We start from the raw sequence: 72,089 nt of genomic DNA, 5'->3' as shown, positions 1-72,089 counted from the left end.
GTTTTCTATTGTTTCTTATTATCTCTGCATATTTCGCAGCTTAAAACAATACCCATTCATTATCTCACAAATTCTGTAGGTCAGGGGTCTGAACATGCCTAACTGGGTCCTCTGTTTAGGGCCTTACAGAAATGTAAGTATTGGCCAGGTTATATATCTTCCTGGAGCTCCAGTGCTTTTCCAAGGCCATCTAGTTATTGGCAAAATTCACCTCCTCCTGGTTGTCGGACTGCCATCCCTGTTTTCTTTCTGGCTCTCAGCAGGGGGATGCTCTCACCCAACCTTTCACAGTACAACAGTTTAATTCTTCAAGGCCAACAATTTCCTCTCTTCAAAAATGATCTAGTCCTTCTTTTATGAGATTTTACCTTACCCGACTAAGTTAGGCTAACCTAGAAAATTCTCCCTTTTGATCAACTCCTAAGCAATAAATTTGGATTCTTTATTACATCTGCTAAATTCCCTTACCTTTGTCTTATAGTGCAACCTAATTATTGTGGTGGCATAGCATCATATTTATGTATTCCATCCACAGGCAAATGGAGAGAATTATCTGAGGCATGGGTACCAGTGATGGATATCAGGTAGGATTTTGCCTACCATTGCGACGAAGAAAAGTGTTCAGTACCAAATCTGGCAAGTAGTATAAATATTCAATGTACGTTAGCTATTATCATGTACAGGACTTTGCCTAGTTGATAACTCTCTAAAGAGTAACTACTAAAATTATGATTATTTTGACTACTCAGTGAATTAATACAACATATTTTCCTTGCCAACATGTTTGACCTCAACAACATTTGCATTGTTATCTTATCACTCATCAAGCTTCAATAATTTCCTTGATCAATTGGGAATTTGCATTTTTTTGTGTTAGTAAGACTTACAGTAGCAAGTGTTGTGATATTCCTGTAGCTACAAAAAAACCCCACAAACTTTAGTTTCAAAAGAAAAATCATGTAGTGGCTACTTTCACTAAGTTTTCTGGAGAAAATTAATATTTTGGATTTCATCTGGCCAAGAAAAAATGTTTTATAGAATGAGGTTCATGAACATCAGGACAAGTAAGTATTGTTTTATCTGATATTTGACATATTATGTACCAGTTCAGCTGACTATTGTATTCAGTGTCTCTTTTCCCTTTGTACTTGGTTAAATTAAAAATTAAACAGGCTTGGTGTGGTGGCTCCCAGCACTTTGGGAGGCCAAGGTGGAAGGAACACTTGAGTCCAGGAGTTCAAGTCTGCAGTGAGCCATGATCATGCCACTGTACTCCATCCTGAGTTACAGAGGAAGATTCTGTCTCAAAGTATATATATATACACAAAATGAAATCTTATGTTGACGTTTTCGTTGTTCGAAAATGGGTTCAAGAGATTCTCTGGCCTCAGCCTCCCCAGTAGCTGAGATTACAGGCGTGCAACACCTTGTCTGGCCAATTTTTTTTGTATTTTTAGTAGAGACGGAGTTTCACCATGTTGTTCAGGCTGGTCTCGAACTCCTGAACTCAACTGATCCAGCTGCCTAGGCTTCCGAAAGTGCTGGGATTAAGGCTTGAGCCACTGAGCCCACCCAAGATTTTGTTTTTAAAATAAAAATTCTTATACATGGTTAAAAGGTAATTTATAAGACTACTTTGCCTTAATTGTATTTAAAATCATTTAAAGCCCCACACTATTTAGTGTATATAAGGCTGGGATAAACACCATCATTTTTCAATTTCTCACAAATGATGGCGTTTTTTTCCCTAAAATTCTGTGAGCATAGTAATTTCTAATTATGTACAAAGGAGGGAATATTCAGTACTTATTTTATTAGCACCATTTTGGGATATTTTTCTGATTATAATTTTCTCTTTGGACCAAATTAGAGATCTTTTGATTCCCAGAGAAATTTACAACTTCATTGAGTCTAAATAGCTGCCCCACTGACAGTCATTTTCCAAAAACTGTGGTTGTAATATGAGCTGAAATTCATTACTATCTGGATCTGTTAAAAGGAAAAGCGAGTTAAGATTCCACACTGGGGAGAATTGCATCGGCTGAATGCTGTCTTTTTCATAAAAACATAAGACTATAACAGAAATCTATTCCCACTTAAAATTGTACCCCAGATACTATGCTTTGTAAATCATTTTATTTCCCCTAGAAAACATTTCCATTCATTCTCGAGTGATAACTAGAGGTGACTTTTCCATGTGTTTTTGAACTAGTAAGTGTAGGTAATTATTTCTTAAAGGTTGACAAAATGAAGTCAAATCAGATGGTAGAAGGATCTTTAGGTAACAACGCCTTTAATGTGTACCATTAATAATGGCAGAGTAGTTTAATCAATCTTCGTCACAGAAGCTACCAATGATCAATCTGTAAATTAGAATATTGAAAACATTTAAGTTGTTTAAAGGTTCATATATGCACAATTTGGTGCCAAAATGCAAATTCATGCATACATAAAACTTTGTGCTGACCACTTTTTTCTAATTTGGCATATTTAAGGAAATAAATGTCATAGCAATGTAGAGTTCTGCTCATTTAGTAATAATAACATATTTTCATTGAAAATTTTATTTCTATAAGATAATTCAATGGATGAGAACAATTGGTTCTTATTGTCTCAAGTAGTGTATAGAATTAGTGGGAATGAGCAACCAAAGTTTTACAAAAGCTATAATTATGTTCAAATCTTAACTATTTACATTGCATATTGGAAATCCTCCACTTGTTAATAACAGCGATTTTCATTCCAGTTTAAAGATCTAATATTTGTAAGACGTACCCTTCATTTTAATTTAGCTACATAGAGATAAACAGGGTGATAAGAATTTCACACCCTCTCAAATAAATTTATACATAAGTTGAATATAAACTAATACATGTTGCCATTTAGGCATTCAAAATTTACTTCTAAAGTCTTCTGAAACTCAGCTTTACTGACCTGTGCCAGATTACCTTATGGTTTATTTAGAAAGAAATTCTTCCCTTAGCCTTTGGGAATATAACACAGACAAAGTACAGAATTTTTGTCAATCCAATGCTCTTTGTCTCAGATTAACTGTCAATACAGTGTTATTTCATGCTGGAATATTTCATGGTTTTCTGTATTTGAAAAAACTTTCCAGAGCATGGCAGGATTTCAGGTTCTTTTCATCCTCAAGTAGATACTTCTGAAGAAATAGCTCTGACATATGTTTAAAATGGCATAAAACAGGTGTTAGCAATCTCTTGTGGGCCAAATCCGGCTGACTGCCTGTTTTGAAAATAAAGTTTTATTGGAACGGAGCCATTCCATTTGTTTAAGTATTGTCTATGGTTGTTTTCATGCTACAATGGGAGAGCTGAATTGTTGTGACAGAGACTACATGTTCTGGAAAGTATGAACTGTTTACCGTCTGGCCCTTTATGGAAAAAGTTGACTATTTTTTGGCATAGAGGAAAATGGGAAGATTCTCAAGTTGAAGTAATATTAATATTTTAATAAAATAATCTCAGTTATTAAAAAGGAAGTTTATATATTATGGCTATTATATTCATTAAACATTGTTTTATTTTTTAATTTTATTTATTTATTTATTTTTTATTTTTTTGAGACGGAGTCTCACTCTGTCACCCAGGCTGAAGTGCAGTGACGTGATCTCGGCTCACTGCAAGCTCTTCTCCTGGGTTCACGCCATTCTCCTGCCTCAGCCTCCCGAGTAGCTAGGACTACAGGCACCCGCCACCATGCCTGGTTAATTTTTTGTATTTTTAGTAGAGATGGCATTTCACCATGTTAGCCAGGATGGTCTCGATCTCCTGACCTCATGATCTGACCATCTCAGCCTCCCAAAGTGCTGGGATTAGAGGCATGAGCCACAGTGCCCAGCCTGCTTTAAATTTTGTACTTTATGTAACATATTTAAAGATGTATTGTTATAAGGTAGAATAAAAATGCATACATGAAAAAGCAGAGATAACATAAGCTGAATTGGCTTGCCTCTAATTTTGAAACCATCAAATCTTTTTGAATTATTACATGTCCTTCAAAGCCTAAAGCAAAATAAATAAATAAATAAATAACACCCACAAGACAATTACCTTTCTGACTTTTACAGAATCACTTTTTCCTGTACATTAGGAACAAGTAAGGTCCAGTTTTGCAATTATTTCTCATCTTTAAAATCATTTTTATTTTCAATTATAGTGAAAATTACAACATAAAATTGACCACCAGTAACCAATGCTCAATTTAATTGTGTTATATTCTTTTTTTTTTTTGTGCAACAGATCTCTAGAACCATTTCCTCTTGCAAAAGTGAAACTCAATTCCCAATCAATGGTACCTCCCTATTTCCCCCTCTTCTCAGCTTCTGGAAACTACTATATAATTTTTTGAATTATATATCATAATTATACATATTTTAGGGTATACATAATATTATGCTACATGTATGCAATGTATAATAATCAAATGAGGGTAATTCAGGTATCCATAACCTCAGATATTTGTCTTTGTGTTGGGAACATTAAAATTCTTCTCTTCTTGTTATTTTGAAATATGGAATAAAGTATTATTAACTATAATTTTCCTACTTTACTATCAAATGCTAGATTGTATTCCTTCTAGCTAACTGTATTTTGTACACGGTAACCAAACTTCTCTTCATCTCCCCTTCCTTGTTTTCATTTCTAGCCTCTGGTAACCACCATTCTATTCTTTACCTTCATGAGATCCACTTTTTCAGACCCACATATGTATCTTTCCATGCCTGGCTTATTTAACTTATCATAATGACTTCCAGTTCCATCTGTGTTGCTGCAAAAGACAGCATTTTATTTTTTTTCAATGGCTAAATAATATCCCACTGTGTATATAAACCACATTTTAAAAATCTACTCATTCATTGATGAGCATTTAGGTTGATTCCATATCTTAGAGATTGTGAATTGTGCTACAGTGAACATGGGAGTGTAGATATCTCTTTGATATACTGATTTCCTTTTTCAAAAATGTATATACTCAGCAGTGGGATTGCTGAATTGTATATAGTTGTATTTTTCAGTTTTTTGAGGAACCACCACACTGTTTTCCATAATGGCTGTACTATTTTACTTTCCCACCAATGGTCTGTAAGTGTTCTTTCTCTGCATCCTTGCCAGCATTTGCTATATGTTTGTTTTTTAAAATAATATTCATTCTGATAGCGACTGGAGACAGACACATTCCTAAGCAGATGGAAACAGGTTCCTGATGAAACCCAACCTTCAAGCCAAGGACATTCTAAAGCCTGAAAACAGAGCTGCCAGTTCCAGATAGAGTCCATGGCTGGAGTAACAACTTCCATCCCATCTTACCCACTCCCTCTCTATTGTTTTCTTCCAAATGATGCCTTCTAACCAGTTGAATTGTGTTCTTTCCAAGACCACCCATGGACCAATCAGCATATACTCCCACATTCTAAGCCCATAAAAACCCCAGATTAAGCCTCACAGACAGCTACCCACTTCAGGTCCCATCTCATTATTGAGAGCTTTTATTTCACCCAGTGAAATTCTATTCTGCCTTACTTACTCTCTGGTGTCTGTGTTCCTCATTCCTCTTGGTCGTGAGACAAGAACCCAGAACTCAGTGAATGGCAGGAGTGAAAGAGCTCTAACACCCCTGCCTGGCAAGCTGTGAGTGGTCGGAATAAAAGAGCTGTAACCCTCTCTCCCACTAAGCGAACAACAGGAGAGAAGCAGCCACTGGGTGCCATTCCCTCCCGTTCACACAACTATAGAAGTGGAAAAGCCACTGGGTGCCACATAATCCTGCTCACTGAGCTATAGAAGTGAAGAAACTGCTGGGCATCACTCTCTCCCACTCACTGAACTATGGGAGCAAAAATGGCACAATAATTCTAACTCAAGTGAGATGGTATCTTATTGCGGTTTTAATTTTCCCGGAAAGGACTTTTTGAAACTAATTTAAGCAACATGCGAAGTGAGGCAAACAATTCTTCAGGGTTGAAAAAAGGTGTTCTCTATTTCAGGAGTAATAAAGAGAAGAAAACACACACACGCATATGTATACTATATCTATTTTACTAGTTTATATTTATATATGTTATAGTTTTAAATTATGTATGTATACAATATATACAGATACAATACTTAAACATAGAGGGTTATAAGAATAAGAGGAGAATACATACATACATGTGGTCGAATAAGATTCTACTCAACGTCTTCATTTATGTAACAATAGAATAGCATTTGGTTTTCACAGTCGTTCGTTCACAGATAATAGCACCAAATAAATCCTACTTCTCCCTCGGCTATAATTGTAGATCAAGCTTCACCATTTGGATAGAAATATGGGAGGACCTGTGTTATTCCTATATTTGTCCCTTTCTCCCCTAATCCCTGGTGAACAACATTTTTTTCACTGTTTCCATGATTTTGCCTTTCTCCAGAATGTCATATAGTTGAAATCATACAGTACATAGCTTTTACAGATTGGCTTTTTTCACTTTGTTATATGCATTTAAATTGCCTCCAAGTCTTTTTATAACTTGATTGCTCATTTATTTTTATCGCTAAATAATGTTTTATTGTCTATGTGTACCATAGTTTATCCACTTGCCTATTGACAGACATCTTGGTGGCTTCCAAGTTTTGGCAATTGTGAATTAAGCTTTTATGAACATCTGTGTGCAGGTTTCTAATTTTCAACTCCTTTAAATGAGTACCAAACTGGATCATAAGGTAAGAGTATGTTCAGCTTTTAAGAAATTGACAAAATGTTTTCCAAAGTGGATGTACCATTTTGCAGTCCCATCAGCAAGAGTAAGATTTCTTATTGTTCCACATCCTCACCAGCATCTGATGTTGCCAATGTTTTCTATCTTGGCTATTATAATAGCTGTGCAGTGTTATATCATTTTTGTTTTAATTTGTAATAGCTTGATAACATATAATGCTGAACATCTTTTAATATGCATACTTGTCTCCTGTGTATCTCCTTTGTTGAACAAAGTGTCTTTTGCCTATTTTTTAACTAGGTTATTCATTTTCATATTGTTGACTCTTAAGAGTTCTTTTTATGTATTGTATAACAGTTCTTTTCAGATGTCTCTTTTGCAAATATTTTCTCCAAATCTGTAGCCTGTCTTCTTAATCTCTTTACAGTGGTTTTTGCACAGCAGTAGTGTTAAATTTTAATGAAATCCAGCTTGTTAATTATTTATTTCATGGATCATGTCTTTGGTGTTGTTTCTAAAAAGTCATGTGACAACCAAGTTCATCAAGGCTCTCTGCTGTTATCTTCTAGGAATTTTATAGGTTTACATTTTACATTTAGGTATATAATTCATTTTGAGTTAATTTTTGAGAATGGTATAAGGTCTGTGTCACTATGCACTTTTTTTCACTTAGATTGCCCATTTTTTCCGCACCATTGGTTGAAAAGATAATTTTTGCCCTTTTGTATTACTGTTGTGACTTTGTCAAAGATCAATCGATTATATTCGTGTGGATCTATTCTGGGGCTCTCTTTTCTGTTCTTTTGTTTTCTGTTCTTTTCTTTTTCTGTTTTTTTTTTTTCTTAGTCAATCATTTTGCCAGTATTATACTGTCTTGATTACTATACCTTAATAGCAAGTTTTAAATTTATGTGTCTCTGACTTTCATCTTCTCTTTCAGTATTGAGTTGGCTATTCTAGGTCTTTTGCTCTCCCATATAAACTTTGGAACAAGTTTGCCAATATTCATATGATAACTTGTTGGGATTTTATTGGACTTTTTCGACTTTAGATCAAGCTAAGAACTGACAACTTGATAATATTGAGTATTCTAATCCATGAACATGGAATATCTCTCCACTTATTGAGTTTTCTTTGGTATCTTTCATCTAAATGTTGTAGATTTTCTCATATGAGTCTTGAATATATTTTGTTAGATTTTAAACACTTCATTTTGTGAGGTGATCATGTAAATAATAATGTGTTTTGTTTTCAAATTCCTTGTTCATTGATGATGTATAGGAAAGCAACTGACTTTTGTATATTAAACTTGTATCCTGCAACCTTTCTATAATTGCTTATTAATTCCATGAGGAGCAATTAGTTTGGATTTTCTATCTAGACAATCATGTTATCTATAAACAGACTTCTTGTATTACCTAGGACTTCCAGTACATTGAAAAGCAGTGGAGAGAGAGGAAATCCTTATCTTGTTCCTGATGTGAGTGGCAAAGCTTCTAATTTTTTACTATTAAGTAAAGCCATAGATTGCATAACCACATTTTGGTAAATGACAGACTGCATTAATAATAATGGTTCCATAAGATTAGAATGCCACATTCTTACTGTACCTTTTCTGTATTTAGGCATGTTTAGATACACTAACACTTACCATTATGTCACAATTGCCTACAATATTCAGTACAGTAATATTCAAAACAAGTTTGTAGCCTAGAAGCAATAGGCTATAACTTACAGTCTTGGTGTGTAGTAGGCTAGACCATCTAGGTTTGCATAAGTACACTCTATGATATTCATAAACAACAAAATTGCTTAATGATGCATTTCTCAGAATGTGTCTCTGTCATAATGTGACACATGACTGTATGATGTTAGCTACAGATTTTCTCCTTTTAAAATCAAATTGGGTAGATTCTCCTCTATTTGTTCCAAAAACAAAACAAAACAATCTATCATGAAAAGGTGCTGGATTTTGTCAAATGCCTTTTCTTCATCTATTAATGTGATCATAGAATTTTTATTTTTTGATGTATGTGTGTGTATTTTATTATACTTTAAGTTCGGGGATACATGTGCAGAATTTGCAGCACTCTTGTATTTTGCCTCACATGTGTTGGTGTTCTCTAAGGACATACAGGTTAAGGATTGTTATGTCTTAATGAAGTATTAGTCCTTTATTATTATATATACCTCTTATTATCCCTGATAACTATCCTTGCTCTGAAGCCTTCTCTCCCTAGAATTAGTATAGTTACTCTCATTTATTTTGGATAAGTGTTAGTGTGCTATATCTTTCTCCATCCCTTCACTTTTTAACCTATATGTGTTTCATGTTTAAGAAGGGTTTCTTATAGACAACATACAGTTGAGTCTTGTTTTTTGATCCACTCTGACAATCTCTATCTCCTAATTGTATTTAAAACATTGATGTTTAATGTGATTATTGAATAATCTCTACAATATTTTTATAGTGTTCTATTTATTGCCCTTGTTGGTTTTCATTTCTGTCTTTTACAATTTTTTGTCTCTTCTGATTTAATTTAGCATTTATGGTTCCATTTTCTCTCAGTTTTTAGGATAACATTATACTTCTTTTTTAATGTATTTTTTTTCCTTTTTAGTAGTTGCCCTTGAATTTACTATATAGTTTACAGCAAATTGAAGTCCACTCTCAAAAAACACTATACCATTTCATCTGGAGTACAAATACCTTATAATAACAAAATATTTCTAATTCTTCACATCCATCCCTTTTATCATTATTGTCATTCGTTTCACTTATACATAAGCATATATATATAATATATATACATATATACACACATGCAGAAGTATGCATACATGAATACATTGTTGCTATTGTTTATAATAAACTATGCTAAATTAGAAATAAGAAAAATAAAAGTTTATATTTGACCTTCACTTATGCTCTGATCTTCTTCTCTTTGTATAGATACAGGTTATTTGCCTATACCATTTTTCTTTCTCTACTATTTGTTAAAAATATTTTTAAAAATAATTTTTGTTTTTGTTAAAAATAGTATTTCTAAAAAGACTAAGATAAGGAATTTATATACAAAGACTTATCTGGTAGCTTTATATTTAAAGCCTGATTTATGTTGTTGAATGGAGAAAGCCTTTATAAAACTATTTTCCTTGTGATGTTCAAGGTTTTGTGCTCTCCAACCTTTTATAGTGGCTCCACAGTTCTTGAATATTCTGTTCTGTTTTTAAGTTTTTCAGTCTTTTTCTGTATGCTTTTTAATTTAGAAGTTTCTATGGTCATATTGTCCAGTTCAGAGATTCTTTCTTCAGCTGTGTTCATTCTGCTAATGAGCACATCAAAGCGTTCTTTATTTCTGTTACAGTGTTTTTATCTCTAGAACTTCTTTTTTATCCTTTCTCAGAATTTCCATCTCTCTGCTTACATTATCCATCTGTTCTTGTATGTTGTCTACTTTTTTTCATTAATACACTTAACATATTAAACCTAATTTTAAAAAATTCCTGCTCTGATAATTCCAACATTCCTGCCATATCTGAGTCTGGTTATGATACCTGTTCAGTCTCTTCAACTATGTATCTTTTCCTTTTTTGTGTGCCTTGAATTTTTCTCTAAAGGCAGACATTAAATACTAGCTAAAAGGAACTGTGGTAAGTAGGTCTTTTATAACGTAGTGGTAAGCTGTGGTAGAAGAAACATTGCATAGCCCTATGGTTAGGTCTCAGTCTTTCTGTGAACCTGTGTCCCTGGACTGTGAACTTTATTGTTGCTTCTCAATTTATCCTGCCTTAGGTGAGACAAAATGGCCGAAGTGAACTGAAATTATGTATTTCTCTTCCCCCACAGTGAAGGCTACAGAAGCTGGAGCAGGGTATTTCCCTTCCCCCAGGTAGTATAGGTTCTGGAAACCTCGGCTGATTAGGCTTTGGCAAAATAGATTTTCCTAACAGCAGGCCTTGTTAAGAAGAACAGAATGCTCTGGCATGTTTCGAAAATGGTTCTTTTTTCTTCCTCTCTCTGCTAGAAACACAAGGAGATTTTTCTCCAATATTCAGTGTGAGGATCTGGTAGATCCTCTAATGGTAAAACCCAAAGAAGTGTAAGGCTGGCCTTCCAGAAGTTTGTCAAAGTATAAGTTTTTCTCCCCTAGTATTGGTTCCCCAGTAGGTCTCTTCTCTGCTCATGGGTTTCTGCTCCAGTAATTTGTGGTTTCTCTGTGTCTGCTGTTCTATCTCTCCAATTTTGATGGCAGTGGTTTGCTCTGTGACCTTACTTCTCTTACAGATCTAGAATTGATTTTTCAGTCTACCTTTACACTTGTGAAAGCTTTTTACTTGTTTTTGTGGCAACTTCCCAACTCCTTATATGCAGAATCAAAAACCATAAGTCACAACACCTTTAGAAACCCTTCAATTCACAGCATTTTAATTAAGTTCTAATTGCCCATAATTTCTTAAATATACCTACAATGTCACTTGGTCAAAACAAGGAATAGACTATGCTTACATATAAGCAGTCTAAAAATAATTTTGATTAAAAAAAACAAAAACATAAAAGATGTTATTTCTACTTCCTAAAGTAAATTACCTCCGTATTTATTTTAGAAGTCTTTTAAATAGCTTTGTCTATTCCTTTCCAGATTAAATATCTTTAAAATTTAAGTGTAGCATATAAATTAATTTGAAATGATGATAATGGTAACAGAAAAGATTCTTTGTATTTTTATTAGAAACATTTTAATAATTTTTTAAAGCAAAAGAGGCATAAAGAATCTTAAGAAATACTGTGCCCAATCATCTTGTCTTAGAGATATGCTGCCCCAAGTCATACAAGTGATCTGTGTTACAGCAACTTAGGAAAGTTGATTCCCTGACTCTGGGTCTATTACTTTTACCACTGCAAGAGGCTCATGTGGATTTTGTTTACTTTACCTTTTCTTGTTTTTCAAGGGCATAGAAAGGCGGAGCTGCATGGGGGGACTCATTTGTGCATTGTTTTCTGGTTATCAGTGATTTTTATTTGCTTACTTCTAAGGAATTTTATAAAATATTTACACACAACTAAACAAGTAAATTAAATTACCAAAATCTTTTGGAGGAGGCACAAAAATAAATATTCTAGGAGCCCTCATGATTAGTAAATATATTTTGCATTTACTTTTATGTTTTCCAAAGCTAAAATAAAGCATGGAGTTGTGTAATACCATTTGCCAATGGCAAAAACATACCATTTTCATGTGATAGAACTTTTCTGCATACTAAATTATCAAATTTAGTTACTTGCAGTTTTTTCAACTAATTGTTTGGAGTATGAATAAAATCATACATATAATAGCAATTATTTTCATGATTGCTTCTTCTGACGATAGACTTTCTTCAAATGGCTCTTAGAGTTTATAGTTTTATCTGTGTCTATATACCTATAGTAGAAGCAGAGCATTATTAATAATTAAAGAAAATGTGGGAGGTGGAGTAAGTCTTGGGAAGGAGTGCTGCTATTGATGTTCATGTACATGGCTTCAATGATCTCTATAATTACAAACAATAGGGTCATATGGAATGGATAAATACTATCTTAATACTATTTTATCAGTTATAGTCGTTCTAGCTGACCTTTGTACAGGAATGAAGACAGAGTTGAATAGTAGCATCTATAGTGCCATATTCAGCTTTTCCATTTTTTTTTTTTAAAGACAGAGTCTGGCTCTGTCACCCAGGCAGACCTCAGCCTCCGCTTCCAGAGTTCAAGCAATTCTGGTGTCTCAGCCTCCTAAGTAGGTGGGATTACAGGCACCCACCAAAACTCCCAGTAATTTTTTGTAATTTTAGTAGAGACAGGGTTCGCTATGTTGTCCGGGCTGCTCTCGAACTCCCAGCCTCAGGAGATCCACCCACCTCGGCCTCCTAAACTTTTGGGATTACAGGCGTGAACCACCATGCCTGGCTCACATTCAGCTTTTTCAATTAAAAGAAAATTCTTTTGCAAGAATATAATCGGTAACACAATTGATGAGTCTGGCTTTTATTCTCACCCAGAGTGAGCATTATCTAACATCTTCATGGAGAGTGAAGAAAATTAAATTATCATCAACATTTTTTGAGGCGATTTTTGTGATTTTGGATGAGCAAAGTTGATTGAGCAAGCATTCTGTGATCCCCGGTTTTTGCCCTAAAGCCTGGAAGAGATCAGAAATGTTTTTAAAAAAATCAATAATACATATTTTTAATTAATATTATATATTATTATTTTGTTTATTATCTTATAATAATAAATATCTTAATTTATTATCAATTGGGTTAGCTAAAATGAAAGCCACACTGTTTTAGGCATGCCTGGGTGTAAAAGTTGTAATGGAAAATTCTAATTTATTAGAAATATAATTGAGAAAGTGGGACTATATTCATTGTGATATAATTAACTATGGATATTTCGTTAAGTTCTCCTACAACAAGTTGAGGACGAAGTAAAGTACAATTTTTGTACACCAATTTTTAAACTAGACATTAAAAGAGCTGTCTACTCACGTCACTGTACTTAACTAACAAACAAGTCTATAAATCAGATACCGATATTCCCATTTAACAGACCAGAAACTGAGGTAAAAATATTCTCCGGTAACTGGTTCAAAACCAGCCAGATGATAAATTGTAACATAGGTATTACAATACTGGCTTATCTGATTTCAAAGCTCATCTTCCCTTCAGTTCTTTTTATATCTTTAAAATAACTGCGTTCATAAAAACACACTATTTATAGTGTGTACTTGCAATAGTTTCATAAACAAGGAAAACATATGGTTTAGGAGCAAACATTTCTTCATCGATTACTATTTCTCCATTCTAAGATCTTATCTGAAGGAATCTTTTAAAGTATTCTAGATTTGTTTTTATAGTTCTTAATTATTCCATCATTCTCTCCCTCAAGGTGAAGTCTTACTGCTGCCTCTTAATTTTAGCAACATATTTTACTACCTTGTTATTTCCCACAGCAGCTAGCATTGTTTCTTATTGTGAGTAGCCTCTCTGTTAATCATAGTTGGTTTTCTACCATTGCAAAACAAACCGACTCAGAACATTGGATTAAAATCATTTATTATTTCTTAAGATTCTGTGGTTACACCAGGCAGTTTTTGCTTTGTTTTGTTTTGTTTTGTTTTTACCGACACCTCCTTGTCTCATTCATGGAGTTGCAGTCTACTGTGACTCAGCAGAAAATGGATGGTTTATGATCACCTGACTCCCATATATCTGGAGTTGTGCTGATGGCAATTGGCAGGTCCTCCCTCTTTCAAGCTGGTCTCTCATCAGTTAGCAGTGTGGCTTGGCTTCCTTAAAGGAGAGAAAAAGCATGAACAACAAGGACTCTTGGGGCTATTCTCTAGAATTCACATAGTGTTTAATTTGCCTATTCCTATTGGTCAAATAAGTCACAGGACCAGCCTGGATTCAGGATTTGGGGAAACAGTCTCCACCTTTTGATAGAAGGACTGTAAAATATTGTATCCATATTTTCAATCTCCCATAATCATGCATATTTATGTTAGTATTACTAGAAAAAGTACTAGTATTAGTATTAAGAGATACAGAATTGTGTAGAACTAATATCTCCAACTCGAGAGCATGATGGCCCTGGGTTCAAACCCCAGCACTACTACTTAGATCTGTGTAAACTTGGGAAAGTTAATAAATCTTTCTGCATCTCAGTTTTCTTATATCTAAAATAAGGATGATTTAATAGTATCTACCAATAAGGATATTAAGAGGATAAAATTGATTTATATCATAAAGTGCTTAGAACAGTACCTGGCTTGCAGTAAGCACTACATAAGCGTTTACATTTTCCATATTCTGTAATCTTAGAGTTAGTTAATTAATATACTAATGAAGTACTTTGAAGCAATTAACTACTTACGGCATATTTGATGCTTAAATCTAGATAGTGTCCAGGTTTATCATTGTTTCAGATTAAAGTCCATATTGGGAACAGATATAATACCACCTCACTTTTCTTCACCTGCCTTCCTTGCAAGTTAACCTTCTCAAATATTCTTTCTCTCTCTCCATTCCATAGTCATTCTAAATATAATCAGTTGCATGTCTTAAAACTATCTTCTTCCATTTAGCCCTTTGCCAATGCCTTGGTTGACTTTCAGACCCTCATAATAAAGTATTACAGTGACCTCCCTATAAATGTGACAGCTTGCTTTTTGTCTTGGTTAAAATTATCTCAAATACAAAACTTGAGACAAGGATATGGGTACTGACAGACAATCTATTTGGGAAGTGATCACAGGCAGCAGTATTTAGGGAATGAGTTGCTGGTGTGGGAACCAGGCTCAAATCCACTGGGAGTGTTGACAAATGTGAAGACTCATCACATGCAAAATGGAAGAGGTGCATTTATCAGTCAACTTCCATCCTTCACAGATGACGACCTAAACCTGAGAGGCTTAAAACACCCCTCTCTACCTCCCTGCTACGACTTCCGGGCTGTGCTTATGGAGAAACTACAGGAATAAAAAGTTCCTTGAGCAAATTATAAATTATACAGCTTGCAACTGAGGTAAGACAGTGGGAAAATTTGGTGAATGTGAGCTCACAAGATGTGACTGAAATCACAAGTGGATTGAAGGAATATAATGCAGTCAACAGAGGCATCTGCTATGTCCACATATAACTTCCACCCAGTTACCAGAATAAACCTTCTCTCTTAATCCATTTAGGCTGCTATAACAAAATACCATAGAGTGGGTAATTTATAAACAATAGAAATTTACTTCTCCCACTTCTGGAGGCTGAGATGTTCTAGATAAAGGCTCCAGCAGATTTGCCGTCTGGTGAGGACCCACTTCCTGGTTTTTAGAGGGTTGCCTTTTTGCTGTGTTTTCACGTGACAGAAGTAACAATGGAGCTCACTGAGGAGGGTGGAGGGTGCTTGTTATAAGGGACTAATAATCTCTTAATGACCCCCTTATAAATTTGTTTCAATGCATGAATTTTCATGGAGATATAAGTGGTCTATAAGCATCTGCTATGACCTAAATCTGACCTCGTCAAATTCCATCCCCCAAAGACGTCGACAAATTAATCTCCAGGAACCAGTGAATATGTTATGTTACATGTCAAAAGAGACTGTGCAGATGTAATTAAGGTTATGGATTGTAAAAGGGGGGATTATCCTGGATTTTCTGGATGGGCTCAGTGTAATTCGACGGGTGGTTAAAAACAAACAAAAAAAGTTTGTCTAGATGTGAGCAGAACAGACTTGGTAGAAGATAAGCAGCAAAAAGTGAAGTCAGAGAGATTCCAAGTGTGAGAAGGATTTGATGAGCCATTGCTTGTTCTGAAGTGAGAGGGCCACATATAAGGAACAGAAAGAAACCTCTAGGAGCTAGAGGCCACCCCTAGCTGACAGCCATCAAAGAATAGGGACCTCAGTTCTACAGTTATAAAAAGCTGGATTCTTTTAACAAGCTGAATGAACTGGAAAGCAGATTCACCCCAAAGCCTCCAGAGAAGAGCCCAGCCAATAAATACTTTGACTTTAGCCTTGTAACTCTTGGGTCATATAAACCAATTGAACCAAATGGGACTTTTTGACCTGTAAAACTGTGAAATAATTAATTTGTATTGTTTTAAAACACTAAATTTGTGGTACTTAGTTGTGGCAGCAATAGACAACTAATATAACATGCAAAACATGTCAATAATTTTCCATCACTTTTGCTGGATAATGACCAATGAATTCATTTGCAGAACATTTGATGTCAACCCAGCCTAGACTTCCAATGTCAGCTCCTGCAAAACCCCCTGAGAGATCTAGCTGAAACAATACCAGAAATACTTTCATGATTTCTACCCATCCATGCACACCATTTCATCATGCTTTTTAAAATATGCATCAACATTTTGAACACTATTCTCTTTGTCCTAAATTACCATGTCACTTTCCTATTCAAATTGTGAAAGAATTCTCACCTAAACAAAGAAGAAAAGAAAACTCTTTTAGGCTCAAAAAGCAAATAATGTAGAACAAAACAAAATAGAGCTAAAATAAAATATAAGGAAATGTAAATGTACTTAGGAAGTTCTGAATCATAATGAGATAAGGCAGGCAAAGGAGGAAAAGAACAGATCTTGAATGATCCTGGATGCTATTGTAAGGGGCTTATTCTTTTAATCTATCATTTGAGAGAATCCATTGATGGATATTTTGTAGAGGAGTTGCATAGTGAGATTGGAGGCTTTTTATAATAGTGCTCTGAGACAGTATGAAAGAGACAATTGAAAAAGTCATAATGAAAGTATACCATGCCATTAATAGGAAAGATACAAATTAGAAAGGATGTGTAACATAAGCATTGGTGGAGACAATAATACCTAAGAAATATTTGGCTTAGTGTATTCAGCAATAAAAAATTAGTGAATTAATGTTACACACAACCTGAATGAATCTGAAAAATATTATGCTGAACAAAATAAGTCACATACAAAAGAATATGCGCAATATGGTTTTGCGTATTAAAGTTCTAGAAAAAGTAAATCTAAATTGTGGTGATAAAACTCACCTCAACGGTTGCCTTGGGAGGATGACTCTGATTCTAAGAAGTTATGTGTAAACTTTTTGGGATTTTGAAAATATTTTATAGCTTGATTAAGGTGGTGTTTCTATAGGTAGATAAATTTGTCAAAACTCAACAAACATACATTAAAATATATGCATTTTATTTTTGAAAATTATAACTGACTAAAGTCTATTAAAACATTTAGAGGCAAAATTAGCAAAAATATAGATTTGAGGGGTAAGGGGAGGAGATATTCAAGTAATAAAGCCAATAACATCAGACTTTCAACATGGGCATAAGGACACGGGAATGTCATGAGTTGAGCGAGGGAATCCATAGGGTGAAGTAGGATAGAGGGACATGATAATGATGAGTTCAATTTGCAATGTAAGTCTGCAGTGTGCATGAAATCTCCACATAGAGGTGTTTGTATTTTTGAGATTGAAATCCAGAACAAAACATGAAAACTTGTATTTCTGTCATCATTTTTGGTATTGTCCATGTGCTTTATTTAATTATTTATAATTTAACTAGTCATGGCAGATATCCAGGAAAACCATTCATGTTTATGTATTGATTAATTCTGTGACTTGCTTCATTAGCAAACTCTCTAAGTTCTCATTGTTTCTAAATCATTCTCATTGTTTCTAAATCATTCCCATGGGTTTTCTATGTAGATAATCATAATGTCTGCAAATAATGAAATTACTTTCTCTTCCTCAGCTTTTAGATTCTTATTGGTATCCCCATCCTTTCCATACTGAAGACACTTTCAGCACAATGATAGAGAATAGAAGCCAAATGCCTTGATATAGCTGTGAAATAAGATTTTCCTTGCAATTCATTGAATTCTAGAACAGGGAAAGAACCAATTAGCATGGTGTAATCTTCAGTGGCATGTATTTTAGAGTTGCACAGAAATTGATTTATGTCTTAATAATGTCATTTTAATAGTGATATGATCTTGGACAAGTGGTTTAACATCCATGAGGCAAAATTCCCATAACAGTAAATTTTAAAAAAGAATAATAATACTTTTCATGTGCATTTCTGTGAAGATTAAGTGTAATGCAATACCAGATGTGGTAAGTTGTTTGAAATAATATCATAATATCCACAAATATTCTTTTCTAATATCCATGGCTTTTTACAATGGCTTTGCAGCAACTTTGATGAAGGGCTAGTTTATTTTTTATCTGAATTTAGATGGCCTTATGACTTGCTTTGATGAATAGAATGCAGTACAAGTCAATACCTAAAATCTCAGACTCAAAATGTTGTAGAAACCAAGAAACTCTTATTTTAGATCCTATGAATCTCTGTTGTCAATATCTCGTGTTCAGTATGTAGTTGGGCAGTTTTTTTGTCAGCCAAAATGAAAATCTTCTCTTCTAACAATTAAGTCTATTCATATTTATTTCTATGACTATTATTATTGGTCTCAGCTGTCAGATTTATAATTGCTATTTGTATTATATTTGATATATTTTATTGATGATGAATAATTTTTTTTTTAAATTTAGTTGATATTTAGAAATATCAGTAGTTTTGATCCTATGATTATCTTTATACCTTTACTTTTTTAAAAGCCTTTAATCTCTCTTTTTTTTTACATTTTACTCTGCTACTTCTTATGGCATCTTTTGGTTCCCACCTATTGATTTTTCATTATTCAGTGAATATATATTTCTTATTCCCATCTCCCTTTTTCTACCATTCTTTACATTCATTATTTTGACTCTGTCAGAATACATTTTGATTTATATATGTATACATATTGAAGTACACATATGTATGTTTGTATATGTATATGTGTATATCTACAATAATTTTTTGGCCCTTGCCTTTACAATTAAATGTTCATCAATAGTGCTTTTGCCAGTGTTTATTTAGTCATCTCTTGGTTAGATGAAGCACATTTTTTAACACAGGAATTAATATGCTCCCAGGGGCCAAATCTGGCATGCATCCTGTTAAATTATGGTCCATGAAAGTTGTATTTCACAATTTTAAACAGTTGTAGAAAAACAAAAGAAGAAGAAAATATGACAGAAACACATAGAACCAACAAAGCTTAAAATATTCATTATGTGACTCCTTAGCAAAAACTTTTCTGACCACTCTAGTCAATTGCTTGAGAACAGCTAGTGAGTATAGTATTCCCTGGGCTATGCACTATTTAAAACAATATTTGAATAGCTTTGATACTTGATGGACAATTTAATAGTAAACATCCTTTTTCACTCATTTTTTAATTAAATTTCTTTAAAAACTGATGCTCCATTAAAGGCTTGCTTTTTATATTGTTTTGATAAATCTGATGCCAGTCTAATTGTATTGTCTTGTTATTTAATTGGTAATTTCATTTGGAAGTTGTGGTGGTTAATTTTATATGCCAACTTGGCTTGTCCACAGTACCCCAATATTTGTTCATACACATCTGAATATTGCTGTGAAGGTATTTTTTAAATGAGACTAATATTTAAATAAGTAGACTTTGAGTAAAATAGACACTCTTCATAATGTGGATGAACCTTATCCAATTAGTTGAAAGTCTTGAGAAAATTAAGAATGATCTCCCCCAGGGAAGGAGAAATTCTGCCAGCAGACAGCCTTCAGATTCAACTTCAACTCTTCCTTGGGCTTCAACCTGTCCATTTACCCTGAAGACTTTGGAATTGCTAGCTTTCCCAATAGCATGAACCAATTTTTAAAAATAAACCTCTGTGAGTGTACGTGCGTGTGTGTGTTGTGTCTGAGTGTGTAGATAGATAGATGCACATATATTTATAATCATCTATATATTCATGTGCATTTATGTGTATATATATTTATAGATATATTTATATATGGCTATATACATAGTCATATATATTCTCATATATATATATACTTATATATAGAGACCTTTTATTTTTATCACTGTTCCCCTATATTTAATATGTATTTTTTCCTTACTGCTTTTGAGATTATTTCTTAATCTTTAGGTCTCAAATTTAATTATAATATGATTAGGTGGTGTTTTCTTTTTAATTAACATTCTTGGCCTTTGTTTCACTCTAAAAATCTTTGGGTTACTGTAAGTTACCAAATTTGAAAAATTTTCAGGAAATAATTCTTCAAATAGTTTTACGCATAATTTTTTCTCTCTTCTTTTTCTGGAACTCTGATAGAAATATGTGAATATAAGCTGTTCTCCCATTACAGGAAAGAAAATTCCTTTCCCTGTGATTTTTTTAAAGGAAAAAAATTATAAAGATGAAATTCATACACCATATAATTCATGCATTTAAAGTGTATAATTCAGTGTTTTCTAGTGTATTCACAGAGTTGTGCTATAATCAGCATAGTCCATTTTAGAACATTTTTGTCATTCCCAAAATAAACCTTGTACTCTTCACCTTACAACCTTCCCATTGCCTCTAGCCCTAGGCAACCACTCATCTACTTTCTGTCTCTATAGATTTGCTTATTATGGACATTGCATATACATGGGATCACACTAATATTGTCTTTTGTCACTGGCTTCTTTCACTGTACTAAGTGAAACATTATACTTAATGTTTCAAAAATTGACCCATGTTGTATCATCTATCAGTGCTTCATTCCTTTTTGTGACTGAATAATACTTCATAGGATAATGGTCATCCATTTATCAGTTGATAGGTCTTTGGGTTGTTCCCATATTTTGACCTTTTTGCTCCTTGACTTTTAATTCAAAAAGAAAAAGGGAAATCCTTAAACAGGACTTTCCCATGAGACTTACAGAAATGTTAAACCCAGGGAAAACATCGATTAGGATCAAACTGGAAATTTTGAAATACTGTTCTTTATTCTACTTACAAATTATCCTTCTATGATATAAATTTATTAAAGCAGAGATTTTTAAATGTGTGGTTTATTTTCTATCTCTAGAGTAGGTGGTCAGTTATCTATAGAATTAATAAATGAATATATTTTCTGCCTCCAATACCAGGGAATAGTCCTCACTTAAAAATTTCTTTGGGGCCGGACGTGGTGGCTCACACCTGTAATCCCAGCAATTTGGGAGGCCAAGGCAGGTGGATCACCTGATGTCAGGAGTTGAAGACCAGCCTGGGCAACATGGTGAAACCCTATCTCTACTAAAATACAAAAAATTAGCTGTTTGTGACTACGTGTGCCTGTAGTCCCAGCTACTTGGGAAGCTCAGGCAGGAGAATTGCTTGAACCCGGGAGGCGGGGGTTCCAGTGAGCCGAGACCATGCCACTGCACTCCAGCCTGGGTGACAGAGTGAGATTCCATCACAAAAAAAAAAAAAAAAAAAAATTAGCTGGGTGTGATGGTGGGGGCCTATAATCCCAGATACTTACTTGGGAGGCTGAGGCAGAAGAATTGCTTGAACCCAGGAGGCAGAGGTTGCAGTGAGCCGAGATTGCACCATTGTACTCCGGCCTGGGCAAAAAGAGTGAAACTCTATCTCAAAAAAAAAAAAATTTTTCTTTGGGTAAACAATATTTTTCTCACACTTTTTGTTGTGTGAGACAGGTGATTATTTCCATGATTTATTCCATACTTAAGGGCAGAATATGTCTACTGTTAGTTTTTTTAGAGACTATTCCAAGCGCTTGTTGTAGCCATCAAAGAGGGTCCTGAATTTTATCTGAAGAATGTCTAACATGATAGTTAATAGTCATTGTTTAAGGCCTCAATTTGGGAATCTAGTAATTAGTCTCATACTGAATTATATTATCTTCATCTCTTTATTTCATGCATATTCAACCAAACATTTGTTCAACACATATGACTTTGCTGATGACTTTGCCAATAAATGAATTTACTGGCAGCACAGTAAATGCAAAAAGAAAAATATAGCCACACTACTTTTCAGTTCCTTTTGAGACGTGTTCTTACTTTGTTGCCCAGGCTGGGGTACAGTGGCATGATCATGGCTTACTGCAGCCTCAAACTCCTATGCTCTATCAGTCTTCCTGCCTTGGCCTCCCAAAGTGCTGGGGTTATACACATAAGCCAACATGGCCTGAACCTTGCAGCTATTCTAATCAATGTGTAGTTTATATTTATGCCCTTTGAATCTGAGCTGCCCTGGTGATTTCCTTTGAATGACAAAATTTAGAAACGATGGAAGAATTTGAAGACTTGACCTTAGGAAGCCTTGCATATTCCACTCTTGCTGTCATTGTGGACCTAGTTGCCATTTGAGTAAGCCTGGGCTGACCTACAGGAGGCAGAAATAAACCATCAAAGAAGAGACTCTTTGAGACCAATGAGCCATGAGACAACCTGGCAGCTGACCACGTTTCACATGAGTCTTGCCAAAACCAGTGGAAAACTTAACCCAGATAAATGTGGCCCAACATGTAGACTTACAGAATAGTGACATAAATAAATAATATTTTAAGCTACAAGTTTTGGGTTAAGTGGTTAAAGCAGAAAGTTAAATAATGTCATTGTATAGTGGCCAAAAAGCCATGTATATCAATAATCACATAGTTAAAATGAAAGTATCAAAAGTCTAGAAAAATGCAGAAATATAGCTGAGAAAATTTTTAATCTTAACTTTTTTTGAACTTCTCCTTTTTGAATGCAGTGGTAGTCTCTTTCATATTTTCATCATGAATTGTTATACATGAATACATGCAACAAAAGTGTTCTATCAGGCAGTCATTTTTTCCATTATTTTAGCTTTTTCTGGCCTTTTTATGATCATCTGTGAAATCAACTGTGACTTTGAGAAAGTTGTTGGCAGTTGTAAATTTATTTATTGAAAAGTAGAAATAAGACTTCTACAAGAGAAAAATGAAAATGTATCAACTCAATCAGAAAAAAATATTAAAGAACTTTTCTCAGTAAAAATAACTCATTTTTTTCAGACATTTGAAATTGAAAAAATAAAATCTATAGGCAACCACATTGTTAATAATGAGGTGTTTGATATCTAGCAGCAATTATGGTCAGCCTTCATACAAGTACAAGAAACATGGAGTGAATAAAAATAAAACAGAAGATTTACCATCTCTGACGAATTCATGTGTGAGTGAAACCAGATGTACAACTTTAGAACTAAAAGGGGCTTATGAAGTCATAAAACTTAACACTCTTCAGTTTAAAAAGAGGAAATAGGGATTCATGGTAAGCTCTTTTGCCGGTGACAAAAACTAGTATTACACATTGGCCTGGGATCTAAGTTTTCAAAGTCCAGTTTACTAGTTTTTCATATATATTTTTGACAATTAATTTTATATTTTACCGTAAAATTGGAATGCAGCTTTACTTAGTGATAAAGATACAAATCTATAGAAATTTTAAATAATGTATTTAGCATGCATTTACTTAAGGAAAATCTTTATATACTTCAATCTTCCTTGAAATACATTGTGTTTTTTTCTTTATTCTACAAATTCTGAAGTAAACGTGACTTTTTAATATGCTTTTGTATATAACAGTTTTGAATGTACTTAGGTAATCAACTGTTTTCCATATTATAAGCTTTTTCTATTTTATTTGTATTAAAATGTTAGTTAAGTAAAAAAAATAGTTTATTTCCAAAGCAAATTGTAGATATGAAGACAGTGGTTAACATTCTATATTTTGGTATAAGCTTTGGTATAAGTTTGAATTTGCTATATATGTTATTAGCTTTCTACTACTGAGGCACTTATTTTATCTATATCTAAGTTACTTAACTTCCATGAGACTCAATTACATCATCATTGAAATGGCTTAATAAGACTGTTTGGGAAAATGGAAATGATTGTCTTAGTCTGTCTTGTGCTGCTATAAGAAAAAAAATACCTAAGACTGGATAATTTATAAAGGATAATAATTTGTTTTCTCAAGGATCTGGAAGCTAGAAAGTCTATGATCAAGGTGCTAGCATCTTAAATGGCCCTTCTTGCTGTGCTATAACATGTCAGAAGACATCACATGAGGAAGACAGAGAGAAAAGGGGGGTGAACTCATCTTTTTATTACGAATCTACTCCAACGATAATGAACCCACTGTTGAAATAATGGAATTAATTCATTCATGAGGTAAGGACTCCCGTGACTTAACCAATTTGAAAGGTCTCACCTCTTAACACGGTTGCATTTGGAATTAAGTTTCAAACACATAAACTTTGGGGAATGCATTTGAACCTTAGCAATGATTATGTGCATTGTAAAAATGGGAATTGCAGGACCTATTTTCCTTGGATTTGTAGTTTTGGGAAAGTCAGCTACATTTTTTAGTAGTACATTTTTTAGTTTGGACATCAAAGACAGGACTCCTGTTTTTCGTAATGGGAAAAACCTTTGACCATATACCTAAGAGACATTTTTTTAAAACAAGTGCCTTAGAAGAGGCTGGTACCCAAAACAGGAAAGAGCCTCAGTGTTGCATATATCAAGATAAGGTGATTGATACTAACAAATGATCTGCACATACTCTTCTAATCCAAATGCTCATGTGTTTTAATCAGACACATTTAGGGTAAAAAATATTTTTTAACAGAAAAAGTGAAGTTTTAAGTATGTGGAAAATTAACCAGTGTGAATAAGCTATTCCCCAGTGAGAACAGAATGACATAATGATTTAAAAGAAAAACTCACTTGAGAAGCTTGACGGTATCAGTATAAGTTGAAGTACTGGATTTCTTCCTACTGTCTTTTTTTAAAATTTTTTCCAATGCTTTTCTCTAACCTTTCCTCCAGTGTTTTTAAATTAGTTAATTAACTGTTTAGTGATCAACACTGTCAAAACTAAATTAATATCTATAGAAACATTTCCTTAAGGAGTGCTGCAAATTTCTAGTTACAAGAGCAAATTGTTGCATTACAGCCAGTAGACTGGGATTTATATGGAACCTGAAATAAATTTTTTCCTATATTTTATATTAACCTGGTTCAAATCAGAGGTACACCAGCATTGGAATACCCATTAGTTGAGAAAAACAAAATTAAACCAGTATTCTAGGTCAATATTTTTTAAACTTTTTAAAAAGTTTGATCAATTCTATTTTTGCCCATTAAATACTTGCACACATGCACATTTCTGTATATAATTTAAAATATTTCTTACTTTTACTAAATGTGATCCATTTCTATTTTAATCTGTTCTTTTTCATTTAAGAAATGTTCTTTTTCTAGTTTTAGCTCCAACAGTTAAAGAGCCTGAAAGTCATCACTTCAGTTCTGACAAGTTGAGAAATCTTAACAAACTGAAACCTTATGACTTTTCTTGAAGTTATCAGAGAGACCTGAGGTCACAGAGCAAACTGAGATCTTGAAATATGGAGAGATAGGTTGAATCCAAAAGTCATTGCCAAGATCTATTCATCTGGAGCAGAGGCTGCTGGGGTCAGCAAGTCAGAACAAGTAATCTTAATGAATGCTGAAGACTGAGTGTGAACTACAGGGAGAGTGAGTAACTTCTGAGGCTACAGTTAAGTGGGTACTTTCTCCAGGAACCCCATCAGTCTCTCACAGTCAGGAGCCAAGAAGGATACCCTCTTGGCTCTAGCGGTGGGAAGGGAAGAATAATCATCATGAAATAAATTCAAGTTTTACCCACAAAAAGATTTAATCTGTAGGGGAAAAGGCTAACATAGGGTTATCCCATCTAGGAGAAGATAACTGCTCAAACATCACACTGCTTGCCTTCCTGTCTCACTTAAGTGGGGATAAAAAGTTAAAAAATGTGTGAAAATCACAGCCCAGAAACATCAGCTCACTACCAGACAGAATTTAATCATAAGATTACACAATACTTTCTTTCTCCTACAACTAGACCACTAGACCAACAGGTTTCAGTGGAATAGCAGTGGATTATAGCTAACAACAACAACAAAAAAGCTGCAAGTTTCAGACTCTCCCTGAAAGCAATTATTAGAAAAGCCCAAAGACCATGTAGAAGACAGAGAAAGAAAAGAAAAATAATTTTAATCCTTAGTACATACAACTATAGAAAACAGTAAACACAATCCTATTTCAAGCAGGAGTAACATAAATCTTCACACAAAAGGCCACATATAATGTAATCCTTATTAACAGGACAGATACATCATGTCTGACTTTAACAAAAAGTTATAAGGCCTGCCAAACGGCAAGAAAAAACATATTTTGAAGAGACAAAGCATTCATAATAACAAGAACTAAAGCTGATATAGATGTTGGAATTGTCAAACAAGGAATTTTAAATAACTATGAATATATAATAAACATATAAAATAAATAGAAAACAGTTATAAATGTGGTAGATATTAATACAACTATATCGACAATCATTTTAAATGTGAGTGGTCTGGATATTGTAATTAAAAGAAAAACTGGTAGGATACAGAAAAAATAATACACAATGTCTATTAAAAAATTCAGTTAACTATAGATATATACATAGATTAAAAGTATATAAATGGAGAGTTACATCATGCTAACAGTAATAAAAGAAAGCTAGTGTAACTATTTAATTTCCAACAAAGAAAACTATAGTGCAATAAAATTCCAAGTGTTAGAGCGGCATTGCATAGTGCTAAAGGGACCAATTCTCCAAGAAAACATAATAATTCTAAAGGTATATGAAAGACGATAATATTAGGAGGTGGGGCCTTTGGGACAGTGATAAGGTCATGTATTAGGGTTCTCTAGAGGGAGAGAACTAGTAGGCTATATATATGTGTGTATACATATATATGTATACACACATACATATATATACATATATGTATGTGTGTATACATATATATATGGGAGTTTATATATATACACACATTATATATAGCTTATTAGTTCTCTCCCTCTAGAGAACCCTGACTCTCTCTCTGTCTCTCTCTCTCTCTCTATATATATATATATAAACATATATATATAGATAAACACATATATAAAAAGGGAAGTTTTTAGACATAAAAGGAGGAGTTTATTAGATATTAACTCCCTTAATGACTTTGCGGATAAATGAATTTACTGGCAGCACAGTAAATGCAAAAGGAAAAAAGAAAAATACGGCCACACTACTTTTCAGTTCCTTTTGAGACTTGTTCTTACTTTGTTGCCCAGGGTGGGTTACAGTGGCATGATCACAATCACAAGGTCCCATAGTAGGCCATCTGAAAGCTGAGGAGCAAGGAGAGCCAGTCTGAGTCCCATAACTGAAGAACTTGGAGTTTCATGTTCCAGGACAGGAAGCATCCAGCATGGGAGAAAGATGTAGGGGGTGGCTGGGAGGCTAGTCCAGTCTAGTCTTTTCACATTTTGTTTCTGCTTGCTTTATAGTCTAGCCACACTGGCAACTGATTCGATGGTGCCCCCGCAGATTAAGGGTAAGTCTGCCTTTCCCAACCCACTGACTCAAATGTTAATCTCCTTTGGCAACACCTTCAGACACACCCAAGATCAATGCTTTGCATCCTTCAATCCAGTCAAGTTGACACTCACTATTAACCATAACAGGTCATGAGGGTAAAAGTCTCATAAAGGAGATTAGCCTCTTATAAAAGAGGCCCAAACAAAACCTCCTTATCCCTTTCATCATGCAAAGAAACAGTGATGAGATGCTATCTAAGAATCCGAAAGTAGAAACTCATCAGACACCAAAACTGCCAGTATCTTGATCTTGAGCTTCTCAGCATTCAGAACTGTGAAAAACAGACTTCTTTGTTTATAAGCTACCCAGTATATAGTATTTTATCACAGCAGTCTGAAAAGACTAAGACAGAGACTCAAGTATACTTTTATCATTAATTGACAGAACGAGCAGACGGAAAATTAGTAAAGACATATTTGACATCAAGAACAATATCAATCAACTCAATCTAATTGACATTCACAGCACATCCCATTAAAAAACAGACTGTTCTTCTTAAATTCCTGTGTCTTATTTGCATAGAGAGTCCACCTTCTGGGAAATAAAACATACCTTTATAATTTAAATGTTTAGAAATCATACAATGCATGTTCTTAGACCATAATGGAATTAAACTATAAATCTATATCTAAACGATAGCTAAGAAATCCCCAACTATTTACAGCATGTACAAAATATTTTCAAATAGCATATATGACAATAAAGAAATCTCAAGAGAAATTTAAAAATATTTAGAACTAAATATAAATGAAATTACAACTTATAAAAATGTATGAGATATACCAAAAGCAATAATTAAAGAGAGATTTATAACATTAAAGACATATTAGGAAAAAGGAGAGATCAAAAATCAATAGCCTAAGCTTCTGCCTTAGGAAATTAGGAAAAGAGTGATTTAGTTCTAACACAACTAAATTAATAAAACATAATAATTAGAACAAAAGTCAATAATATTGAAAATAGGAAAAAAATGGAGATTATCAGTAAAATAAAAAGCTGAAAACTTTAAAATATCAATCAAATTGATAAACCATTAGTAAAGCTAACAGAAAGTGATCATACATTATCAATATCAGAAATAAAAAAGTAATCATTACCATTGATGTAGACATCATTAAAGGATAGTCCAGGTGTTCATTGAACAGGGCTATTCCCACAAATTTGATGTTAGATGATATTTACCAATTTATTGAAAGATATAAAGTATTAAAACTCCTACAAGGAGAAGTAGAAAATAGTTCTATAAGTATCAACTACATTGTATCACTAATTAACAACCTTACAAAAATATAAAGCAGCCCATATTGTTTTACTGGAAAATTTTAGCAGTTATTTAAGAAAAAAAAATCAATTCTTCTCAACCTCTTCCAGGCAACAGACACAGGAAACATGTTTTCTAACTCATTATATAGGGCCAATATTATATATTGCTAAAGTGTAATGAATTTATTAAAAAGAAGGAAACTACATACTAATATCTTCCATGCATGTAGACTCAAATGTCCCAAAAAATAGTACCCAATTGAAACCACAATATATGAAAAGAATTATTTATGACAAACAAGTGTGATTTGTTTCAGCTATTTAAGATTTATTCATCACTGAAAATCAAACAATGTGACTCAACATGTCAACAAGCTGAAGAAGAAAAATCATGTGATCATGTTATTTGACGGAGGAAGAACTTCTTCAAAAAACCCAATATTAATTTACAATTAAAATAATTCACAGCAAATTGAGAATATAGATGAATATTACCAACTTGATAAAGAACGCAACATTAATTTGCAATAAAAAATACACAGCAAATTGGGAATATAGATTAACATTACCAACTTGATAAAGAACATCTGCCAAAAAACCTGTAATCAATAACACACAGAATTAGATGCTTTCCCCATAAGATAAGAAACAAAGTAAGGATGTCTTCTCTCAGCACATCTATTCAACACTAGATTGGAAGTCCTAGCTACTGCAATTAGACAAGGAAAATAAAAGCTATGCAGTCAAGAAGGTAATAATAATGATTTTTTAGTGACATGATGACATGATTATCTTTGTAGAAAATTTTAAAGATCCTACAAAAAGAAAAATTTCCTGGAATTAAAGTGAATATGAAAATATCACAAGATACAAAGACAATATACAAACTCAATTGCTTTCCTATATACTAACAATGAAAAATTGGAATGTGAAATTATAAAAAAGATACCATTTATAATAGTACCATAAAAGGAAATACATAAGTATAAATTTAGCAAAATACATTCACAGCTTATACGCAGAAAACTACAGAACTCTGATGAAAAAGTTACAGAAGAGATAAATAAATAAATATGTTACGTTTATGAATTGGAGAATTCAATATTGTAAAGCTGTCAATTCTTCACAACTTTATAGATCCCATTCAAAATCACAGAAAGCTGTTTTAGATATTACCCACCTGATTCTAAACTTTATAGCGATAAGCAAAAGACTTAAAATTACCAACAAAATAGTACAGAAGAAGAAAAAATTTAAGAACATACAGTAGCAATATCAAGATCTATTTTAATAGAGCTAATGAAGACCTTGTAGTATTGCCAAAAGAAAAGATACATAGATTAACAGAATAGAATAGAGTCCAGAAATAGACCCATGCAAATATAGCCAACTGATCACTGACAAAGGAGTGAATTAATTCAATGTAGAAGAAATACTTTTTAACTAATAATATTCCAAAGATTAGAAATTCCTATGCACAGAAATGAACCTACAAGCAGGCACTAGTTCTTTCATAAAAATTAACTCAAAATGTATCATAGATCTTAAATATAGAAGCACAATTATAAAACGTCTAGAAGAAAAACTAGGAGATCTTCAGTTTGGAAATTTTTAAAATAAAACAATAAACTCATGATCTATGAAGGAAAAGCTGATAAGCTGAACTTGGTTAAAATTAAAAATTTCTATTCTGCAAAAGATACTATTAAGAAAATGAAAATACAGACCACCAACTGTTAGAAAATAATTGGAAAACACCTATAATGAAAAACTTGTGTTCAAATATACAAAGAACTCTCAAAACTCAACAATACAAAAAAAATTCATTTTAAAAAGAAAAAAAATCTGAACAAATACCTTGGATGTAAAGATGGAAAATAAACATGTGAGAAGATGGTCAACATCATTTGTCATTAGAGAATTGCAAATTCAAATAGTATAACAGCACATTAGAATGGCAAAAAAAAAAAAAAAAAGAAAGAAAAGCAAACACACACCAAAAAAACTGACAATACCAAACAGGATGAAAAGCAACAGGAAATCTCGTTCATTCCCGATGAGAATGCAAAATGGTACAGCCCCTTCAATAACAGTTTAGCAGATCTTATAATGCTAACTAACAGTCTAGCAATTGGACTTCTAGATATGTAACTAAGTGAAATGAATACTTTTGTCTACATAAAAACTTGCACATATACGTTTATAGTAGCTTTATACATAATCACACAAAACTAAAAGCAAACAAAATGTCCTTCAATAGGTGAATGGATAAACCTGCGGTATATCCATACAGTTTAATATTATTTTGTGATTAAAGTAAATTTGGTAGGAACTAATGAAAAACTAGATGAGTCTTAAATATAAAAAAGTATAGTTTGTGTTTCTTTTCCTTCCAAGATTGTTGAATAAAGGTTTTGCCAGCATAACTTAACCACTTGGAAATAGCAAAATAGTGTGTACAGATTAATGTTGTGAATTTTCACTCAAGAAAGAATGTGGGAGTTCAACAGAAAAGCAAGGAAAACTTCAGATATTGAGAAAAAGAATGCAGACAGCAACCCACATTTACTTTGTCCAGCTGAAAATTAGTGAATCTCAAGTGTGTGTTTTTTGGGGTGAGGGTAGTGTCTCTGTGATACACATTCCCACTGAGGAATCATGCAAGCCAGACCACAGGGGAGCCTCTTGACCATCCCAAGCCTTGGATCTAACATGGGAAGGAGCCAGGAGACTGTGAGAAAGAATGACACTGGGAAGTGTTCCATTAATGTTTTCATTCCTGGAGACAAATAGAAAGAAGCCATTTCTGATGCTAGCTCACAGCAGGCTGTATGGAAACCTGCCAGCCAGTGGAGGTAACAGCCACTGGTTTAGAAAGTGTCAGACCAGGGATTGGCATTCTGGTCTCAGGCAGAGGAGGGAACCTATGGTCAGAACTCAGAGTTGAGTGTGGTTTTGTCTCCAGTCATGAGTGTTAGAGTTTAGCAACCCTCATTCATAGGACCAGATCATGAGGGGATTTGTCTTAGAGGCATGGTTTTGACCCAGCTGGCAAGTTCTGCAGCTTGAGGAAGTTTTAACAGATTGAAGGCACTCTGCATGTGACTTGTCTAACAGTCCCAAAAAGCTGCCAGAGTTATCCCATGAGGGACTCCTGCAAAGTTTGAGCATAAGAGCAGAGCAGATCTCACTCCTACTTACTCCTGCCTCTCCTGGCTGTGGAGCTAGGACTGCCCCTCTTTCCTAGTACTGTGACTTAAGCACAGATGCAGTTACTTCACTCATTGCAGGGACATTTCTCCCAAGGCCTGAGGACTGCTCCCTGACTCCAGTCAGGTCCAGCCTTTGTGCCCATCATTGTGGGGTCCAAGTGCAGGATTGCCTGGCCCAACCCTGCCTGGGTCACTTCTGCCCCCTCCTCAGAGGCAGAGCACAGAACCAGGACCACTGAGCATTCCATTGTCCAACCCATCACCTGGGACACCCAAGTAACTCCCCTAGTTAAACTCTAGTGAACAAAGGCTAAGAATAAACCCTACTGCCACCACTGCAGCTGGCTCTCACTTGTAAGTGCCACCTACTGGTCTGGAGGTTGATTTGCATAGCTCATTACAATGACTGCTGACACAAATGCACAGCACTTGCAGAGAAGCTTCTCACAATCTCTGCTACCACTATCACCCATGCCACCCCAGTTTCTCAAGAGGTCATGAGCCTGCTTACTGACCCAGCATACTGCTACAACTGACATTTGAGAAAGCCACCACACTAAGGCTATTTATGACCAATGGAATCATACAGTCTTTGCCACTGAATGCACCCAGAAGCAAAGCCAAACGGTCCTACTCAATATACATCATAATCACATTCTAAAGCAAAAAAATTCCTGCCCCAAGGAAAGTAAATTCAAAAGTAAAAAACATCAAGTTTCTTCAGATGGGAATAAATCAGTGTAAAAATACTGGAAGTGTGAAAAAGCAAGGTGTTATGACATCCTCCTCCCCGAAACAAAGTAATTCTCTAGCAATGAATCCTTACCAAAAAATAAACCAAAAAAAAAGTTTCCAATATTTCACATAAAGTATTTGAAATATTGATTTTAAAGAAGCTCGATGAGATGCAAGAGAAATCTAAAACCTATACACATAAATCAGAAAATGATTGAAGATATGAATAAGAAATTCACCAGGAAGATAAATATATTTAAAAACAAAAACAAAACAGAACTTCTGGAAATAAATGCATTGAGGGAATTACAACAAACATTTGTAAGCTTCAAAAATAGACTATACCACACAAAAGAATGAATCTCAGAACCTGAAGATGGGTCTTTTGATTTAATCAATCATATAAAAATAAAGAAAACAATAATAAAGCATGAACAAATCTTTCAAGAAGTAAAGTATCAAATAAATTGAACGCACAAATCATCAGTTTTTTTTAAGGAAAGAGAAAAAGTAAAATTCTAGAAAATCTATTTAAGAAAACAATAGAAAAATTTCCTAGTCTAGCAAAACCTTTAGACATCCAGTCAATACATTGCGGGAGAGACTACACCATGGCATATAGTCATAAGACTGTCTGAAGTCAATATGAAGGAAAAAAAAAATCCAAAATCGGCAAAAGTGCCAAGTCACCTATTGAAGAAACCTCATCAGACCAACAGTACACTTCTTAGCAGAAATCTTACAAGCCAGAAGCAATTGGGATCCTATTAAAAAAAACAAAACTGGCCGGGCGCGGTGGCTCACGCCTGTAATCCCAGCACTTTGGGAGGCCGAGGCGGGCGGATCACGAGGTCAGGAGATCGAGACCATCCCGGCTAAAACGGTGAAACCCCGTCTCTACTAAAAATACAAAAAATTAGCCGGGCGTAGTGGCATATGCCTGTAGTCCCAGCTACTCTGGAGGCTGAGGCAGGATAATCGCTTGAACTTGGGAGGAGAAAAAATGCTCAAAAGAATTCTAAACTTGAAAATGAAAATTGGTATTCACTATCATAATAACACATAAAAGTAAGAAACACACAGATCTCATGAAACAATTACACAAAGGAGGAAGAGAAAAAATCTCAATGGAAATATGACAGAATTTCACCAAACAACAAAGATAAACAGAGGACAAAAGATAAAAAAAATTCACAAAACAACTAGACAAAAATCAACATTATAACAGAAATAAAACCTCATATGTTAATATTAACCTTGGATATAAATGTACTAAATGGTTTACATAAAAGATACAATTTGGTGGAATGAATTTTTAAAACATTAAGTCATTATATTCTGCTTACAAGAAACTCATTTATCTGGTAAAAATGCTTATTGAATGCATTTTTACCTGCAATGCTTATTGCAGGTAAAGGGGTGAGAAAAGATATTTCACACAAATGAAAAACAGAAGCAAGCTGGAGTATGTACTTACATCGGATAAAGATATCAAATCAATGACAATAAAAAAGACAAAGAAGATCATTTTGTAATGATAAATGGATCAATATGACAAGAGAATATAACAATTCTAAATATTCTAATATATGCACCCAACATCAGAGCACCCAGATTCATAAAGCAAATATTACTAGAGCTAAAGGAAAATATGAATAGCCATACAATAATAATGCGGGCTTTGATTCCTATCTCACAGCACTAGATATAACATTGAAACAGAAAATAAACAAAGAAAAACTGGAATTAAGCCAGACTTTAGAATAAATGGACCTAACAGACATTAACAGAACATTCTATCCAACAACCACAGAATATATATTCTTCCCATCAGGACATGGGACATTCTCCAAGATACAGCTTATGTTAGGCCACAAAACAAGTCTCAATAAATTTTTTAAAATAAAATTATATCAAGTATCTTCTTAGACCACAGAATAAAACTAGATATTAACACCAAAAGGAACTATTGAAGCTGTTCAAAAACTTGAAAATTAAACAACATGATGCGGAACAATCTTTAAAGCAACAAAAGTAAGATAAAAAATTTAAATTTTGAAATGAATGAAGATCAAAACACGACATACAAAAACCTTTTTTTGATACAGCAAAAACAATGCTGGGGGGAGGTTAACATTGTTAAATGCCCACATAAAAAAAGGAATATTACAAATTAACAACTTCACATCACAATTCAAAGAACGAGGAAAAACTAAACCCAAAGCTGGCTAAAGAAAAGATATAACAAAGATCAGGGCAGAACTAAATGAAATAGAGACACACACACACACACACACACACACACACACACTACAATGGATAGAGAAAATAATACGTTGGTTTTTAGAAAGATAAAGAAAATTGATTAATTGCCAGTTGGACTAATGAAGAAGAAGATCCAAATAAACATAATCAGAAATGAAAAAGAAGACAGTACAACTGATAACAAAGAAATACAAAAGATTATCAGAGGCTACTGTGAAATGCTGTGAACTGTATGCTCACAAACTAGAAAATCATGAGGAAATGAGTCAATTCCTGGAAAACAACCTCTCAAAATCGAACCAGAAAGAAAGAAAAATTCTGAGTAGAGCATTAATGAATAGTGAGAGTAAATCAATACTACAAAATTTTCTAAAAAAAGTAAAGACCAGGACCACAGAGATTCAAAGCCAAATTCTATCAAATGTATAAAAAGGAATGGGTAGCAATCCTCTTAAAACTTTTGCAAAAAGTTGAGGAGGAAGTATATACCTCCATAATTCATTCTAAGAAGACCTCATAGAATGAATTGTCCGGATAACAAAGTTAGGCAAGGAAATAACAAAAAAAGGAAACTATAGAACAATATCCCTATTGAAAATAGATTCAAAATTTGTCTACAAGTACTAACAAACCAAATCCAACAGCACAATAAAAAGATAATACACCATGATCCAGTAGGAATTTTTTTTCCCGGGAATGCAAGGATGATTTAACATATACAAATTAAAAATGTGATTTATCACATTAACAGAATTAAGGTTAAAAACCATATGGTTATTTCAATAGATACAGAAATAGCATTTGATAAAACTGAGCATTCTTTCATAATGAAAACCCCCAAAAACTAGGTATAAAAAGAATATACCTCAAAATAATGAAGGCTATATACAACAAACCCACAGCTGACATCATACTGGAAGGGGAAAAATTAAAGCATTCCTTATAAGAATTGGTACAAGACAAGGATGTCCACTTTCACCATTCCTATTCAAAATAGTAATGGAAGTCCTAGCCAGAGTAATCAGTCAAGAAAAGGCAATAAAAGTCATCCATATTGGAAAAGAGGAAGTCAAATTATATGTTTGCTAATAAAATAATCTTATACTTGGAAAACCCTAAAGACTTCTCCAGAAAATTCTTAAATTTGCGAAATGCATTCAATTTCAGGATACAAAAAACAATGTACACAAATCAGTAGCATTTCCATACATTAATAGTGATAAAAGTGAGAATTAAATCAAGAAATCAATTCCATTTACAATAGCTACAAAAAAAAAAATCCTAACAAGGAAGTGAAAGATCTGTATAAGAAAAAACTAGAATATGGACAAAATAAATTTTAGTTAACTCAAACAAATGGAAAAACATCCCATGCTCATGGATCAGAAGACTTAATATAGTTAAATGACCAGACAGCTCAATGTATACCAGGTTTTCAGTTGGAAGAAAAGATAAACAGTTGAAACAAATGAAAATGTCGGGGGTTGTGAATTATTATCTATGATACTGAAAGTGTGGATACATGACACAATGTATTTATTAAAATTCATAGAATTGGAGCATAAAGAGTGAAACTCTGGTTTGAATTTCAACATATAAAATATTTTTAAAAAGGAAAAACATTTGCAATAAGAGGATCCAGGATAAAATGAAGAATGTGAAAAAACTATCTAATTGCATTAAAATTTCATGAAATAACCTTAATGAAGTGGTGTGGGTCAGGGTGTTGGCCTGAGTAACTTGGGAAATGAGTGAAGACTACAACATTTAGAAAAAAAAATTAGACATGACCTCTGTATTCTAGCTGATATTTTTTTCTATGGCAGTGTGCATGAACAGTCATAACACTACTATATGTATTGAACAAATCAGTAAATGGATGGTAAATGGAGAGAGCCAGATTTTTCTCTTTTGGAGTTGAAGATTGCAAATAAACAAGAGGAGAAAGATAGAATGTTCCTTGTGGTAATAGATCAGAATTTAGGTCATCAATATGAACTTATGTGTAGCTTAATATAAATACAGATACATGTAAAAATATGTGTAGTTTTTGTATATACTGAGTTTAGTATTCCTTTCTCTGTCACACATAATATTCCTTTCTCTGTCAGCTGACAATGCTTAGAAGCAAGGATATCCCAGTAGCTGTAAGCACAGATGGCAGTCAGATATTGTCTCTTAATATCATTGTATAATAAAAGGAACTGTGGCTTTTTGGGTAAATGACTGATTCTAAGACTGGGTCAAGAAATATACAAGAGAGCCTGACACATCCTGTAGTGCCGGAAAGTAATGATTTGCTACACACAGTCACACACACACGCACACTGATAGTGCTTTGTCAAAGGGACACTGAGGCTAATTGCAAGAATTTCCATTGAACAAAGTTAGAAAACAGAACAACAGAATTAAATATTAGATTATAACCAAAAATATAGAACATATTCATTATTTCATACTGACATAAAAGAGCAAATAAACAGATGTAGGTTTGTGGAACGATGTCAACAAAATGGTGGAAAAGAAGATTTCTAAGCATCAATCCCCCCCCAAAAAAATACAACTGGAAACTACACAAAGACAAGAATACCACTAGCGTTCACTAGAGCTCAAGGGAGAAGCAAAGAAACCCCTGTGCCCACAGGATTAAAACAAGCCATGACTAATCGCACGAATGGTCATTTCAAACTGTGCCACCCTTTCCCCAGGCCAGCCTAATGCCACTTACACATAATTTAACTAGACCCATGTTTTTGAGATGGCAGGCGGGAATTGGAGGTGGAGTTTAATTTTCCCATTGGTCTTAGAGTTTTTGTGGGAAGCCCACTCTGGTCCTATCCTACGGGAATCACTGAGAGTGTCAGGAGGACTGAACCAACTGGAGTGAATGCAAGACAAAGAGCAGGTACTAATCACAGCAATAGGCATGTGAATCTCGACAGCTACTCTGCACTCTGATCAGTGGGGATACCACATTGAAGAGGCTGTCCAGTCCTGTAGTGTGTCAGGAAGCACAATCCATGGCAAGACCCAAATCCCTGGCCAGATTTTCCATAAAGCCCAGATGTTTGTGGGAAGCCTTCTACTGACCAAGAATAAGCTGAAAGGTCAGTATTAAAATACAGTGCCTGCTTAAGTCACCCCGGATCAGAAAAGAATGGCAGGGCAGTAAGTTCCAATGCAGCATTTTAGTTCCACTGTTCACAGTAAGTCTTCCCAGAATTAAAAGAAACAACAAGTCAGCATTTAAATCTCAATATTAATTATTAAAGGTCTAACATCACAAAAGAACACCTAAAAAATCTGGAGGAGATGTCTGTCTCCTCAAATGCACAAGAATCAATGCAAAAATGCAAACACTGAAAAAATCCAGGATCATGTGACACCACCACCAAAATAAACCAATGAAGCTCCAGCAATGGACCCAGAAGAATTGAAAATCTGTAAAATGTCAGAGAGATAATTCAGAATATTCCCCTTAATGAATTTTAGTGAATTGCAAAAAAAATATATGTGAACAGAAAACAAAAGAAAATTTGAAACAAAATTCAAGAATAAAATAATACATTTGACAAATAGAAACAATTTTTAAAAATCCAAGAAATAAATAATACAATAGTTAAATTGAAAAACTCATTAGAAAATTTCAATAGCAGAATTGATCAGACAGAGAAAAAAGTGAGCTTGAAGACAGAAGATGAACAATTACAATGGCAGATATGATAAGATCTGCTGTCACTGGGGAGGGAATGTCCTGGGTCCAAAATCTGTGGCTCACATTGCCAAGTTGGAAAAGGTAAAGGATGAATAACTTGCCATTAAACTGGATTAAATGTACACTGTTGAGTTTTCTATATATAAAAATCACATAAAAAATAAACCTGTACAGACCAACAACAAGTAATGAGATCGAAGCAGTAACAAAACATATGCTATCAAAGAAAAGCCCAGAACGTGATTGGCTTACTACTTAATTCTACCAAACATTTAAAGAAGAGCCAATACTAGATTCTACTCAAACTGTTTCAAAAGATTGAAAAGGGAGGGTTACTTCCAATCTCATTTTATGAAGCTAGAATTACCATTATAACAAAATCAGGCAAGCACACAACAAAAGGAGAAAATATCAGGTCAATATCCCTTAAAAACATAGAGGCAAAAATCCTCCACAAAATACTAGCAAACTGAATTCAACGTTACATTAAAAAGTTTATCAATCATGATCAAGTAGGATGTATCTCAAGGATGCAAAGAAAGTTGGTTCAACGTACACAAATAAACATGATATATCATATTAACAAAATCAAGAAAATAAGTCTTATGCTTATTTAAATATAATTTTTAAAAAGCATTTAATAAAATTTAGCATCCATCATGATAAAAATTCTCAAAACTCTGGGTATAGAAGGCATATACTTCAAAGCAATATAGACCGTATATGACAAACTCACAACTAATATCATACTGAACGAGGAAAAATAGAAGGCCTTTCCTCTAATATCTAGAACAGCTATTAGACAACAGAAAGTAGACAAGGATGCTTACTTTACCTCTGTTATTTAACATAGTACTGGAAGTCCTAACCAGAGCAATTTGAAAAGATAAAGGAATAAAGGTTATCCAATCTGGAAAGAAAAAGTTAAATTATTATTGTTGCAGATGACATGATCCTATATTTAGAAAAACCTAAAGATTCGACTAAAAAATCTATTAGAACTGATAAATTCAGTAACATTATGGGATACAAAATCAATATACAAAAGTCAATATCTTTTCTATACACCAACAGCAAACTATCTGAAAAAAAGTCAAGAAGCTATCCAACTTACAATAACTACAAAATAAATACCTAGGAATAAACTTGACTGAAGAAGTAAAACATCTCTACAATGTAAACTATAAAGTGTTGATGAAAGAAATTGAAGAAGACACAAAAATGGGAAGATATCCCATGTTCATGGGTTGAAATTATTAATATTGTTAAAATATCCAGACACTCCCACCAGATGGATGACTAGAAGCAGCGAGTTTGCACTGTTCTCATGGAGAGGAGAGAGATTATTGAATAAACACTAGCTCTTCAAATGGATTGTTCAGGGGGGCATGGTGGGATTCAGCAAGCAAGCAATGACAACCCACAGAGAGCAGAGAGGAGCAAGGCAGGACAGCCACCCACTTGGACTGGCACAGAGTCAAGGGAGGCTCCCCACTGCTGGGAAAGTTTGAGTAGGTGAGAGCTCCCAAAGACCCAAACTTCTGCCATGGATCTTTGCAGCCCTGGCCACAGAAGATCTCCATTAACCACCCCTTCACTGGAGCCTCCACACTGACAGGGAGAGTTGCATGGAGTATGGGCAGCCCCACCACTCAGGGCCACATAGAGCCCCAAAGGCCTTGGATTCCTGAGCACCTCAGCACCAGCTGCCATAGCTCTGCCAAAAGGAAGGACAGGCTATGTTGTGTGCCCGCAGAATAGAGGCCTCATCCACAGTGCTGAAGAGTGGATGGACTACAGTCTTTGCCCCCATTGCACCTTGCCAGAAAAAAACCACTGGTCTGGGACTCCAGCACAGTTTCCCCACCCCCTTTTAGCACTCAAGCTGGTCACAGTTCCGCATTTCTCTAGGATGGAGCTCCCAGAGGTAATTGACATGCACACAGCTTCTGCTGCTGCCATAACCCCTGCCCCTACTGCCCTCAGGCTGGGGAGGGAGCAAAGAGCTGAAGGACTGTTGCAGACCTCCAGCATTCCGCAGCTGCCTTATAGAAAAGCAGCCAGACAATTTCCCGTGTGAATCCCTGCCCCTGCTACTTCTCACTGGGCAGGGCCTCCTGACCTGGGCCCCTGGTATAGCCACCCTACTGACACCTGAACACTTTGGTTGATGGTGGCTCTGCATTTCTCTGGGGTGGAGTTCCCAGAGACAGTCAACAGACCCTCTGTCATTTCTGCTCCAGCAGTACTGTCCTTGTTACTCTTGGCCTGGGGAAAGAACAAAGACCCTGCTCATTTTATTTGCACCTCCAGCACACCACAGCTGCCATACAAAGAGAAGCCCAGTCTCTCCTCCCTTTGATCCCCCAACCCCCTGCTCTTGACCAGGGAGGGCCTCCACTTTGGGCCCACAGCAAAGCCATCCCACACCCAGCTGAACATTCCCATTGGCGGCAGCTCTGTGTCACTCCAAGGTGGAATTGCCAGAGGCAACTGAGAGCTCCTCTATCACTGCCACTGCAATGGTGCCAGCTCTTTTTGCCACCAGGCTGGAGAAGGAATGAAGACCCTGAGTGCTTTACTTGTACCTCCACCATGCCACAGCTGCCCTATGGAGAAGAGGCCACACTGTCTTCCCTGCAAGCCCCTCTCCTCACTATTCACCAGGCAGTGCCCCCTGGCTTGGGCCCTTCTGGCAGCTACCTCACCCCAAGCTGATCATTCTGATTGGCAGTGGCTCTGCATTACTATGGATGGAGCTCCCAGAGATAAGTGACAAGCCCTTAGCCATTGTTACTGTCAGGGTCCCCAGCCCTGCTACCCCCAAGCTGAGGAGGGAACAAAATGCCTGAGCTTATGCTAGGGCTGTGGTGCAAAAGCTGGAGTGACAGGCTGAGATCTTTGGCTAGCATTTGATTAAAAGAGGAATTCACATTCTCAGAGCACTGAGACAGCACAGCTGCAAACAGGAAGAAATATAAAGGAGCCATGCAGCTGAGTGAGAGCCTACTTACTGCTGAGTAAGAGCCTACTTACTGGCCATTATGCTTAAGCAGTGTCTACTAGATTGCAAGCCCAAACTACAACACCAAAAATACCTTGCTAGTTTACTCCTAAGTGAAAACAAGGGCAAGAATTCAGCTACAAATAAAGTATCTGCACAAAGTCTCAGCCCTCTGAAAACATCCAGAAATGAAGCCAACTGAGTATACCCAAATTACACCACACTTAAAGGAACATCAGCCCACACAGATGAGAAAGAACCAGTGCAAGAACCCTAACAACCCAGAGTGTCTTCTTACCTCCAAATGACTGCACTAGCTACCCAGAAGTGGTTCTTAACCAGAATGAAATGTCTGAAATAAGAGACATAAAATTCAGATTCTAGCTGTCAGTACACATTACCAAGATTCAATAAAAAGTTGAATCCCAACACAAGGAATTTAAGGGATACAGTAAAATGATTTCATTTTACTAATTCATTATCAGCAAAATAAAATATCCATTTTAAGAAAGAGCCAAATTGATCTTATAGAAGTAAAAAACTCACTACAAGATTTCATAACACAATCGGAAGTATTAATAGAAGTATAGACCAAGCTGAGGAAAGAAGCTCAGAGGTGAAAGAATCGTTGTTCAAATTAACTCAGTCAGAAAAAAGTAAAAACAAATTTTTAAAAATGAATGAAACCTCTGAGAAATGTGAGATGACTTAGAGACCAAACCTATGACTTATTAGTGTCCCTGAAAGAGAGGGAGAAAGAGCTAGAAACATACAAAACATATTTGAGTATATTATCCATGAAAATTTTCCCAACCTTGCTAGATATGTCAACATTCAAATCCCAGGAAATTCAGAAAACCCCTGTGAGGTACTATACAAGACAACCACCGCCAAGACATATATTCATTAAATTGACTAAGGTCAATATGAAAGAAGAAATATTAAAGGCAGCTAGAGAGAAGTGGCAGGTCACTGACAAAGGAAACTCCATCAGGCTAATATCAGACCTTTCAGCAGAAATCCTATAAGCCAGATAAGATTGGGGGCCTATATTCAGCAATTCGTAAAGAGAATAAATTCTACATAAGAATTTCATATCCAGCCATACCAAGCTTCATAAGTGAAGGCTAAATAAAATCCTTTTCAGGTAAGAAAATGCTAAGGAAATTTTCACTACCAGACTTGTCTTATAAAAGGTCTTTGAGGGGGTGTAAACATGGAAATAAGACTTTTACTGGCCACCACATAAACACACTTAAGTACATGGACAATTAACGTAAAGGAACTACACAATGACATCTGCATAATAGCCACCTACAAACATGATGACAGGATCAAATCTGTGCATATTAATGTTAACCTTGAATGTAAATGGGGTAAATGCCCCAATTAAAAGGTACAGAGTAGCAAGACGGATTCAGAAGTAAGACCCAACTGTATGGTGTCTTCGGGAGACCCATCAACATGCAATGACACCCATAGGCTCAAAGTAAAGGGATAAAGAAAGATCTACCAAGAAAATGGAAAACAAAAAAGAACAGGGGTCTATTCTTACGTTAGACAAAGCAAACTTTAAGCCAATAGTGATCAAAAAAGGAAAAGAAGGGCATTTCTTTATCATTTCACAATGATAAAGGGTTCAGTTTAACAAGATGACTTAACTATCCTAAATATATATGCACCCAACACTGGAGAACCCAGATTTATAAAATAAATTCTTAGAGACCTATAAAGAGACTTAGATAAACACACAAAAATAGCAGAAGTCTTCAACACCCCACTAACAATATTGGACAGATTATTCAGGCAGAAAACTAATAAAAACATTCAGGACCTAAACTTAATACTTGACCAAAGGGACCTAACAGACATCTACACAACTGTTCACCCAACCACAGTGGAATATACACTCTTCTTAATTGCACATGTCATATGCTCTAAAATCAATCACACACTGGGCCATAAAATAATTCTCAAGAAATTAAAAAAAAATCATACCAACCACATTTTTGGACCATACTGTCAAAAATACAAACAAGAAGATATCTCAAAACTACATAATTATATGGAAATTTAGCAATCTGCTCCTGAATGACTTTTGGGTAAACAATGAAATTAAGGCAGAAATCAAGAAATTCTTTGAAATAAATTAAAACAGAGATACTACAACCAGGATCTCTAGGATACAACTAAAGCAGTGTTACAAGGAATGTTTACAGCATTACACACACCAAAAAGTTGTATCTCAAATTAACAACCTAAAATCACAGCTAGGGGAATTAGAAAAACAAGAGCAAATAAATCCCAAAGCTACCAAAAGAAATGAAATAACCAAAACCAGAGTTGAACTGAGCAAAATGGAGATGAGAAAAAAAAATCATGCAAAAAATCAAATAAACCAGAAGTTGGTTCTCTGATAGAACATATAAGATTGATACACCACTAGCTAGAATAATAAAGGGAAAAAAGAGAGAAGATCCAAATATACACAATGCTAATGGGGACATCACCACCAACTCCACAGAAATACAAAAAAAAAAAAAAACCCTCAAAGACTATTATAACAACCTATTTGCACACAAACCATAAAACCTAGAGGAAACTGATACATTCCTGGAAACATACATCCTCCTAAGATTGAATCAAGAAATTGAAATGCTGAACAGGCTAATAATGTCTTCCAAAAAAGAATAGGTAATTTTTAAAAACTTATTAAGAAGAAAAAGACATCGACCAGATGGATTCAGAGATAAATTTCAATAGACATGTAAAGAATTGCTGGTATGAGTCCTACTGTAACTATTCAAAAAAATCAAGGAGGAACTCTTCTCTAACTCATTCTATGAGGCCAGCATCATTGGGATACATAAAACCTGGCAAAGGCACAATAAAAAATAAATAGAACTTCAGGCCAATATCCCTGATGAACATAGAAGGAAAAAATTATTAGCAAAATAATAGCCAAGAGAATCCAACAGCACATCAAATAACTAATCCACCACGATCACATAGGCCTTATTCCTGGGATACAAAGCTGGTTCAACATACCCAAATCAATAAATGTGAATCATCACATAAACAGAAATATAAACAAAACCACATGATCTTCTCAATAAACGCAGAAAAGGCTTTCAGTAAAATTCAACATCCCTTCATGTTAAAAACCCTTGACAAACTAGTCATCGAAGAAACACCTCAAAATAATAAGAGCTATCTATGACATACTCACAGCCAACCCCATACTGAACATGAAAACGCTGGAAGCATTCTCCTTGAGAACCAAAACAAGACAAGGATGTCCTTTCTCACCACTCCGATTCAACATAATACTGGTTGTTCTACCCAGAGCAATCAGGCAAGAGAAAGAAATAAAAGGTATCCAAATAGGAAGAGAGGTAGTCAAACTATTTCTTTTCACAGTTGATACGATTCATACCTAGAAAAGCCAATAGTCTCTGCCCAAAAACTCCTAGCTCTGATAAACAACTTCAGCAAAGTTTCATGATACAAAATCCATGTATTATACAAAAATCAGTAACATTTCTATACATTAATAATGTCAAAGCTGGCAGCCAAATCAAGAATGTAATCCCGTCCACAATAGTCACAAAAGGAATAAAATACCTAGGAATACTGCTAACCAGGGAGGTGAAAGATCTAGACAATTAGAATTACAAAGAACTGCTGAAATAAATCAGAGCTGTTGCAAACAAATTTTTAAAAAGACATTTTTTATGAAATTGGAAAAAAAATCTAAAATTTATATGGAACCTAAACAGAGCCCAAATAGACAAAGCAATCCCAAACAAAAAGAACAAAACTGTAGGCATCACACTACTTAAATTCAAACTATACTTACAAGGCTACAGTAACCAAATCAGCATGGTACTGGTATAAAAACAGATATATATACCAACGGGACAGATTAGAGAATCAAAAATAAAACCACACACCCACCACCATCTTATTTCAACAGAGCTGACAATAAAAAGCAACAAAGAAAGGATTCCCTGATCGATAAATGATGCTGGGATAACTGGCTATGCAGAAGATTGAAACTGGACCCCTTCCTTTCACCATATACAATAATCAACTCAAGACAGATTAAAGACTTAAATATAAAACCTACAACTATAAAATCCCTGGAAGATAACCTAGGAAGTACCATTCTGTATTTTGGCTCTGTTAAAGATTTCATGAGAAAGTCTTCAAAAGCAATTGCAACAAAAAAAAATTGATAAGTGGTACCTAATTAAACTAAACAGCCTCTGCACCACAAAAGAAACTATCAACAGTAAACAGACAACGTAAAGGATAAGAGAAAATATTTGACAAACATACTTCCAGCAAAGGTCTAATATCCAGCATCTATAAGGAACTTAAACAAATCAGCAAGCAAAAAGCAAGTATCACCATTTAAAAGTAGGTGAAGGACATGAGCAGACACTTCTCAAAAGAAGACATACAAGTAGCCAAGAAACATGAAAAAATGGTCAACATCAATAATCATTAGATAAATGCAAATCAAAACCACAGTGAGATACCATCTCACAGCAGTCAGAATGTTTATTATTAAAAAGTCAAAAAATATCAGATGTTGGCAAGGTTGCAAAGAAAAGGGAACACATAGAGTGCCCGTGGGAATGTAAATTATTTCAGCTGCTGTGGAAAGCAGTTTAAAGATTTTTCAAGGAACTTTAAACAGCACTACCATTCGACTCAGTAGTCTCATTACTAGGTATGTACTCAACGGAATATAAATGGTTCCACTATAAAGACACATGCACATGCATTTTCATTACAGCACTATTCACAATAGCAAAGACATAGAATCAACCTAGATGCCCATCAGTGATGAACTGGATAAAGAAAACATGGTACATACACATTATGGAATACTAAGCAGCCATTAAAAAGAATGAAATCATGTCCTTTGCTACAACATGAATGAAGTTATAGGTCATTTTCCTAAGCAAATTAATGCAGGAACAGAAAACCAAAAACTGCATATTCTCACAAGTGGGAGCTAAACACTGCATACAAATAGACACAAAGACGGAAACAGCAGGCATCAGTGCCAAATCAAGGGTGGAGTGTGGGAGGAGGGTGAGTATCAAAAAACTACCTGTTGTGTACTATATTATTACCTCAGTGACAAAATAATTTGTACAACAAACCCCCTCAAAACACAATTTACCAGCATAACAAACCTGCATATGTACCACCAACTGAACTGAAAATAAAAGTTGAAAGGAATAAAATTGAAAATAATGTCCATATTATGTTAAACAATCTACATATTCAATGCAATTTTCATCCAAATATCAATATCATTCCTCATAGAAAGAGAAAAACTATCCCTAAAATTCATATGGAACCACAAGAGATTCTGAATAGCCAAAGCTTCCTTGAGAAAAAAGGAACAAAGCTGGAGGCATCACACTATCAGACTTCAAAATATACTACAAAGCTATAGTAAACAAAACAACATGGTACTGGCACAAAAACAGACACGTAGACCAATGAAACAGAACAGGAAACCCGGAAGGATGTCAAGGCATTTAATTCAACTCATCTTTTACAAAGGTGTCAAGAAGATACACTGGGGAGAGAACAGTTTTTTCAATAAATAGTACTAGGAAAAGTGTATGTTGTTGTGCAGAATTAAACTACACATATCTCACCATATACAAAAAATCAAATCAAAATAGATTAAAGGTGTAAATGAAACGCATGAAACTATTAAACTTCTAGAATAAAACACTGTTAAATCACTTCAGGACATTGGTCTAGGCAAAGCGTTTTTGGGTAAAACCTCAAAAGCAGAGGCGACAAAATCAAATACAGACTAATGGGATAACATGAACCTAAATAGCTTCTTCACAGCGAAGGAAACAATCAACCTAGTGAAAGGCACCTACAGAATGGGAAAAAATATATGCAAACTATCAATTTGATGAGGGAATAATAACCATCATATGTAAGCAACTTTCAAACAACTCAACAGCAAAAAAACAAATAATTGAATTTTTTAAATGGGCCAATGATCTGAATAGATATTTCACAAAAAAAGATATACAAATGGCCAACAGGTATATGAAAAAAATGCCCAACATCACTAATTATTAGGGAAATGCAAATCAAAACCACAATGAGATATCATTTCACTCCAGTTAACATGACTATTATCAAAAAGCCCAAAGATTATCAAATGCTGGCAATAATGTGGAGAAACGATAACGCTAGTAGATTGTTGGTAGGAAGCTAAATTAGTACAACCACTATAAAAAACAGTGTGAAGTTTCCTCAGAAAAATAAAAATAGATCTACCACATGATCTACCAATCCTATTGCTGGGTATATATCCAAATGAAATGAAATCAGTATATTGAAGAGATACCTGCACTCCCATGTTTATTGAAGCACTCATCATAGTATCCAACTATGGAGGCCACATAAATGGCCATAAATGGATGAATGGATAAATAAATATGGCATATGTACACAGTGGAATATTATTCAGCCATGGAAATGAATAAAATTCTGTCATTTGCAGCAACATGGATGGAACTGCTGGATGTTATGGTAAGTGAAATGCCAGGCATAGAAAGACAAATATTGGAGGCTCTCACTCATATATGGGAAGTAAAAAAGTTTATCTCAATGGCAGAGAGTAGAAGGATTATTACAAGAGCCTAAGAGAGGTAATTCAGAGAGGGATGATAAAGAGAGGTTGGCTAATGGGTACAAAAATAGATAGAATAAACAAATTCTAGTGTTCAGTAGCAAAATAGAGTGACAAAAGCTAACAAAAATTTAGTGGGTATTACAAAAGAGTTGGAAGAGAAGATGTGGAATGTTTCCAACACAAAGAAATGATAAATGCTTGAGGTGATGGATATTCCAATGATCCTGATTGCTCATTACTCACTGTATGCATATATCAAAATATCATATGTACTCCATAAATACGTACAATTATGTATCAATAAAAATATGAATGAATAAAAATAGACAAATCTCTTGTACAACATTTGAAGTAATTTATGTAGATATTTCTCCCTTGAGAAGGCCAGGGGTGATTCCCACACTTTAAGTGTGGGTGGTGAACAGTGATATCCTTCCAAAATTTATAGGACGGGCAGGGCAGGAGGAAAGTAACTTTATAGTGAAGAAAACTGAAAAACACTATCTCCAGCCAGCTGCTCAAGGCCATAATCAATAGTGATAAGACATGTTGATAATATGTACTCTTTGTATGATGTGATGAAAATGGTACTTAACCTCTGTGGTTTTCCTCTTAAAAATCCATAATCCGGCCGGGCGTGGTGACTCACTCCTGTAATCCCAGTACTTTGGGAGGCCGAGGAGGGCGGATCACGAGGTCAGGAGATTGAGACCATCCTGGCTAACACGGTGAAACCCCGTCTCTACTAAAAATACAAAAAAAAAAAAAATTAGCCAGGCTTGGTGGCCGGCGCCTGTAGTCCCAGCTACTCTCGGGAGGCTGAGGCAGGAGAATGGCGTGAACCTGGGAGGTGGAGCTGGCAGTGAGCCGAGATCGCGCCACTGCACTCCAGCCTGGGCGACAGAGCGAGACTCCGTCTCAAAAAAATAAAATAAAACAAAATAAAAACCATAATCCAACCCTAATCATGAGAAAAACATCAGACAAATCCTAATTGAGGAACATACTATAAATTATCTGACTCATACTCTTTAAAACTGTGCAAGTCATTAAAAACAAGAAAAATCTGAAACACTCTCATGGCCAAGAGGGGCCTAAGAAAACATTAAAGCTAAATGTAATGAGGTATCACAGATGGGAATTTGGAACACACAGACATTAGGTAAATACTAAGAATATCTGAAAAATATATCCACTTTGCTTAATAATAATATATCAATATTGGTTTATAAGTTGTAATAAATATGCTATACATTTGTAGGATGTTAATAGGGGAAGCTGGGTGTGGTATATATGACAACTCTCTGTACTATCTTCAAATTTTCTGTAATCTTTAACTGTTCTAAAATAAAACTTACTAAATTTAAAAAAGTTATTCTAGTAATAATGCACTACATTGGTAATGATAATAACAAGCAATAGGACTTACCATGTGCCCAGCACATGCAAGTAATACCATAGTACATATAATTACCACAGCTAACCCATAAAGGATATCTTAATAATTCCATTTTATGGATAAGAAAACTGGGGCTCAGATAAGTTAAATACCTTGACCAAGGTTACAGCAATTAAATTGCAAAGCCAAAACTCAAGTACATTTGGTCTGTCTCTAGGAGCTAGGCTCTTAATTACCTTACCGTTCTATCTCTTGAACATATTAATTTCATATTTCAATGTTTGGTTGAGTTTGAAAACATTGATGTGAAATGTTTTAGGAAACCCAAGAAACTGGGTCCTCTGAGAGACATCTGATAGAACAATCAGTGCCATTCCAGCAAATATGGGTTTTGTCCTGTTTTTTAAAAATGTTCTATACTCCTTTCTTCCAACTCTGCTTACTTTTTTTTAACCACATTCCTCAATTCCTGATCCTTTCCTCCCCTTTTCATTTCTCTGCTTCACTTTTGTCTGCTTAAACTTCACATAATTGACATTTTCCTTATTTTAAATTTTTCTTACTTTTTAAATAAATACAGTATAAATATAGTTGATATATCTCAGTGGCATATTGTTAATCTCTTTGGTGCCGCCAAAGAGTCATCATAGAATTAAGCAAAATAACTGTTGAATTTCTGCTTGATGAATTATACAATTCTGCATTCCCAAACTCCTTTTTGCTCATAGTTTCCACATCTTCTGCATATCTACATTGCCAGCATTTTTTATTTGTAGTTGATACGTAATGTTTGTACATATGTATAGGGTACATGTAATATTTTGTTACATGCATAGAATGTCTAATGATCAAGTCAGGATAGTTAGGATATACATCACTGTGAGCATTTATCATTCCTATGTGTTGAGAGCATTCCAAGTCCTCACTTCCAGCTATTTTGAAATGTATAGTACATTGTTAACAATAGTCGCTCTACTCTTGAACAAGCATACAGTTAGAGAGAAGAAATAAGTTATAATGTCCTATGGCAGTCTTTATTGATTACACCATTTAGGCATTTTATCCTATCAAAAATTAAAATAATCTCTTTCTATGCAAATGAGAATGTGGAGCGTGAAAAAATTCTAACATATCCTAAGGCCACAAAAAATGAAGACAGAATATTCATTAAAATGATTTGGCCTATATTTTTAATGCTTTCATATTTATACAATTTAAGAAATAGACTTAGTTTCAAATAAAGTTAATAAGACAGACTGCTAGAATTTATGGTCATATTTGCAAAGTAACCCCATAAAGTTCTTTAGGTCAATTTTAGTAGAAAAAAAATTCTTCTACCTATTATATTACTAAATTGTCTCAGCACCATCCTGAGACAAATACATAACAATATATAATATATAATCCATTTATATTTCCAATGCATATATATTTCCAATATAACCTCCGTGTCACTTATCATTGTTATATATTTTCTTTACAGGTTATATAATATAACATTTGTGCTGTTTCACAATAATTTTCCAGAGTTATATGGCCACCAGATTGGCCATAGGATAGTCAACTTAGTATTTTAAACTCTATGTTCAGCCAATTTTTGTACAATAGTTTGGATGGTCTGTTGTCAAGTTCATGTAGCTCTTAAGGTAATCAAATAAGCTCTAACTTTAAATTTTTTTCACATTAAAATATTATTCGTTATTATTTTTTTGAGATAGAGTCTCACTCTGTTGCCCAGGCTGGAGTGCAATGGTGCCATCTCGGCTCACTGCAACCTTCACCTCCCGGATTCAAACAATTCTCCTGCCTCAGCCTCCCAAGTAGCTGGGATTACAGGTGCCCACCACCATGCCTGGCTAATTTTTTTTTGTATTTTTAGCAGAGATGGGGTTTTACCATGTTGGCAAGGCTGGTCTTGAACTCCTGACCTCAGGTGATCTGTCCACCTTGGCCTCCCAAAGGCTGGGATTACAGGCTAAAATATTATTTTAAAAAGTAAATAATTACATGATATTTGAAATATATATTATATATACTCAACTTTGAAAAAGGCTATAGATCATCAATGAACTAAGCTGAAAGGAACTATCATCAGCCCTTTTCCTCTCTCTCTCTTTCTCTTTTCCTTTTTCTCCCTCTCTAACCTAGATTTGCAAATGCCAGCAAATAGGACAGAGCTCGTTATGAAGGCCATGCTGCCTATGTAATCAGTCCAATTAGATCTTTCCCACCAACAAATTTCTTCAAATAACAACATCCTCTATGAAAATCAATGCAAGAATCAACAAATAATCACTGAATACCTAGTAGAAATGGCTATAAATACATGAGGTTATTTTCCTTCTGATGATCTGAAAGGGAAGAATAATTACTGAGAACTCAGGCCTACATTTATGGGCTGTAACTTCAGCAGAGACGCAAACCGATAGCTCCTCAGCAGGGAATTTCATGAGCTGTGCTCATGTTTCAGAGATGAGTGCATATCTTTATCACTGTTTAATAGAGTTTAATAGTGTTTAAACCTGTTACAGCATGTAGTCTGGTGAAATGAAGCAGTTAAAAGTATATTGAATAGAAAAATAGTTCCCCTGGATATGTCTGTCCCAGATATATTGTCTATGGAATTCATCTCGTCATACCTTTAGTTAGAATTGTACATACCAAATGGACAATCCAAAGGAGGCCTGTGCAATTCTCCAAGTGGACTGCTTTCCATAAAGATTTTCAGGGTTCATCTGCTATGACTCACACTACTTTAGTTACTATGACTCACACTACTTTAGTTACTCTAGTAATCATTGCAAACATTTTCTTTTTCTTTCATCTTTCAGATTGCTGCACACTTGCACATATATTCTTTTTCTCATTTTCTCCTATCTTTTAATTTGGAAAAAAAATCATTCCTTTGTTTACTTCTCCTTTTGTGTGCATTGTATTCTGTTGGAACCTACACCATAACACCTTTAGTTGTTCGTCTACAGAAGCAGACATTTCTCTTGCCATCCCCAGCATTCTTACTTCTTTCTTGAGCATTAGCCAAATTTTCATTTGGTTATTCATTTCTACAGAACTCTGTTCAGGTGGGCCAAAAGAAAAGGTTTCACCTCCCACTATTCAGTTCCATGCATTGAGCATTATTTGACTGATAGCAAATCATAGTCCTCTAAACCCAACTGGTGGTTGAAGGTTGGGCATATCATGCAAGCCTATCAAATTGGAATTACTCTCAGAAATTTTACGGAAATTATTAAAAGACTGAACCCATCTTTGAAATAGTTTGTTTGTTTGTTTTTGAGATGGAGTCTTGCTCTGTCTCCTTGGCTGGAGTGCAGTGGCACGATCTCGGCTTGTTGCAACCTCCTCCTCCCGGGTTCAAGCAATTCTCTGCCTCAGCATCCCGAGTAGCTGGGATTACAGGCACCCACCACAACACCTGGCTAATTTTTCTATTTTTAGTAGAGATGGGGTTTCATCATCTTGGTCAGGCTGGTCTTGAACTCCTGACCTCATCATCCACCCACATCAGCCTCCGAAAGTGCTGGGATTACCAGCGTGAGCCACCGTGCTGGGCTTATGATAGTTTTATAGCAGCCATCTTCCTCCTACTACAGGATATATGTTTCTTACTAATTGGTGATACCATGTCATGCCTAGGAATGGAGAAAAATGTAAGAAGTAATAATATTTCAGAGAAATGAAATAAGAATATTTTCTAATTAGCCCCCAATTCAGTCATGCCTATACTGCCCTTAATCTCAGACTGTGTTATTATTTAAGACAGTAAAATCACTTTTAACTTTAAGCCATTTCAGGATGTGACTTGTTTCTCTTAAAAATTAAAGATAGCTGACCATTTAAATTTTTAGATTTTTAACATATTTAACTTTAAATGAAATAATAAGCCCTGTCCTATTTACTGTGTAAAGATGTGAGATAATGTTTGTACATTTGTTTTGTAAACAATGAAATACTATACAAAAGTAAGCACTATTATTACACTGTGAAATAAATATATTTACTATTAGCACTATTTGTTTGCCCTCAACACTAGATTTTTAGATACTAAGAATAACTTCCTCTGTATTCCAACATTTATAAATGCCTCAGCATTAACAATGCTTGTAAATTATACTAGCATTTTATTCTCTTCATTGCAAATACATGAAAACCTAAGACTCAGAAAGACTATGTTGCTTTCCCAAACTCACACTATTATGAGGTAGAATTTTGTGTAAAATACCAGTCTTCCATACTTTGAAATTAATGATCTTAACTGAGCTGACTCCTCTTGGGATATTTTTTCACCTTATCGTGACAACTGTTGGTGACTAGCTACCTAATGTAGAATTTATCATGGTATACAACATATACACTAACCTCAGTTATCAGCTTGGATTTTCCACCAGAAGCCAAAACTGGCAATACACTGTGCCTTTTAGATCCATACTACAGTCTGAGCTTATTGATCTATGGTCTGGGCTTTTGAGAATTGCCCCAACTGATATCAGAAACCCTAACCAGCAAGCCTTGCTCATAGTCCTAGAAATATTTCAAAGAATGTTCTTCCACATGTAGGTTATTTCAAATACATTACTGGATATCTTGTGAGACTAATCCATTTTTACTGACATGATTGGGAAATTCAAACATAAAAAGCCTAAGCCAAAGATCATATAGACATAGTTTTAAAAAGAGAAGGATAAGAAAAATGGCAGCAAGAGCTTCCTAAAACTTTTTATCTTTATAAATTTAAAATATTGGTCTAAAATCAAAATCTATAATTTAATCATTCTAAACAGAAATAAAGTCTTAGTAAATTAAAGATACATATTGGAACAAAGATACATATTGGCACAATGGTACACCTAGTGGAGTACCAGCAGTTAGCAACAAGCATGGTAGTTAGGGGCGAGTATCAGCCAAGCATACTCAATGACAGCATTCTCAGAACTCACAAGACCAAGCATGTAAAGACATTCTTGACTACAACAGTCTTAGGGTCAGAGAACTTGTTGATCTTATGCCATAAGGAAAGTATTATTTTTCCACCTTGGACAAATTTCAGTGATAAAGGTTGGGAAGGCAAGCTGTATACTAGAGAATGAAATGGGAGAAATTGAGGACATCTTTGTAAGCCAATTCCTTAGACAAAATGAAGACTCTTATAAAAACAGAAGGAAGATCCCAGAGAGAAAGAGAGAAGACGAAACAAAACAAAACAAAATAGGCAGAAAAAGAAATAGAAACCACTGTTGAATTGTTAATGAATGGAAGAAATTAATACAAGAAAAACTAAACAATAGTTATAGAACCTCTTTACAAAGCCCATTCGGAGCCTATCTTATTTTTCTTATCCTTCTGCCATTTTTCTTATCCTACTCCTTTTAAAACTATATCTACATGATCTTTGCGTAGACTTTTTATGACTGAATTTCCCAGTCATGTCAGTGAAAATGGATGTTTCACAAGCTATCCAATAATGTATTGGAAATAATCTAGGTGTGGAAGAGCAATCTTTGAAACATTTCTAGGCATATGACCAAGCCTTACTGGTTAGGGTTTCTGACATCAACTGGGTCAAGGCTCAAAAGCCCAGACCACAGATTAATAAGTTCAGACTCTAGGATAGGGTTTCTTCTCATTGGTAGTTAATCTGGCCACTCTTGGTCTTGGAACTGACAGTTAGCCTGTTTAATGATAAATCATAGGGTTTGTATCCTTCAGGAATTCACAGACAGGTGGAAACAAATCTAAACAAGGAAGTTATACTAAAATGAGATTAAAGTATGCATTGTATTCACAGGGAGGACCACTTGAAAAAATCTTCAAGGACGTATTTCTCCAAATGGCCTGCATAGCACATTTTCTTATGTCTTTATACATTTTCACCTGCCTGAACCATGCTACCAATGCTTGCTGAATACAAATTTATGACCACAGTTTTCTACATGCTAATGCATAGCCAAGCCAATTAGAAATCCAAAGGAGGCTTGAAATGGGAACAATCTGAATCTTGCAGCTATCAAACAGAATTAATGTGATATGATTTCCTAGAACTTAACAATTGGCATGTATACTTTTTCAAAGATAAAGCATAAAATATAGTAAGAGGTCAAGTTCCCTCATGGTATTATGCCCATGTAGAATTCTAAAATGTTACATATTATTAATAGCCTTTTAACATAAAATATTTTTATGATATTATGATTATTGGTTTTATGATATTATTTTTTTCTTCTCTGATAAGAGTGCAAGAAGGAAGCTATCTTTTCCTGTGTTGCTTACCTATGGCTGTCAAATACCAGAACAATACCTGGAACATGGCAGGCACTCAATAAATATTTATAGTTAAATAAAATAATACCTTAATTTGAGGGTAGAATCATGAAACTAAAGAAGGGGAAAACAAGGTGTATTGATATACATACACACACACACTCCTCATTAAGGGGAAGATATGGTCGAATTTCATTTTTTCAAATATAAATTATAAAAGTAAAATTTGGTTGATGGTGTTTGGAGGCTAGAAAGAACAGTTTAGCCTTTTTCTTATTTTATATTTCTTGAACACAAATGTAAAAAACATTTATATTATTTGGAATTCCTATTTAATTTTACTATGATTACTTTTCCTAGTTCTACTTTTGCCTACTGCAACTCCCAACTCCTTGTCATTTTTATCATTATGTGCATTTGAGTCATACCGCTACAAATTAGCAACCAAGAGAGCACATTCCATTTTATTCACCTGCTGATGGATTACATATCATTCTACATCATAAATGTATCTTGCACATGGTAGTCTCTGTCTCTTTATCTCACACCATACGCCTTTGCAGATATATTTTTATATTTTTTTCCATTACAGTTGACTAAGGAATTGTTCTAATTACCTATTTTTACTGATTCTCTCTTAACATTGAATGTTGTGCAATACAAACTCCCTGCTCTTAAATAGTGACTTTTTTTTTTGTCTTTTTTTTTTGGCTTAGTATAGAAAATAAATAATATCTTCTCCTTATGCTATCAGCCTTTAAGTGAGCCCTAATGGGATGCTAGGCAATTCATCAGAGCCATTGAGCTTTTCTTGGTGCAGTTTAAGAGGTGACAAAGGTAACAAATATCTGCAACCAACAGAATTTGAAGCAAATATATTGCAATTCAGAGTAGATGCTCACCGGAAGGAGACTGGACATGATGATGATGATGATAATGACAATAATTATTATTTACTGAGCACTTATATGCCCAGTACCATTTTTTAAATAATAGTCTCATATAATACTTGCACTATCATTCTGAGGTAGGTGTTATTTTATTTTCATCTCCATTTTTGAATGAGGGACCTAAATTTAAGAAGATTAAATAATAAAGGCAAACATTTGCTGTGTATGTATTGTGTGACAGATATAATGCTAAGTACTTTACATGTATACATATCTCATCTAAACCTAAAAACAGCTCCATAAAGTAAGTTCCACTTTAATCCCCATTTATCAATGAAGAAATATACACATGCAAAGGGAACTTGCCCAAGATCACACACCTAGTATTAGAGTAAGACTCAAATCCATTTGTGTCTTGCTGTTGAAACTTAGCTATTAATGACTTCATAATGCCTTTCTTTGATTTGTTTTTTATATGCCAAATTGACTTTGATGTCAAATAGAACTGGCTTTGAATCTTGGTTCTTAAATCCAGCAGCTGTCATTTTAATGTCCCTGAGACCCATTTTCTTCTATAAAATTAAATAGCAATAATAGCTACCTTATAGGATTGTTTAAGGGTTAAATGTAACACTGATATGCATAACATTTAGCTCAGGGCTTGGTACATACTAAATACTCCATAAAGAATAGTTACTATTATTATTTTTAAGATTTAGAACAAAAATAATTATTTACCTTAATAAATTGCTTAAGGTAAATATTAAAGCATGCTCAATACTAGTGCAGAAAATGACAATAATCATATCATAAAAGGAAATACAATTTTAGAAAGATAGTAAATTGTCTTACATCTGTATAGTGCTATGGAGTATGTACATTGGTGTTGTACAACTTTTTTCCACTTAATCCTAATTATTTTCCTTGGATTGAGTAAGGCAGTCTGCTCTTCCTCTACCACATGGGTAAAACAGAGGTTCTGAGTGATTATCCAAAGCAAAAAAATGACTAGCGGTTGAGCTGGGACTCTTCCAATCAACTCTCTCAATAAAAATCCACAATTCTCTCTATATTAAGTAAAGTGTACAAGAATACACACCACCCTACTAGTTTTATGTATAGTTGAATTTCTAAGTACAAAATCATTTTACATACTTATGTATTAGTTTCACAATATAAAAACTTAATGTGTATACAAACACCAGGTCCCATCAAGAAACAGACTGTATAGCACTAATAAAATTTTACAAACACTCATTCTAAAAGTCATACTCACTGCTACTTAAGAGAATAAATCTGACACTATCATACAGGAAGGAGAAAAATATACATATTTAAAATAAGAGAGGTCTTTGAAAAGTGCTATGGTTGGAGGAAGTTGATTTTCTTCCATTCATCTAAGTCAAAGCAATTGAAAATAACTCGCATCTAAAGAGAAAAAAAGATGCATATTAAAAAGCATAAGTGTATTCACTTTTAGGAAATAAGAGCTATCTTCCTTGAACAGACATCTTCATGTGGAATAATAAATCAAAATCAATTAGGTAGATATTTATATTTTAAAATATGATGCTTAGTTTTAGTTTCTGTATGTGAAAATGTTAAGTATTATTCCAGGACACTATTTTAAAAGTTTCAGATTTTTTAAAAATCAAAAATTAAAAAGAGACATGCTGAACTGTGTAAGTTACTTGTTGATTCTGGATATCAGATCTTTGTTTGATGCATAGTTTGTGAGGTTGTCACAAACCTGTAAGTTGCCAGTTTACTCCATTGATAGTTTCTTTTGCTGTGCAAAATCTCTTTAGTTTAATCAGGTCGCACTTGTCAATTTTTGTTTTTGTTGCAATTGCTGCTGAGGATTTAGTCATAAATCCTCTGTCCAGAATGGTATTTTCTAGGTTTTCCTCTAGAACTTTTATAGTTTGAGCTCTTACATATAAATATTTAATCCACCTTGAGTCAATTTTTGTGTATGGTGAAAGGTAAAAATCCAATTTCATTCTTCTGCGTCTGGCTAGCCAGTAATCCCAGTACCATTTATTGAATAGGAGTTCTTCCCCATTGTTTTTTATAAATCAAGAAACAAAAAACAAGTGACCACCTTAAAAAGTGAACCAAAGACATGAGCAGACACATCTCAAAAGAAGACGCATAAGCAGCCAATGAACAGGAAAAAATGCTCAACATCACTAATCATTAGAGAAGTGCAAATCGAAACCACAATCAGACACCATCTCATGCCAGTCAGAATAGCTATTATTAAAAAGTCAAAAAATAACAGATGCTGGAGAGGTTGCATAGAAAAGGGAATGCTTATACATTGTTGGTGGGAGTCTAAATTAGTTCAACCATGGTGAAAAGAAGTTTGGAGATTTCTCAAGGGTCTTAGAACTACCATGTGACACAGGAATCCCATTACTGGGTGTATATACCTAAAGGAAAATTAACAGTTCTACCAAAAAGATACATGAACTTACATATTCATTGCAGCACTATCTGCAATAGCAAAGACATAAAATCAACATACATGAATTGGATAAAGAAAATGTGGTACATATACACTGTAGAATACTGTACAGCTGTCAAAAAGAATAAAATCATGTCCTTTGCAACTACAAGGATGCAGATGGAGGCCATTATTCTAAGAAAATTAACTCAGGACCAAGAACAAACTACCACATGTTCTCACTTATAAGTGGGAGTCAAACAACGGGGTACACATGGACATAAAGAAAGGAGTATACACTGGGGACTACTAAAGGGGATACCAAAAAAGTGAGGGAAGGACTGAGAAACTGCCTCTTGGCTACTATGCTCACTACCCAGGTAACGAGATCATTTGTATCCCGAACGTCAGCATCACGCAATATACTCATGTAACGAACCTGCATGTGTACTCCCTGAATCTAAAATAAAAGTTGACCTTATATTTAAAAAAGATATGCTGTTTATCAAACAAAACAAATGAACAAACATCTTCTCCCACCAGGCTCTGTTAACTAGGAAATATTAACACTTAGCAACTTCTGAATCTCAACACTGAGGAAAGTTGGAAAATGGCCATCACACACAAAAACGCAAGTACATTGGTAATAACTAAAAAGATAAAAAAGAAGTAATGCAAAAACACCTACTAAGTGTGTCATATTCTGCTTTTACTTTTTATTAAATCAGGCTCATAGAACATATTGAAAAATCCCACATGACACTTTCTTTTCATTGCCACCTAATCTTTTCCAAACATACATGCCTTTCTGGTACTCACTCTGAGATTAATCAGCCTCTCACTCAGTACCAAAAATGGAGGTCTTTAATAAGAAATTCCTCTACTCTCACTACTGTGTTTCTCTCTTCACTCAAACCTTTTTCCTTCCTTTTTATTTCAGAATAATTTTATTGATCCCATTCACTCAAACCTCCTCTGGGCTTTTAAAAAACTTTTCTTAGTGTTTTTACATATAATTTTTTATTTTTTCTTGAGTTTTGCACATCCTAATGTTATGCTTAAATTTCCTTCATGAAAAAAACATGTTTTTACTCCTTCTTAATGCCTTTTCAAGGAACCCTGTGAGCTTGGACACTGTAGCATGATGAAACGATCAAAAGATAATTCTCTAGATATTCTGGACTATGTAATAGTTACTGGTCACTTGATATGTGTTGGACATAGGGCTACATACTTTCAAGTACTTATTAAATTATCAGAAAACATTATGTATTTCTAATGTTTAAGTCTTAGATTGGATTTCTAAATTGAATACATTTTTAATTTGCATTTCTTACAAATGTATACTTGGAAATATTATACATGCTAGTCTAAATACAAGGCTAAATAGGATTAGTATGTCAAAATTTTATTCCATATCATTTTGATTTTTTCTACCTTAATTGGGCTTAGGTAAAAAGTTTGAAATGTCCTTGCAGAAAAACGTATAACAATAAAATTCTTAATCATTATTAACAATAACAATAATAGGTATCCCTGGAGTCCTGAATAAGAACGAAAGGAAACCTAGAATAAAGCTAATGGATTAATAGAAGACAGATTGATCCAGAAACAAAAAGCCTCCATGAGGTTTAAAATGTGTCTGTATTTAAAGAGAAAAACTGAGAGCTGGAAAAATGTCTGATCAGGTAATAGAATGTTGTAGTGTAAGACTTTATTCATTGTTCATTTTTGGATTATGACAAAGTTCTAGGTGTGGCCTTCAATATATGAAGGCATATGTGGCATGAAACTAAAGCCGTTGGAGTTGAAGAGGAGAAACAATTATAAAACATGGGGATTCAGGATGGGTGCAGTGGCTCATGCCTGTAATCCCAGCGCTTTGGGAGGCTGAGGCAGGCGGATCACCTGAGGTCCGGAGTTTGAGACCAGACTGGCTAATATGGTGAAACCCCATTTCTACTAAAAGTACAAAAAATTATCTGGGCATGGTAGCATGTGCCTGTATTCCCAGCTACTCGGGAGGCTGAGGCAGAAGAATTGCTTGAACCCGGGAGGCCGAGGTTGCAGTGAGCTGAGATCATGCCGTTGCACTCCAGCCTGGGCGACAAGAGCAATACTCCATCTCAAAACAAAACAAAACAAAGCATGTGGATTCAATTATTATGAATTCCCAAAGACACTATTATAGCCTAGGATAATGATGGCTCCAAGGACAGCCATGAAGTCAGTGACAAAATCTTTTGGTGAATAACTGAGAGTGATTATAACAATTCAGCTTATCTGAATTCAACAGTGTTTTTATCTAAGAATAAAGGATTAATAATTTGGAATGGTAATTATAACAAGGAAAAATATCCTTATTCCTGTTCTTGAAGGTTTCCTTCTTACCATCAATGTGTGGTGGCTAGAAGATCAACATAATTTTTCAGGGACCACAGGGGAGTCCATGTATTCTGTGGAGACCAGGATTTATTTAAGAAAAGAAAATAATGGGCAGAAAGAGTATTCATTGTAGTTAATTGTGGTGGAGCTAGTTAATAGATCAAAGAATCCAGATTTGGCAGAGAGGGCAGAAATAGAAGTGTGAGTTAAAGGAACATTGGATACCATTTCAAAGAGAGTATATTATTAAACTAGCTTAGCATCTCAAGGTAGTGAGTTGACAGAAACAAGAGGTGTGTTGGAATTATCTGCTATCAAGATACTTACAGGGACTTTCGGCAAAGGTCCATTCAAATTGGTAATAACACAGCCAGAAGTTTTGGTGCTGTTTGATGGTAAACAATGTTTTTTGCTTGTCGGCCAGTCACATTTATCATTTTGCTTATATTTTCACATACAAGTTTTGCTGGAAAAATTGTGAGTTTCCTATTTACTTGTCTTCCAAGGAGAAAGATATGTATTCCAAAAAGGAAAAGGGAGCAGAGAACAATGATTAAGTCCCTTAAATAATTTTTTTACCTATAAGATATTCTTTATAAAGAAACTCTAAATTATTTTTCAAGTGGAAGTGTATTTTCTTTATTATTTTGATACTTCCATATCTATTTTCCCATATTATTTTCTACTATTTCTGTAAATCATCCAGAAGCAGCTTATATCTGTTACTCTAAGCTACATATGTTTCTTATTATTGAATATTATCCTTGATCTTTTTCTGATAAAGCTAAATTGAACTGATATGACAAAAAAAACACACCTCTTACTGGAAATATTAATTATTCACAGACAGCATTCCAGTATCAGGCACCAAATAAATAAAGAAAAAATATCCCTAATTCTGCACAAGGCAATTTTGGGAAAAACAACATTCACAGTATTAGTCGTGTTAATAGTCAGAACTATGAGCAGTTTTAAAGGACAGATGTTATTCTTCTTTCTCCAATGCTGTTTAATGATTTCTCATAGGCATCCTTATAAGGCCATAGAGGTTAGAGTGGGGCAGACATGGGCTCTTCAGTCAAGCAGTCTTGAGTCGGCTTAACTCATTGATTGACATTTATTGGTGGTATTGGACTGTTTAATTTCAGAGCCTCCACTGTTAATACTACACTATATTACCTCTCATAGGATCAACTCACTTGGTGGTGATGAGAAATAAATGAAATATTTATCTTTTCTATGCTTTTCATTTATTTTATAGTATAGGACAATGAAGCAATTTTTTCAGGTTCCTGAAGCTATCAGGTGGTAGAACTGAGATTAAAAACAAATAAGCAAAAACAAAAACAAAGAAAAAACACTGTCTTAACTTCATATCTAGTGCAATGTCTTAATATAACATTTTTTCTCATCCTTGAGAACATGTTTTAAAGTATAATTGCTTTACTTAAGAAAAAAATCAATGAGGTCTATAATCATTCTGTTTTGAGTCCTGGAATTTTTTTTTCATAGTCGAAGAAACTAGTGATCTTGAGAACGGTGTTGTGCTTATACTGCAATCTGATAGTAATTATATGTATACTGCAAATTCATATAATTTTTCTCTATTTTTTGTTTCACATAGTTTTAAATAATATGCAGAAATCACAGAGGTACATTATTGCCAAGATATAAAGATCATCTGTTGAAATGATTAATTATTAATGTATTCACATGCTAGCTGATTAAAAATATTTAGTGTAAGTGTATGTATTAGGGTTCTCTAAAGGGACAGAACTAATGGAATATATATATATTTATATATATATATACATATATATGTATGTATGAATTTGTTAAGTATTAACTTACACGATCACAAGGTCCCACAGTAGCCCGTCTGCAGGCCGAGGAGCAAGGAGAGACAGTCCGAGTTCCAAAACTAAAGAATCTGGAGTCCAATGTTTGAGGGCAGGAAGCATCCAGCACAGGAGAAAGATGTAGGCTGGGAGGCTAGGCCAGTCTCTTTTCACATTTTTCTGCCGGTTTATATTCTAGATGTGTTGGCAGCTGATTAGACTGTGCCCAGGCAGATTAAGGGTGGGTCTGCCTTTCCCATCCCGCTGACTCAAATGTTAATCTCCTTTGGCAACACCCTCACAGACTCAACAAAGATTCAGTACTTTGTATCCTTCAATCCAATCAAGTTGACACTCAGTATTAACCATCACAAGTCCACCCCTTGTCAACATGAACCCACACACATCTCCTGATATCAGACATAATCTTCAAATAAAGACAATTAATAAGGTTGTAATTATGCCTAACGTAATACAACTATCCTTCATACAATCAGAAACGCACCACTCCCCAACCCAAATACTATTACATAAAGTTAACAATACACAAATGCTAATATGAAGGCAATAAATCTTATGTCGCATGATAAAGGAGAAAGGAAATAAAATGAAGATATTTTTTAGTAAAAGTGTATACATGCACAGACATGCTTTTAACAAAATAAGGAGGAAATACTCATGACAATTACAGTCCTCATTGCTGCAGCTGTTCATGTGGTCATAGCTGGTATTGATGACTACCTTCTTCTACTACCCATTCTGTATTCCCTTTGCCTTTAACAGGCACCTCAGCAGGTCGTGTGTTTTTTTCCTGGTGGAGTGACCCAAACCTTCATTCCTGAAAGGTCTGGGTCATTTGTGGTCCTGCCTGGATTGGACTATTGTAGTTTCTGATTGACCTTAATCACAGGCCATCATAATACTAACAGACACCCTAATGGATCTCCTGTATTCCATGCATACTCTTCCTTACCTCAGTTGTGGAGTAGTAGACTGATTTCATCTTGATAATCTGGGTCAATCGCCCCAGCCAAGTAACTCTCTTCTTAGCCTGTTGACTTCAAGGTAGGAGAAGCCCAAAGTGTCCAAGTGGCAATCTTAACTTCTAATTGAATGGAATCGTTGTTGTGTCTCCTGGCGGCAGTGTTTCTCCCTCTGGAACTAAGACCTTTAGGCCAGCAAAATATAATGTCATGGGAACAGGAAGCAAAAATTTTGCCAGTGGATCTCTAGGGGTGTTGGTGAGTCGTGCCACTTCCATTTCCACCCCTTGATTCCTGGACTCCTGAATCTTGGCTATGGGAGAAACAGTACCATATATCGGCCACTGATTCAGAGCATACACAGCCTTCTGGAGCACTTTGCCCCAGCCCTGCAAAGTATTGTCACCTAGTTACCATTGTAATTGTGACTTCAAAAGGGCATTCCAGCGTTCTGTCAATCCAGCTGCTTCAGGGTGTTAAGGAACATGATAAGACCAGTAAATTCCATGAACGTGAGCCCATTGCCGCACTTCTTTACCCATAAGTGAGTGCCTTGGTCAAAGGCAATGCTGTGTGAAATACTATGACAGTGGATAAGGCATTCTGTGAGTCCATGGATGGTAGTCTTGGCAGAAGAATTGTGTGCAGGATAGGCAAACACATATCCAGAGTAAGTGTCTATTCCAGTAAGGACAAACCTCTGCCCTTTCCATGATGGAAAATGTCCAATATAATTAACCTGCCACTAAGTAGCTTGCTGATCACCTCAAGGAATGGTGCCATATCAAGGGTTTGATGTTGGTCTCTATTGCTGGGAAATTGGGCAATCAGCAGTAGTCACAGCCAGGTCAGCCTTGGTAAGCCCATGTTGCTGAGCCCATGCATAACCTCCATCCCTGCCACAATGGCCACTTTGTTCATAGGCCCATTGGGCTGTGACAGGGTGGCTGGAGAAAGAGGCTGAGTGGTGGCCACAAAACTGATCATCCTTTTCACTTGATTATTAAAATCCTTCTCTGCTGAGGTGACCCCTTGGTGACCACTCACATGGGATACAAATAACTTCACAATTTTTGACCACTCAGAGAGGTCCATTCACATACCTCTTCCCCAAATTTCTTTATCACCAATTCTCCAATCATGCTTCCTCCAAGTTCCTGACCATCCAGCCAAACCATTGGTTGAAGCCCATGAATCAGTACATAATCGCATATCTGGCCATTTCTCCTTCCTTGCACAGTGCACAACAAGGTGCACTGCTCGAAGTTCTGCCCACTGGGAAGATTTCCCTTCATAGCTGTCCTTCAGGGATGTCCTAGAAAAAGATTGTAGTGCTGCAGCTGTCCACTTTTGGGTAATGCCTGAATATTGTGAAGAACCTGTGAACCAGGCCCTAGTCTTCTTTTCCTCTGTCAACTGATCACAGGGAACACCCCATGTAGCCATCGGTGCAGGCTAGGGAAGAAAAGGCAGAGTGGCAGGAGTGGAGACCATGGGCATTTGAGCCACTTCCTCTTGTAACTTACTTGTGCCTTCAGGACCTGCTCGAGCCTGATCACGCATATACCACTTTCATTTGATGATGGACGGCTGCTGTGCACAACCTACTTTATGGCTAGATGGGCCAGAAAGAACCCAGTTCATGATAGGCAGTTCAGGTTACATGGTGCCTTGATGACCCACAGTCAAATGTTCAGTTTCCACCAAAGCCTAGTAATGAGCTAAGAGTTGTCTCTCAAAAGGAGAGTAGTTATCTGCAGAAGATGGCAGGGCCTTGCTCCAAAATCCTACAGGCCTCTGCTGTGATTCACCTATGAGGGCCTGTCAAAGGCTCCAAACAACATCCCTACCTGCAACTGAAACCTCAAACACCATAAACACCATTGGATCTTCTGGGTCATATGGCCCAAGTGGCAGAGCAGCTTGCACAGCAGCCTGGACCTGTTGCAGAGCCTTCTCCTGTTCTGGACCCTACTCAAAACTGGCCACCTTTTGGGTCACTGGATAAATGGGCTACAGTAACACACCCAAATGAGCAATGCATTGCCTCCAAAATCCAAATAGACCCACTAGGCATTGTGCCTCTTTCTTGATTATAGGAGGGGCCAAATGCAGCAACTTATCCTTCACCTTAGAAGGAATATCTTGGCAGGCTCCACACCACTGGACCCCTAGAAATTTCCCTGAGGTAGAAGGTCTCTGAATTTATTTGGATTTATTTCCCATCCTCTGGCATGCAAATGTCTCACCAATAAGTTTAGCGTGTTTGCTACTTCTTGCTCACTTTATCCAATCAACATAATGTCATTAATGTAATGGACCAGTGTGATATCTTGTGAAAGTGAAAAACTATCAAAGTCACTCCAAATAAGATTATGACACAAAGCCGGAGAGTTGATATACCCCTGAGGTAGGACAGTAAAGGTATATTGCTGGCCTTGCCAGCTGAAGGCAAATTGCTTCTGGTGAGCCTTATGGACAGGAATGGAGAAAAAGCATTTGCCAAGTCAATGGCTGCATACCAGGTACCAGGTGTTAATTAGCTCAAGTAATGAAACCACATCTGGTACAGCAGCTGCAATTGGAGTCACCACTTGGTTAAGCTTACAATAATCCACTGTCATTCTCCAGGATCCATCTGTCTTCTGCACAGGCCAAATGGGAGAGTTGAACGGGATGTGGTGAGAATCACCACCCCTGCGTCTTTCAAATCCTTGATGGTGGCACTAATCTCTGCAATCCCTCCAGGGATGCGATATTGTTTTTGATTTACTATTTTTATAGGAAGAAGCGGCTCAAATGGCTTCCATTTGGCCTTTCCCACCATAATAGCTTTCACCCTACCAGTCAGGGAGTCAATGTGGGGGTTCTGCCAGCTGTTAAGTATGTCTATGTCAATTATGCATTCTGGCACTGGGGAAATGACCACAGGATGAGTCTGGGGACTGACTGGACCCACTGTAAGTCGAACCTGAACTACAACTCCATTAATTATCCGACCTCCAAAAGCCTCTACTTTAACTAGAGGACTACAATGACATTTTGGGTCCCCTGGAATCAACGTCAGCTCAGAACTAGTGTCCAGTAGTCCCCAAAATGTCTGACCATTTCCCTTTTCCCAATGCACCGTTACCTAGGTTAAAGACCAGAGATCTCTTTGGTGAAGGATGGGAGAAAGATTCATTGCATAAATTGTTGGTAATGCAGCGAGGTCCTTCCTCAAGGGGACACAGCCTCCTCTTCATTCAAGGTGTTCTTTGTCTGTAAACTGCCTTAAGCCTGGAAATTGATTGAGGGGCCATGATTCTCTATTTTTATAATTCAAATTAGTCTTTTGTCTATTTGATCTAGAAGTTTTCTGCTTATATAAACTAAGTATAAATGCAGTAGGCTTCCTACCAATTTCACTTCTAGGAACACCATTATTAATTAGCCAATGCCAGAGCTCTACAGGAGTCAGACTATTCTGATTGCCGCTTGCCTCTGCTGCCCATTATGGTAGCTATGCCTACCTTGCCTTTGATGATTGAGTGCTGCCACTTGGCCCCTGCCACCTTGGGATCTAATTATTCCTATTGTATTTAAATTTTGCAGTTGAGGGACTGTAGTTCCCATTGTTAGATATGACATACACAGAAAAGCAATTACAAGCCTCTTCAAAGATGCAGAAGCTGCCCTCACAAATCTATTTTTCAAGGCATTGTTCAAAGATATATCTTCTGGACCCTCTCAGCTGGGATGAGTAGGTCTAAAGTGACTAATCTACTCCACTATCCCAATCTCCCTAAGCCTTTGGATCTCTTCCTTTACATTAAACCAAGCGAGATCAGGCATTTCCAGCTCACTCAGAGTGGGCTATCTTTTAATCCATATTTTAGATAACCAAGCAAATAAACTACTAAAACCATCTTAACTCCCTGAGCTGCAATATTAAATATAGAGTCCCTACTTAGTGGGCCTAAATCAATAAATTCAGCCTGATCCAACTCTATGTTCCTTCCACCATTATCCCACACCCTTAATATCCATTCCCATGCCTGTTTTCCAGATTTCTGGTAATACAAATTAGAAAACTCAAACAGTTATTTTTAAGTGTAGCACCCCTCCTCATGGGTCACACTCTCAACCTCACCTCTAGGGGCCCACTGGGACTTTAGTCTAGTTATAGGTCTAGAAGCAAACAAGAGTGTTGGGGGTGACTCCTGAGGAGAATCAACATTATCTTGCCTGACAACTAACTTAGGAGAGGCAAGCACTGTTGTCTCAGGCAACACAGGGTTTATCTCCTCAGACAAAAGTGGAAAAGTTGATGGCAGCATGGGTCGGGGAGGGAATGTTGTCACTACTGGTGAGGGGGAAGCTATTTCTTCTGGCAAAAAAAATGTTCAATCAGAGTTTACAAACTCAGTGTCCCCAGCTTCATCAGGTCCTCCCACACATCCCCATTCCAAATTGCAGGGTCCCATTCTTTTCCAGACAATGCCCTCACTTTAACAGTAGACAACTAGCGAGACTGTGCATGCACCTTTCATTGCAGGTCAGCCACTCGCATGATAAGATCTTGTGTCTGTTTTTTCATAATTTCAGCTCTTTCTCTACAGGAGATAAGACTCTCACTCAGGGCAATCTTAGCAGATTTCAGCCTCAATAATTTTAGGGATAGAATCCCTGAGTTCATCATTTTCTTTCATCACTTTGTCCAGTAAACTGAGGAGCAACCAATCAGCTTCATTACATTCCTCAGTTCCCCATATATGGTCAAAGGTATCATGTACAGAGTCACTAAACTCCTTGGCTCTCACAAGCAATGAATCATGAGGGTCAAATGCATTTATTTTGCATAACTCTCTAAACAGTTCATGCCAAAGACTACCAGCGTACTCCATACTACTAGAAATAGAGTCCTTAGCATTTTGGAGTCTAATCATATTAAGCAACCAACTCCAGAAACCCCAAAACTAATGAAAGAACTCCATCCTTAATATTCTGTTCCTCTAGAACCACGCCTGGTACCAAAATCTATATTATTCAGGGTTCTCTAGAGGGATAGAACTAATGGAAAACGTGTGTGTGTGTGTGTGTGTGTGTAAAGGGGAGTTTATTAAGCATTAACTTACACAATCACAAGGTCCCACAATAGAACATCTGTAGGCTGAGGAGCAAGGAGAGCCAATCTGAATTCCAAAACTGAAGAACTTGGAGTCTGATGTTCAGGGGCAGGAAGCATCCAGCAACGGACAAAGATGACAAAGATATAGGCTGGGAAGCTAGGCCAGTCTCTCTTTTCACATTTTTCTGCCTGCTTATATATTCTAGCCATGTTGGCAGCTGATTAGACTGTGCCCACCCAGATTAAGGGTGGGTTTGTCTTTCCCAGCCAATTGACTCAAATGTTAATCTCTTTTGGCAACACCCTCACAGACACACCCAAGATCAATACTTTGTATCCTTCAATCCAATCAAGTTGACACTCAGTATTAACCATCAGAGTGTATTTTCTTTATCCAAAACTACATTGAGTGCTAGGATAAGACACAAACTCTGATTTCAAAAATAATTTTTTTTCTCAAATTTAATTTTGGATATATATACATATATGCACCACTATGTATACATATACACATATATATAATCCATTACAAATATTTTTTTACTCGTGTAAGATCTAAATTCTTTTACTTTTCAAATTTCTTACTCCTTATAACAGTAGGAAATTGAAGCATTGCCAAGGTCATCTCCTGGCCGACTGCCTCTTTTCTATAGTCCCATAAGCAGGGTTCATTGACCTGTCTCCTAGATACAGTTTCCCTAGATTCCAGCTTTTCTTGTTTTCTCTACTTAACAATAACCTAAATTTACACTTTGATAAATATCCTTCAGAAATTGGATTAGGACAGGAATAGGAATTCTGGTACCAGAATACAGTTAGCTACTGTGTATCTTGAATTCCAAAGAGATATTTACTAAATACAATCAGATAAATATAAGACTCTATTATCATACAGTGGAAATCTCTTGAGTGCCCACTAGGTTACAGGCATATGTTCCTAAAGATGATCTATTCATATTTTAAAGCTTTAATCATCTAAATGTTTCTGCCTTGGCTCATCTTCAATTAAATGCATCCTTTACTCCCCTTCGAGAGGATACAAATTCTACTCAGTTCTATTTACTTCAAAGATACATTTAAAAGATATAAGGATGGGGGACGGATCTCTGTTTTGAAATTTTGAACTCATGGGCTCACTTCCAACCATATTATTGTCACTTTGTGTCTGCTGAAGAAATTAATACCGTAAAGTTATAGGACTTTTTAAAATGTAATTAATCTGTGAAATGTTCCTGTATACAAATACATTAACTAATTTCATGAAGTCTATCTGAAAGCTTCATTTTTTGACACCATTCCAAGACTCATTAATAGCGTGCTCTCTTTAGTATATGAAAATGGTACATTGGTGCCTGTAATGCTCAGCATTGTTTGTAGGATTTTTTATCCCACATCACCTTATTGGCAGTGAACATCTACTAAATTATTCTTCTCTCTAACTTGACATCTTTTATTTTTAGCATTAACTATTTAACATGCAGTTCAATTGATGTATTTTCAATTTTTGGAAGCATATATATATATATATACAATTACATATAACAATAATATTTATCAAATATCAATAACACATTTTCATTAGAAAATCATTATGCTCTTTTTTATTTTTGTATTTTATAGTTTTTACAAAACTGAAAGATTTACCAGTATACTAAGATTGTTATAAATGGATGAAGATTCATAAATATAAAACAACATTACCACTCTCTGGTTTGCAAGGTAAGGGAAATGTCCTCAAAACAACAATAATAGTAGTAATATTAATAATACAATTTATGTTTTTACTAGTACTTTTCAATTCACAGGTATTTACAAAGACATTTGGAGAGATATTATCAACATTTTATAGAAAAGGACCCTCATCCTGACTATGCTATGTGAGTACATAAAAAAATTGAATCCAGACATTCCAACTGTAAGTTGAGTGCATTTTCCACTACAGTGAAAAGACAACAGGTGCTGGAGAGGATGTGGAGAAATAGAAACGCTTTTACACTGTTGGTGGGAGTGTAAATTAGTTCAACCATTGTGGAAGTCAGTGTGGCAATTCCTCAAGGATATAGAACTAGAAATACCATTTAACCCAGCGATCCCATTTCTGGGTATATATACCCAAAGGATTATAAATCATTCCACTATAAAGATGCATGCACACGTATGTTTATTGTGGCACTGTTCACAATAGCAAAGACTTGGAATCAACCCAAATGCCCATCAGTGGTAGACTGGATAAAGAAAATGTGTCA

General features: G+C 35.3%; 2 long non-coding RNA genes across 3 annotated transcripts; one reads left to right on the top strand and one right to left on the bottom strand.

Annotated features, from left to right (window-relative positions):
* Window positions 1–12,727: 12,727 nt before the first annotated feature.
* On the bottom strand, window positions 12,728–65,005 carry LINC02501 (long intergenic non-protein coding RNA 2501). 2 transcript variants are annotated; one of them, NR_149121.1, is made up of 3 exons: window positions 64,724–65,005; window positions 13,955–14,050; window positions 12,728–12,897 (listed from the first exon to the last, which is right to left on the bottom strand). It is a non-coding gene; the product is annotated as a long intergenic non-protein coding RNA 2501 (long non-coding RNA). The 2 variants fall into 2 exon arrangements; NR_149122.1 differs by lacking the exon at window positions 12,728–12,897 and having other exon boundaries at window positions 13,797–14,050.
* Window positions 65,006–65,240: 235 nt separating this feature from the next.
* On the top strand, window positions 65,241–71,752 carry LOC105374564 (uncharacterized). Its single transcript, XR_925547.1, has 3 exons — window positions 65,241–65,403; window positions 71,464–71,562; window positions 71,649–71,752. It is a non-coding gene; the product is annotated as an uncharacterized LOC105374564 (long non-coding RNA).
* The last annotated feature ends 337 nt before the right edge of the window (window positions 71,753–72,089 follow it).

Source organism: Homo sapiens, chromosome 4, assembly GCF_000001405.40.
Source record: "Homo sapiens chromosome 4, GRCh38.p14 Primary Assembly".
NCBI classification, from domain to species: domain Eukaryota; kingdom Metazoa; phylum Chordata; class Mammalia; order Primates; family Hominidae; genus Homo; species Homo sapiens.
Note: the sequence above shows the minus strand (reverse complement) of the source record. Positions and strands in the feature narration are given on the sequence as shown.